Source organism: Pleurodeles waltl, chromosome 8 (assembly GCF_031143425.1).
Source record: "Pleurodeles waltl isolate 20211129_DDA chromosome 8, aPleWal1.hap1.20221129, whole genome shotgun sequence".
NCBI lineage: Eukaryota > Metazoa > Chordata > Amphibia > Caudata > Salamandridae > Pleurodeles > Pleurodeles waltl.
Window position 1 is genome coordinate 104763218 of NC_090447.1, and position 72089 is coordinate 104835306.

Below are 72089 nucleotides of genomic sequence, written 5' to 3' on the forward strand. Positions count from 1 at the left end.
CCTCAACGTCGGGTACATAAACAGAGTCAATGGATGAGTTGAGAATAATGCTAGGCATTCAGTGAGATTATAGGCTATCCTAGCTCCAGAAAGGACGGGTGATATGGATCAGCAGGTGAGCTGGATAATGTTTCAGCAAGAGGTTCCGCATGTCCAGAGGTGAGATTGAGGAACACTTCTTGAGGCTAACTGAATTCCTGCAACATTGATATATTGGAGAAGTTGTGTTGAGGAGTAATTGAGCATACAAATTCTTGTTTACATAGGATGGCTATTACGCCACCAATGTCCTCATGCAGGTTGGATACAACAATGAGAAGCCATCAGGGATGGCTTCTGTTATAACAGGCACAGGGTGAGCCCTAAGTCAGAGACCTGACATTTACGAGATACAAAATGAGCCACTTATCAGTACCCAAAGCCAAAGATGGGTCATTGTCAAAAGAGGGAGAATAATTGCAGAGAAGATAACATGAATGGCAAGTAAACTATTTAAGATCTCAGATGGCAGTCATGGATTGACACTAACTGGTTGGACATACAGTGAGCAGTGCATTTCTGGAGTAATGCATCAGGTCTGATTTAAAATGGCAAGGGAGTTTGAGGGGCTTTGTGTGGTCCAGTTAAGGATGGGTGCCAACAGGTTAGCCTTTGGATCCCTATAGAGTGCCAGTGGTGGACATGCTGTGTAGACATGCAACAGTGTCCTTTCTGAGGGTTTCTAACGTAGCATGGCAATAAAAGCTATAGCACTAATGAACGTGCTGAAAGATAACAAAAACAGGGAGGGGAGTTAAGAACAAACTTGCTGCCAAAATAGAATAGCTTTAGACTTCTAATTATTGCTGAAGTGCAGCAGCATCCTTTTTGAAGCCCTCAATCCTAGCAGTGAACAGTAACAAAAGTTAGTGCACTAACACACTGATAGCAAGTTGGCTAAAACAAGGGGGAGATTAATTACAAACTGGACCCCAGCAGATTTTGTGTGAGCAGTCAAGCTCCCCACACCACAAGGAAAAGAAACACGTACTAAAAAAGCAATGTGAAAATAAAATCATAGAAGATGAGATAGGGCCCAGTGGGAGCCAGGCATCTCCCTGGATACAAGGAAAATAAAAACCCAAATTTGGGTAATGTTTTGACCGGATAAGAATGCTGCTTCCTCAGCAAGTGTGTAGAATAAGACTTGTAACCATGGAGCATGCACAGCAGCATCCATTTTGAGGCCATCTGTCCTAGCAGGTGGAGTGTCAATAAAAGCTAGCTCACTAGGCACTGATTGCAAGATGGCTCAAAGAAGGGGGGATGAACAAAAAACAAACTGGACCCAGGCAGATCCTGTGTGGGAAGTCAAGCTTCCTTTCCTCCCCACACTACAAGGAAAAGAACAGGAATTAAAATAACAATGTGAAAATAAAATCATAAAAATAAAAGAAGGACCCAAGTGAGTAAAGGGCCCAGTGGGAGCCAGGCACCTCCCCTGCTACAAGGAAAATAAAAACCCCAAATAGGTGTTGTTGGGTCTGATGAGATGCTGCTTCATGGGTGGGCGTGCAGCTTTAGACTTGAAGTTATTGCACACATGTAGTGGCCCACTGAGAGCAAGATGGCTGAAATAGGGGTAGGGAAATTAAAAACAAACTGGACCCAGGCAGATCCTGTGTGGGAAGGTAAGCTCTCTTGCCTGCCCACACTACAAGGAAATAAAGAATAAATAAAATAAAGATGTGAAAATATAATCATAAAAATAAAAGAAGGCTCGAGTGAGCCAAGGGAACCATGGGAGCCAGGCACCTCCCTAGATACAAGGAAAATAAAAAATAAAAAAAATGGGAGTCATCAGGCCAGATGAGAATGCTGCTGCCTGTGTGAGCCTGCATTTTTAGACTTGTATATCGCTCGTAATAGCGTCCTTTTTGAGGCCCTCTCTCCTAGCATGGGGCATGGCAATTAAAGTTACAGTGCTAAGTTGCTAATAACAAGATGACTGAAACACGGGGGTAGGGTTACAAACATATTGAACCCTAGCACATACTGTGGGGAGATCAACATCCCTTGCCTCCCCAGACCACACTAAAAAGAAAGAAGAATTAAAATAATAAAGTAAAAATTAGATCAGGAAAATAAATGAAAGACTAAAGTGAGTCAAGGTCCTGGTGGGAGTTATGTACCCCCATGGATACAAGAAAAATAAATCAGGCAGGATGGGTACACTGCCTCCTGGCTAAGCATCCAGCTATAGACTTGTAATGAGTATACGAATTGCATGTCATCAGTGTAGGAGAAGATGTTGATTAAATGTGCGTGGATAACCCTGGCCATAGAGATCCGGAAAGAGATGAAGAGGGTACGTTAAGTGACAAAGCTCAAAGCACTCTACAGATGAGTTTATGGATCTCAGAGGAATATAGCTTGTGTTCTATTGGTCAAGAAAAAAATACATCCGGCAGAGAGTGGATCTTTAGATGCCAATCTTGTGGAGGAATTGAATAATGAGGTGGTGGGAAAAGTAAGATCAAGGAGGATGAGGGCTACTGTGTATCCACTGTCCAGGATCATGGGGATGTCACCTGCAGTGGAGTTTCTGTACTATGGTGGGCCTGAAGCCGAACTGTGTGGTGTCAAGGAGTTGGTGGTTGCTGAGGTAGTTGTTGAGGTGTTGATTAATGATTTTCTCCAAGACTTTGGCTGGGTATTGTAGGAGGGAGATCGATCTTTAGTAAGAGATTGTAGACGGGTCTGCGAAGAGTTTCTTCAGCAAGGGAATGATGGTGGTGTTTATCCAAGCATACAGGAAGCTAAATGAGGTGAAGGATGTGCTGAGAATGAGTGCAAGAGATCCGTTGATGGACTGGAGTCCTTCGGTGAATGGTGATGGGAGCATGGTTCTGAGGGCGCCTGGAGTGGATGGAGTTCATGATATTAGTGGTCTCATTCATGGTGACTGTAGACAATGCGGTCCGGGATAGTTCTTCGGATGAAATAGGAAGTTGGATTGCCAGGCAATGAGGACTGGTTGAGGGTCAAATTTAGAACTTACGGCAGAGAAACAGAGTTTGTTGTATGGGTTATGTAAGAGGGTGATACTGTTCAAAGTGGCTGCAGGAGCAATGAAATCCTTGCAGGAGCAGTGAAATCGTTGACAATTTAGTGACGTTGATGAGGTCTGCAAGAGCTGTGCATTTGATGTTCCCGATCTGTTGCTTGAGTGTGGGGTCTCAGGGATTATTTCAGGGTAGCTTTGTTGACTGCTTCTTAGTTTAATCTCCATTCACACTCCAAGTGCTTGCAGAGCTACTTCATCAACCTGTGTTCCACTGTGTGCAACTTGCTTATGGCTCGGCTCTTGCCGTTTTGATGTGCTTGAGGGATGCCAGCCTGTAGGTGCATCTGGCAATCCACTGTTGTTTTTGATGGTGGTGTGTTCAAGCTAGTGCACCGAAAGAGCAGAAACCCAATCCTCCTCTGTGATGTTTTTCCACCTTTGGGGTCAGGTGAGTGGTTATGGGTCTGTTCATGATGTGGTACAGTGGTACGGGGATGCTGAATCTGATAGGAGCATTGTCTATCCAGATGATCAGTGATGGTTTGTGGAAGTAGGTGATAATCGGGTTTAAGAAGTGCCCAGCGGTATGCGTGAATTTGCTGTGTGCTTGTTGAGGCTTACATTTTTTTAGATTTTTTTACAAAGGCTGTAGAATTTAGGTCAGTGTGGTCTTCCAGGTGAAGGTTTAGGTGTCCAAGGAGGACGAAAGAGCTGGAGTTGATGATTAAGGGTGCAATGAAGTTGGTGATGTCATTGGAAAAGTTGGTGCGAGATCCTGGCTTTCTGTATACGAGAGTTCTGCACAGGGTGAGGCTGGCTGCGATGTGTAGCTTGAAAGTGAGATTTTCCATGTAGAATTTGGATGTGTCACTGGAGTTGATGCAGCTGATATTGTCCTTGAATATGGTGATGACTCCTCCTCACGGCTTGTGCCGATGGTCCTGCCTGGTGATCAGGTTCATGTGGTCTGTCCATCTTTAAAAAAAATAGAAAAGGCAAATCGAATCACATTGTATTTTAGTGTAAAAGCTAGTGTCATAAACAAATCAATCAATACATTGTGCTCTGAATTATGAACCATAAAAACATATTCTAAATCATCCTATTTACAATATGTTTTTGATGAGACTGCAGTGTTTGTTCAAGATTACCCCTTGAAGGACAAGTTACTTTCCTTCGGTAATGCTTTATCTGGTACAGACTCTAACTGCAGATTCCTTACCTTAGAATATTTCCCAGGTGACAGACTGAAAATCTGAAGCAGTACCTGTATGCATCGGTAGGTGGCATCTATTGACTCCATGTCAATGCCATCCACACCAGAAGAGACATCAAGGTGCCTTCATAAGCGCCACCCCAGCATGCTCACATTTTCTTTTGTGACTGTTTCACACCAAAAATGAGGATCCACGTTTAAAACCAATATACCAGTGGTTGCCAGTGTGCAGAATCTAAGGAGATCTTCTGGGGAAAAGCCTAGTTCTCAGAGAAGGCAGGATGGGAGAGTCAGTGAGGAATATGCAGTTAATTAGAATCTCTATTAGATAAGGCATTACCTAAGATACGTTACTTGTACATCTGCTCAGACTTCTAACTGCAGATTCCTCAGCTTAGAATAGATACCCCAGTAATGCATCCCCTGTGGTGGAACTGCAAATGAAATGAACCAAAAAGTCCTGGAGGACCCAACGGGCAAAATGCTCTTCAAGCTGGACCTGGCTGTCAAAGCAGTAATGTTTTGTAAACGTGCAGAGACGCCCGTATGTCTGCCTGACAAATGTCCAGGAAAGGAGCCCTGTGTGCTAATGCAGTTGTGGTGGCCTTTGTGTGGGTGGAATGGGCCCACAGCCCTTCAGGTGATTACTTCACTAGTTCATAGCAGATTTTGATTCAAAGCACAATCCACTGGGAAATGGTGCACTTTGTAACAACTTTGCCCTTCTTAGCCCCAGCAAACCCATTAAATAGCTGATAGGCCACTGTTTGGGGTTTGGTACAATCAAAAAGTAAAAGGGGACAGCTTGTTTAGGGTCTAGGAGATAGAGGAGCGTATTTACAAGCTCCTTAAGCCACCTGTGCATCACTTCTTATGATTCTCCGGTAGCGCAGAGTCCACGCAAAGCCGCTCTGCGTGGCTTTTCATGGCCTCATAGAAACGGTGCAAGCGAATGCAGCAAAAGTCACTGAGTTGCCTTATACTGCATCAAGGGTGCATTCCATTGGTGTTGCGGTAGATTTTCCCACACAACACTCGTGTTTTGATGTATTCCTAAATTTACAATGATCTGTGAACCTGGGAATATGTCAAAACTGAACCCCTCCCAGGAGAGGCGTAACAAGGAGACATATCTTTCTCATAGAAAGAGGAAAATGCCTCCATGGATTGTTTTTGTGCAGGAAGGTTGCCCTTCCTCCACAAAACAATCCTGTCAACAGCAAAGACACTCTTGCACCATAGTGCAAGAGTGCCTGCATTTGGGGCTAGGCACCAAATTGTGCACCAGCGCTGGCTGAAAGTACAGGAATGCACCATATCTCGTAAATACGGTGCATTCCTGGGCTTTCAAATTGGCGTAGGGAGGCGCAGCAAAATGACTTCCAGCACTGCCCTATGCCAATTCATTGTAAATATGCCCAAGAGTCTCTCCTCTTCCTTGAAAGTGTGAGCTGATGCATAGAAAAAAGGCAAAATGATATTCTGGCCAACATGCAAGGCATTGCTCACTTTCAGAATGAAGACACACGTGTCATGAGGAATATCTTAGCCAGGAAAAATGTGGTTTATGGAGGGTTCATGGAAAGATCGTGAAGCTCCCTGACCCTCCTAGCTGATGTAATGACCACTAGAAAAGCAGTCTTGATTGTAAGGAGTCATAAAGGATGAGAATCGAGCCACTAAAAGGAAGTATCCTGTAGAAATGTTGAAACAAGGTTTAGGTCTCACTAGGGTATTACTAATGGGGCAGAAGGAGAAATATGTTGTAAACCTTTCAGGAAACTAGTTACAACCAGTGACTTAATGGGGGAAAGTTGATCCTGCAGCTATAGGAACACTGAGATGGCCAATAAAAAACCTTTTACACCGCAAGGCGAAGATTTGCTGAGCAAAGGAAAGAACAAAACTTCTCAGAGAGGTGCAGAAAGGAGATTCATCTGACATATGGAACACCATGCCACAAACCTCTTTCAACAACAGATGTCGATGTACTAGAAGGACAGCTGGCAGCCAAAATAACATCACAGGCTTTGGGAGAAAGGTCCAACACTCTGAACTGTTGTTGTACAATCTCCACGAAGCTGAAGAGTGCACAGGCTTGGGTGCAGCACCCTCCCGTATTGCTGCAACAGGAATTCCTCCTGAAGGGGTAGCCTGAATATTGAAGAAGTAACACTTAAGCTCAAGAAATCTGGTTATCGCATCCTCCAAGCCCAATCTGGGACCACTAGGATGACTTGGGCTTGGTCTGTCTGAGTCTTTTTGAGGACTCAGGGCAGTTGTGGTATCAGCAGAAACGCGTACAGGAGTCCTGAACTCCACTTGAGACAAAATGCATCTCTAATTGAGAGTCACACGGAAACTCCAACTTGCAGAACCAATGAAAAGGCATTGTCTCTGTGGTGGTGCAGAGATTTCGCCAAAGTTCGACACTCTTTAGAAAAAAAAGGTTTGCTCTACCTACGGATTCAGATGTCTTTATTGGCTTGCGAGGCACCTCTGGCTGAGCTTGTCCGCCTTGGCATTCTAAGAGCCTACCAGACACTGAACAACCAGGAAAATGTGTTGGTGCTCTAGCCATTTCCAGAGATGTACAGCCTCTTACCACAGGGTCCATGACCCGACCCCGGCCTGTTTGTTGCAATACCACATGACGGTGCTTTTGTCCATGAATACCTGAACAAGCCTCCTTCAATGGTTGGTAGGAAGGCTTTTAGTGACAGAGGGATCACTCTTAGCTCCAGCAGATTGATGTGTATCTAGGACTCCACCAGAGACCAGAGTCGGTTAATCTCCCCCTCTTCCAGATGGCCATCCCAACTCAGAAGGCAGTCATTTTTCGCCACTGTGTGATCTGGGTAGGGAAGGGAGAGAGGTCTGCTTCTGAGCCAATCGTGGTTTAGTGGCACCACTGCAGGTCTTTTGCAGTGCTGTCCAATATCTGGACCAAGTCGGAAGAGTCCCCTGCTGCTGTACCCATTGGGACTTCAGATCCCACTGTGGAGCCTGTATATGCCATAGGGGACATTATACCTGCAGGACACCATGAGGACCAGCAACCTCAGAGTCAGTCTCACCAAAATCCAGGCTGGAGGATGAAACAACAAAAAGGAGGGACTTGGAGCTTATAAAAGTCTAGCATACATGCTCCTCAATGTGGATAAATAGACACAGAGTAGAGAGTTCCTATGTTATGTCAAATGAGAGATCCCATAGGTATCTCACACATTACATGAAAGGCCAGATGAATATGAAAAATCAGGCATAAGAGCCCTCACCCACTCAGGTGGGTTGCATGCTTCATCGGGCACTTCCCCAGTAGGCTGGCGCTGCAAATTGCCAACGCCCCCCTTGAGGGGACTCTTTGGCAGAGATTGGGAAAGTGTGAAGGTTAAAAATGGGTAGGAGCCACCTAATAATTATTTATTAAGGGAGTGGAACCTGTCAGATCCAAAAACAATGTGGAATTATGACAGATCTTTTCAAGGGAAGGTCAACATAGTAGTCATGGATGATCTAAGGCAATTCATCAGGACTGTTCTAAACCTAATCTACATAACAACAGGTCTTTCAAATGAAGGTAAGTGCCCAATCCAAAAATCACCCAGCAAGTGTGGTAATCAGTTTTTTGTAAACTAATTATGTGGTCCGAGCTGAAAAACAGAAAGAAAACAAGTCGATATAGACAATCATTATTGGTATATGTATTCCCACTTATTATTGCAGGAGTCTCCTAGCTGGTGCGTCATCCTGACGTAAAGTGCAACCAAAGATGCCAGCAGTCAGCAACATTGGAACAGAACATGTGGCACGCAGTAAGCAACTCTTGATGGATATGAAATAAAGCAGGGCTTCATAATGGTGGCAAAGACAACCTAACTCAGCTGTTGTCCATATTCACAAACTAGATGAGACGCACATAAAACATATATGAAGTCACCGTAAGCCAACCATTTCCAAACATAAGGCCTGGCGTAGATATTGGTGGTGTTCCCTCCAAACTGGTGCGGTGGAGAGCCTGAAGACTGTCAAATCGATGGCGCCCCGTCTACCATATTTATATGTATTTTGACTGAGCTGCCAACCGCCTTCACGGAGTGCTTTTCCTAGCCATTAGGTGGGGGTGCCTGCCGGCTGTCTTGAGAGGTTACAGTCCCTAAAGGTGGTGTACCTTCGGAAGCTTTCTGATGGAGGTAGGACATTGCCGGACCCGATGGAGAATTGAACAATGACAGTGACCACAGAATGGAGGTAAGTCTCACACAAACACACAGAAACACACTCTACCCATGACATATGCATCCACCTGCATAACACACAACACACTACACACACACCATTATGTATGACCATACCACCACAAAACAATATGTACATGCTGCAAACACACATGCACGTACTGACTCACACAAACTTGTTGCACAACTTGACAGGTACAGGTCCTCTTGCAATGTGCTCAAATGGACTCAGTTGACAAGTGTAGTTGTACTGTGATTGTGGTACCACCATTAATTTGGCAATGACACTATAAAGACAGTTGTGTATATGTTCGATATATGTTGTGTACTATTGTGTCTCCATCTGTGTCTGACCCACCTGCGTCCCTGACATATGTGTGAGAAAGTAGCCTTTTTCTACCATGGTTACCCCCATTTTCCGCCTGTTTGTCAGTGTGTTTGACTGCGTCACTGGGATCCTGCTAACTAGGACCCCCGTGCTTATGGCTTATGGTCTGTTTGTCAGTATGTTTGACTGTCTTGTCAGTATGCTTGACTGTGTCACTGGAGTCCTGCTAACCAGGACCCCAGTGCCTATGCTCTCTCTGTTCCACAATTTGTCACTACATACTGGAAACCCAGTATTTCATCCTAAATTGTTATACTGGTGCCCCTTTATAAGCCCCTATTATATGGTACTTAGGTACCCATGACATTGGGTTTCCAGGGGATCCCTATGGGCTGCAGCATTACTTTTGCCACCAATGGGGAGCCCATACAAAGGCTTCTGCAGGACTGCCATTGCTGCCTGTGTGAAATGGTGCATGTACCATTTCACAGCAATTTACACTCCACCAGGTCACTTATAAGTCACCTGTATTTCAGGTCTTCCAACTGTGAAGGCTGGGTGCAAGCACCTGTGTGGGGGCACCCTTGCACTAGCAGAGGTGCCCCCACATTGTCCAGGACCATTTTCCCAGACTTCGTGAGTGTGGGGATGCCATTTTACACGTGCACTGGACATAGGTCAATACCTATGTCCAGCTTCACAATGGTAACTCTGAATATGGCCATGTAAGGTGTCTAACATCTTGGAATTGTACCCCAATACTGATTTTAGTATTGGTTTTACAATCCATGCACTCTGGGAGCTCCACAGTGGCCCCCCAGTACTGCCATACCAGCCTTCTGGGCTTTTCCAGGCAGCCCCAACTGCTGCCACCTCACAGACAGGTTTCTGCCCTCCTGATGCTTGAGCAGCTCAAGCCCAGGAAGGCAGAACAAAGGATTTGGGATAGGGGTGTTACACCCTCTCCCTTTGGAATCAGGTGTTACAGGGATGGGAGGGGTAGCCTCCCCAAGCCTCTGGAAATGCTTTGAAGGGCACAGATGGTGCCCTCCTTGCATAAGTCAGTCTACACTGGTTCAGGGACCCCTTGTTCCCTGTTCTGGCATGAAACTGGACAAAGGAAAGGGAAGTGACCACTCCCCTGTCCATCACCACTGTAGGGGTGGTGCCCAGAGCTCCTCCAGTGTGTCCCACACTTCAGACCATTTTGCTTTTCAAGGTGTAGGGGCACTCTGCAGGGCTCTGAGTGGCCAGTGCCAGCAGGTGACATCAGAGATCTCTCCTGATAGGTCCTTACCTGATAAGGTAGCCAACCCCCCTCTCAGGGCTATTTAGGGTCTCTCCTGTGGGTTCTCTTCAGATTCTACTTGCAAGTTTCCAGCTGGAATCCTCAGCAACTACTACTTCATCCTCTGACCTCGGATCAACCGCAGCCTACTCCAGGAACCGCTGTAACAGCAAAAAAGTATCAACAAGGAATACTTTTCTTCTACAACTTCAGCTCCAGCCAGCAACTGCAACAGTTTACACGGTGTGCATGCTCTGATGACTCCCTGTCTTCATCCTGCACCAGAAGGACTGATGAAATCTCCCGTGGGGTGAAGGAGTCACTCCCCTCCTCACGCAGGCACCTTCTAAGACGATGACCGGTACCCTTGGACTCCTCTCACAGCAACGAGCATGCTCCTAGGAACACAGAGGGTGGATGCCATAGACACAGACTGTCCTGAGGTCCTGCTGACGCAATTTGGAGGAGGTAAGACCTTGCCTTCCCTGAGAGCGACAATACCCTTGTGCACTGCATCTTCTTCATCTCCTGAGGCCTCTGTGCACTATTTGCTAAATTGCTTCATGCACAGCCTGGCCCAGGTCCCCAGTACTCTATCCTGTGATGCTCAACTCGAAGAGTTGACCTCTGGCAGCTTGGGACCCTTCTTTGTAATGCAGCACCAACCGCGTTTTGCACCTCCTTTGTCCCCGTGTCCTGGGACTCCTGTGGGTGCTGTCTGGCATCCTAAGATCCCTTTAAAGTGCTGAGAGCCCCCTCTTCCTCCTCACATAGAGTTGAGGCCCCCAGGTCCCTCCTGAGTCCAGCCAGCTCCATTTTGATGCAAAAAACAACTTTGTCATAACCAAGGCTTGTTGGTGACTTCCAACTCAAAATCACATCTGCATCCATCTTCACGTCGTGGGACATCTTTTGCATCACACGGGAACCCGCTGGCATCTTCCTAGGGTGCATTTCTGCAGTCATGCAACCAAGGACTCTTCTTTTGCACCCTCTTCTGGGTTGGCAGGGGCTCTTGTCCTTCCTGGAACTTCTTTCGACTTCTGGACTTGGTCCCTTTCTTTTGCACATCTTCAGGTCCAGGAATCCAGCATTTGTTGTTTGCAGACTTGGTTGGTTACTGCAATAATCCCAATTATGAGGTGTAGTGCATGCTAAGGAAACTTGCAGTACTTTACTCCTGCTTTTCTGGGCTCTGGGGTGGGGTAGTTTCCTTACCTTTACTGTATTCTTACTCTCCCAGCGATTTTGCACACACTACACTTGTCCAGGGGGGAATTTGTGATTTGCATTCCAGTTTCTTAGTATATGGCTTGTGTTCCCCTAGAACTATTTTCTCCCATTGCATTCTATAGCATTTCCTGTTGTTTGCACTATCCTATGTCTAATTACTTACCTTATTTTGGTGTCTAGTGTATATATTGTGTATAATACTTACCTCCAGAGGGAGTATTGCCTCTAAGATATATTGGTACTGTGTCACCCAATAAACTACCTTTATTTTTGGTAACACTGAGCATTGTCTTTACTTGTGTAACTATAAGTGGTATTGTGTGAGCTTTGCATGTCTCCTAGTTCAGCCTAAGCTGCTCTGCTATTACTACCTCTATGAGCCTCAGCTGCTAGAACACTACTACTTCACTAATAAGAGATAACTGGACCTGGTATAAGGTGTGAGTACCCAAGGTACCCACTACAAACCCGGCTAGCCTCCTACACCGCCAACATATGAATTGGGTGAGTGAACTGTTATGGCGGTGGACAGATTTTCAGTCCAAAAACTGTCAGAAGGACTATTACCGTCAACATCTAAATCAGGCCCTTATTGACTGTGGGCCAGATGTATGAAAGCTTTTTGCATTCGCAAATGGTGCGAATGCCCGTTTGCGAATGCAAAAAGCCATTTCAGAATGTATTGAAAGCATTCTGAAAGCAATTTTAAAGGAATCGCTAAAATAGCGATTCCTTAAGATTGCGACCCTGTTTAGAGAGTCGCAAATTGCGACTCTCTAAATAAGAAATAGCAAATAAGGATTCCTTATTTGTGATTTCTAAAGCACATGTAAGAAGCAATTCCTAAATGCGAATTGGGCATTTAGGAATCGCTATTTACCACCAGGTTGAACCTGGTGGTAACAATGTGCACATTTTTAAAATGCATTTTAAATGTATTTTTTAAATTTACATGTAAAGCACACATGCCCTTTTGGCATGTGTGCACCTTACATGTTGTAAAAAGTTATTTTGGGGTGCAGCAGAGGGGGCCATAGGCCCCCAGCACCCTGGGGTTTTGCATTTCCGAAATTGCGATTTCCAGTTAAGAAATCGCAATTTTGGAAATGCAAAAAATTCGCAGATATGGGCATACAGGCCCATAGGTGCGAATGGGTCTGGTATCGCAATTTGCGATTCGGTAATAGCATTTGTGATTTTTAAGATATCACTATTACCGTATCGCAAATGTGATACATTGCATTTTGTGAATCAGAAATAGCGATTTCTTAAACATCGCTATTTCCGACTCGCAAAAGGCCTTCTTGGTACATCTGGCCCTGTGAGTCTGTAACACTAGTATAATATGTAAGAAAACAAGTTACTTACCTGTAACTGTGGCTCTCCAGTATTGGTATCTTTTATAGATACACCTGCTTGAATCATTCCCCGTCGTCGAAGTGGGAGTCCCACGGTACATATAAAGTAGTAGACTAAAAAAGTATTTTTTTAGTTTTTTTTTACATTGAAGTTAATGGTAAAAATACATTCACTTTCATAGCTTATTAGCTTCACTAGGAAAGACCCACAGTCCAGCCAATCATGCAAGACCACCCCTTAGAACCCTCAGCACAGAGGCTCAGTCTCTCACAGTTTCCAGCACGAGTGACGTACAAGATAGAGAAAAGAGGTGAGCCTCCATGGGGAGGAGGGTGGGTCGCATGTGAATCTATGAAAGATACCAATACTGGAGAACCACAGTTAAAGGTAAGTAACTTATTTTCTTCTCCAGTATTGGGGTATCTTTCATAGATTCACATGCTTGAATCAGAATAAGGAGCAGTAAACACAAGATGTTAATATCTATACGTATAAACAAACATCATCATATACGTATTTACATAAATATATACATATTTATAAATAAATACACTTATATATATATATATATATATATATATAAATATACATACGCACACATATATGTATACATGTATATATATATATATATATATATATATATATCCACATGCAAATTCATCTGCAAACATCAGTATTCGAGGATGGTGGGTGAAGAAAATTATTGGCTCACTTTATGCAAATAAATTACGCAAAACTGCTTGTCCTACGGCTGCGTCCATCCTATACGCAGCATCTAGGCAGTAGTGTTGAGTAAAGGTGTGGATGCTAATCCACACCACAGCTCTGCAAATCTGGTGTAGAGGCACTCCTGCAAAGAGAACTGCTGAAGTGGATACCGCTCTAGTGGAGTGAACCTTGACGTCGGCTGTTTGCGGTTTTACCGCTAGCTGGTGACAGAATTGTATGGCGGTGGCGATCCACCGAGCTACAGATTGTTTGGTAACAGCATTCCCTTTAGTGAGTTGACCATAGCTAATGAACAATTGATCAGCTTTACGAAAGCTGCTAGTCCTTTGGATGTAGAATTTCAGACACCTTTTGATATCTAAGGAATGTAGCATTCGTTCTGCTGGAGTTCCAGGGTTTGGAATGAAAGTTTTTAATATTACTAGTTCGTTCAGATGAAAATTTGAGGGAACTTTAGTACTGAATTTAGGATTAGTTCTAAGAATGACCATATCTGATTTACATTGAAGAAAAGGTGGCGAGATTGTGAATGCCTGTATGTCACTAACCCTTTTTGTGGAAGTAAGAGCTAGAAGGAGTGCCATCTTCTAAGATATATATTTCAGGTCAGTTTTGTGAATAGGCTCAAAGGGATGCCTCATCAATTGCGACAGAACAATATTGATATGCCAGGGAGGAGGAGGGAATTTAATCAGAGGAACCATCCTGAATAATCCCTTTAGGAATTGCTTTATTATCCTAGAGGAGCATAAAAATGGTAAAGCTGCAGTACGGCGGAATCGAGAGATGGCTGCAGGTGAACTTTGACAGAAGAATGGGTGAGACCTGATTTCGCTAACTGAAGAAGATACGGAGGTATCTGTTCTGGAGAAGACTTCAGAGGATGAATACTGAAGGTTTTACACCATATGCAAAATCTTTTCTACTTGAGTTTGTACGTCTTATTCGTAGACTGGGCTCTGGCACTGGCAAGAACCTCTTGACAGTCTAGTGGAATATCTAGGTTGGCAAACTCATAGAATTCAGGAGCCAGGCCGATAATAGAAGAGAAGTCAGGTTGGGATGACGGACCTGTCCTCGAGTCATAAATAGGAAGTCTGGTATTGGTCTCAGTCGAATGTGAGGTTGTTCCGAGAGGAGCAGTAGCTCCGTGAACCAAAACTGGTGTGGCAATCTGGGGGCTATAAATAATAATCAGCAAGGTTCTCTCTTCATCTTCTGAAGATTTCCTTGGATTAGTGGGAGTGGTGGAAAAGCGTATACATAAATCCTTGACCGTTTGATCAAAAATGCATTCCCCTTCGACCCTCTCTGCGGTTGCCAGCTTGCAAAGAATTGCCATTTTTTGTTCTCTCTTGTCGCAAACAGGTCCAGACTGGGCTTGCCCCAGCAAAGAAAGAGATGATTGAGAGTTGCTTGGTTGAGCTCCTATTGGTGGCAGGTCGTCGCTGTTCTGCTTAGTGCATCTACAAAACTGCTGGATATTCCTGGGAGGTGTTCCGCTCTGATAGACATATAATGGTGAAGCGCCCAATACCACAGCTCCTGTGACTCGAGAGACAGCGCCTGCGATCTTGTACCTCTTTGCTTGTTGAGGTAATGCATGACTGTGGTGTTGTTGGTGGACTGCGGGAAGATGGTGTACGTCCTAATGTAAAAGCAAATAGAGAGTGAAGGCCAGCCGCCACATTAGTATTACTAACAACAATGCCCCACAGATCCCATAAAAACAAACTGTCTTAATATGGTGAGAATATCACAGTGACTCGATATGACATGATGAATCAAGGCTTAAAGAAGAAGAAGAATGGAATGGAGATCAATCTCATAATCAGGGTGTAAGGAAATGCCTCCTTGGCATGGTTAGCCCCTGACATTTGCCTTTGCTGATGCTAAGTTATGATTTGAAAGTGTGCTGAGGCCTGCTAACCAGGCCCCAGCACCAGTGTTCTTTCCCTAACCTGTACTTTTGTTTCCACAATTGGCACACCCTGGCATCCAGGTAAGTCCCTTGTAACTGGTATCCCTGGTATCAAGGGCCCTGATGCCAGGGAAGGTCTCTAAGGGCTGCAGCATGTCTTATGCCACCCTGGGGACCCCTCACTCAGCACAGACACACTGCTTGCCAGCTTGTGTGTGCTGGTGGGGATAAAATTACTAAGTCGACATGCAACTCCCCTCAGGGTGCCATGCCAACCTCACACTGCCTATAGGTATAGATAAGTCACCCCTCTAGCAGGCCTTGCAGCCCTAAGGCAGGGTGCCTATACCATAGGTGAGGGCATAAGTGCATGAGCACCATGCCCCTACAATGTCTAAGCAAAACTTTAGACATTGTAAGTGCAGGGTAGCCATAAGAGTATATGGTCTGGGAGTCTGTCATTCACGAACTCCACAGCACCATAATGGCTTCACTGAAAACTGGGAAGTTTGGTATCAAACTTCTCAGCACAATAAATGCATACTGATGCCAGTGTACATTTTATTGTAAAATACACCCCAGAGGGTATCTTAGAGATGCCCCCTGAACCCATACTGACTACCAGTGGGGGCTGACTAGTTTTAGCAGCCTGCCACACACCAGACATGTTGCTGGCCACATGGGGAGAGTGCCTTTATCACTCTGTGGCTAGTAACAAAGCCTGTACTGGGTGGAGGTGCTTCTCACCTCCCCCTGCAGGAACTGTAACACCTGGCGGTGAGCCTCAAAGGCTCACCCCCTTTGTTATAGCACCCCAGGGCACTCCAGCTAGTGGAGTTGCCTGCCCCCTCCGGCCACGGCCCCACTTTTGGCAGCAAGGCCGGAGGAGATAATGAGAAAAACAAGGAGGAGTCACTGGCCAGTCAGGACAGCCCCTAAGGTGTCCTGAGCTGAGGTGACTCTGACTTTTAGAAATCCTCCATCTTGCAGATGGGGGATTCCCCCAACAGGATTAGGGATGTGCTCCCCTCCCCTCAGGGAGGAGGCACAAAGAGGGTGTAGCCACCCTTAGGGCTAGTAGCCATTAGCTACTAACCCCCCAGACCTAAACACACCCTTAAATCGAGTATTTAGGGGCTCCCAGAACACAGCAAGATAGATTTCTGCAACCTAAGACAAAGAAGGACTGCTGACCTGAAAGCCCTGCAGAGAAGACGGAGACACCAACTGCTTTGGCCCCAGCTCTACCGGCCTGTCTCCCCACTTCAAGAAAAACGGCAACAGCGACACATTCCACAGGGTCCAGCGACCTCTGAAGCCTCAGAGGACTACCCTGCATTTAAAAGGACCAAGAACTCCCGAGGACAGCAGCTCTGCTCCAAGAAAGAAGCATCTTTGCAACAAAGAAGCAACTTTGAAAGAACACACGTTTCCTGCCGGAAGCGTGAGACTTTGCACTCTGCACCTGACGCCCCCGGCTCAACTTATGGAGAACAAACACTACAGGGAGGACTCCCCGGCGACTGCAAGCCCGTGAGTAGCCACAGTTGACCCCCCTGAACCCCACAGCGACACCTGCAGAGGGAATCCAGAGGCTCCCCCTGACCGCGACTGCCTGCTTTAAAGACCTGACGCCTGGTAAGGACACTGCACCCGCAGCCCCCAGGACCTGAAGGATCCGACCTCCAGTGCAGGAGCGACCCCCAGGTGGCCCTCTCCCTTGCCCAGGTGGTGGCTACCCCGAGGAGCCCCCCCCCTTGCCTGCCTGCATCGCTGAAGAGACCCCTAGGTCTCCCATTGGATTCCATTGCAAACCCGACGCCTGTTTGCACACTGCACCCGGCCTCCCCCGTGCCGCTGAGGGTGTACTTTTTGTGCTGACTTGTGTCTACCCCGGTGCTCTACACTACAAAACCCCCCTGGTCTGTCCTCCGAAGACGCGGGTACTTACCTGCCTGCAGACTGGAACCGGGGCACCCCCTTCTCCATTGAAGCCTCTGCGTTTTGGGCACCACTTTGACCTCTGCACCTGACTGGCCCTGAGCTGCTGGTGTGGTAACTTTGGGGTTGCCCTGAACCCCCAACGGTAGGCTACCTTGGACCCAACTTTGAACCCTGTAGGTGGTTTACTTACCTGCAAAACTAACAAACACTTACCTCCCCCAGGAACTGTTGAAAATTGCACTGTGTCCAGTTTTAAAATAGCTTATTGCCATTTGTGTGAAAATCGTATATGCTATTTTGCTAATTCAAAGTTCCTAAAGTTCCTAAGTGAAATACCTTTCATTTAAAGTATTGTTTGTAAATCTTGAACCTGTGGTTCTTAAAATAAACTAAGAAAATATATTTTTCTATATAAAAACCTATTGGCCTGGAATTGTCTTTGAGTGTGTGTTCCTCATTTATTGCCTGTGTGTGTACAACAAATGCTTAACACTACCCTCTGATAAGCCTACTGCTCGACCACACTACCACAAAATAGAGCATTAGAATTATCTCTTTTTGCCACTATCTTACCTCTAAGGGGAACCCTTGGACTCTGTGCATGCTATTTCTTACTTTGAAATAGTACATACAGAGCCAACTTCCTACATTGGTGGATCAGCGGTGGGGTACAAGACTTTTCATTTGCTGGACTACTCAGCCAATACCTGATCACACGACTAAATTCCCAAAATTGTTTTTAGAAACTGATTTTTGAAATTTGAGCTATTTTTTCTAAATTTTTTAAAGTCCTGCTAGGGCCTTGTGTTAGTCCCTGTTAGCATTTCTTTTAGAGTTTAAAAGTTTTGTAAAAGTTTGAATTAAGTTGTAGAGATAGTTTTAGATTCCTAAAAAGTATTCCAACTTTTAGAAACATAGGGGGTCATTCTGACCCCGGCGGGTGGCGGGAGCCCCCCGCCTGGGGGAACCGCCGAATGACCGCACCACGGTCAAAAGACCGCAGCAGCCATTCTGGCTTTCCCGCTCGGCCGGCGGGCGATCGCCAGAAGGCCGCCCGCCGGCCCAGCGGGAAACCCCCTTCAACAATGAAGCTGGCTCCGAATGGAGCCGGCGGAGTTGTAGGGGTGCGACGGGTGCAGTGGCACCCGTCGCGATTTTCAGTGCCTGCAAAGCAGACACTGAAAATCTTTATGGGGCCCTGTTAGGGGGCCCCACGACACCCGTTCCCACCATCCTGTTCCTGGCGGTAAAAAACGCCAGGAACAGGAATGGCGGGAAAGGGGTCGGAATCCCCATGGCGGCGCTGCAAGCAGCACCGCCATGGAGGATTCCCTGGGCCAGGGGTAAACCGGCGGGAAACCGCCGGTTGCCCTTTTCTGACTGCGGCTTTACTGCTGCGGTCAGAATGGCCCAGGAAGCACCGCCAGCCTGTTGGCGGTGCTTCCGCGGTCCCCGGCCCTGGCGGTCATGGACCGCCAGGGTCGGAATGACCCCCATAATGTCTAATGCAGAATAGATAGTGATGGAACTCAACGTCACCCCTTACCTGCATCTTAGGATGTCAGAGTTAAGGTCTCTCTGCAAAATCGAAAAGATTAAAACTGGTTCAAACCCTACCAAAGTACAGCTCCAGGAGCTTTTGGAAGAGTTTGCTAAAAACAACCCCTCTGATGATGGCCTCACAGAGGGGGACCCTAGTGACCTGGAGGATTTCCCACCTCCAGTCCTAGATAGGGAGCCCAGGGTCTCTCAAACCCTGACTCCAAATGTGATAGTCAGAGATGCTGCTTCTCTCACAGGAGAGTCCAGCAACTCTGGAAGCATTGAGGGCAGCCTCAATGAAGATGACCTCCTGTTAGCCAGGATGGTCAAAATATTGGCTTGAGAGAGACAGCTCATAGCCATAGAAAGGGAAAGACAAGAGATGGGTTTTGATCCCATCAATGGTGGCAGCAACATAAATAGGGTCAGATATTCTCCTGACATGTTGAAAATCCCAAAAGGGATTGTAACTAAATATGAAGATGGTGATGACATCACCAAATGGTTCACAGCTTTTGAGAGGGCTTGTGCAACCAGAAAACTAAACAGATCTCACTGGGGTGCTCTCCTTTGGGAAATGTTCACTGGAAAGTGTAGGGATAGACTCCTCACACTCTCTGGAAAAGATGCAGAATCCTATGACCTCATGAAGGCTACCCTGATTGAGGGCTTTGGATTCTCCACTGAGGAGTATAGAATTATGTTCAGGGGGGCTCAAAAATCCTCGAGCCAGACCTGGGTTGATTTTGTTGACTACTCAGTGAAAACACTGGATGGTTGGATTCAAGGTAGTGGTGTAAATGATTATGATGGGCTGTACAATTTATTTGTGAAAGAACACCTGTTAAGTAATTGTTTCAGTGATAAACTGCATCAGCATCTTGTAGACCTAGGACCAATTTCTCCCCAAGAATCGGGAAAGAAGGTAGACCAATGGGTCAAGACTAGGGTGACCAAGACTTCCACAGGGGGTGACCAAAAGAAAGGGGTCACAAAGACTCCCCAGGGGAAGAGTGTTGAGACATCCAAAGGGAAAAGTAAAGAGTCTTCTATAGGGCCCCAAAAACCTGCTCAGGAGGTAGGGTCCAGAGCCTCTTCACAATCCAATTTTGAGTACAAGGGTAAAAACTTTGATCCCAAAAAGGCCTGGTGTCATAGCTGTAATCAGCAAGGACACCAAACTGGAGAAAAGGCCTGTCCCAAGAAAGGTTCCACTTCTAACTCTACTCCAGCTAACACTAGAATGGCCAGTCTCCAAATGGGATCAACAGTGTGCCCAGAGCAAATCAGGGTCCACACTGAAGCTACACTAGTCTCTGAGGGTGGGCTGGATTTAGCCACACTGGCTGCCTGGCCCCCTAATATGCAAAAATACAGGCAGTAACTCTTAATTAATGGGAAAAGTGTAGAAGGCCTGAGGGATACAGGTGCCAGTGTCACCATGGTGACAGAGAAACTGGTTTCCCCTGGTCAATATCTGGCTGGACAAACTTATCCAGTCACCAACGCTGACAATCAGACTAAAGTACATCCCATGGCTATGGTAACTTTAGAGTGGGGGGGGGGTCAATGGCCTGAAACAGGTGGTGGTCTCCTCAAATATCCCTGTAGACTGTTTGCTTGGAAATGACCTGGAGTCCTCAGCATGGGCTGAGGTAGAACCCAAAACCCATGCAGCCATGCTGGGTATCCCTGAACTGGTGTGTGTCAAGACAAGGGAACAGTGCAAGGCTCAGGGTGAAAAAGTGGCGTTGGAGCCTGGAAAAAAGGGCCCAACCCTCCAAGAGAAAAGGATAGAAGACTGGGGAACCAGCTTCAACACAACAAGAGAAGGAGAACCTCTCTTCCCAGGAAGAAGTTCTGCCCTCCGAGGGAACTGAGCCCATGGAGTTAGAACCTTATCAGGTTGCGCTCCTGGGCCCAGGGGGACCCTCAAGGGAGCAGTTGTGTAAGGGGCAAGAAACCTGTCCCTCTCTTGAAGGCCTTAGGCAGCAAGCTGCTGAAGAGTGCAAAGGAAAAATAACAGGAACACATAGAGTCTATTGGGAAGATGGACTCCTTTACACTGAGGCAAGAGCTCCCAAACCTGGTGCCACTAGGAGAGTGGTAGTGCCTCAGGAGTTTAGGGAGTTAATTCTGACCTTAGCTCATGATATTCCTCTTGCTGGGCATTTGGGACAGACCAAGACGTGGGAGAGATTAGTCAACCACTTCTATTGGCCCAACATGTCCCAGAAGGTCAAGGAGTTTTGTGTCTCCTGTGCCACCTGTCAAGCCAGTGGTAAGACAGGTGGACACCCAAAGGGCCCCCCTCATTCCACTTCCAGTGGTAGGGGTCCCCTTTGAAAGAGTGGGTGTGGACATAGTGGGTCCACTTGAACCTCCCACAGCCTCAGGGACCCAATACATACTAGTAGTAGTGGATCATGCTACTAGATACCCTGAAGCAATTCCCCTTAGGTCGACTACTGCCCCGGCAGTAGCCAAAGAACTCATTGGTATTTTTTCCAGAGTGGGATTTCCTAAGGAGGTGGTGTCTGACAGAGGTACCAACTTCATGTCAGCATACCTGAAACACATGTGGAATGAGTGTGGGGTGACTTACAAATTCACCACACCATACCATCCACAAACCAATGGTCTTGTAGAAAGATTTAACAAGACATTGAAAGGCATGATCATGGGGCTCCCTGAAAAACTCAGGAGATGGGATGTCCTCCTGCCATGTCTGCTTTTCGCCCACAGAGAGGTGCCTCAGAAGTGAGTAGGGTTTTCCCCCTTTGAACTTCTGTTTGGACATCCTGTAAGGGGACCACTAGCTCTTGTAAAAGAAGGCTGGGAGAGACCTCTTCATGAGCCTAAACAAGATATAGTGGACTATGTACTAGGCCTACGTTCAAGGATGGCAGAGTACATGGAAAAGGCAAGTAAAAACCTTGAGGCCAGCCAACAACTCCAGGAGAGTGGCCCTTACCCAGTGCTAGAGAGGAAGAGTCAGGTCACCTACCTGGTAGACCTAGGCACTAGCAGGACTCCCAAAAGGGTGATCCATGTGAACCGCCTCAAACTCTTCCATGACAGGGCAGATGTGAATCTGTTGATGGTAACAGATGAGGACCAGGAAGCTGAGAGTGAACCTCCCCCTGATCTCCTCTCCACAGACCCAAAAGATGGCTCAGTTGATGGAGTGATCTATTCAGACACCCTCTCTGGCCTACAGCAATCTGATTGTAGGAAGGTCCTGCAACAGTTTGCTGAGCTATTTTCCCTAACCCCTGGTCAGACACACCTATGTACCCATGATGTAGACACAGGAGACAGCATGCCTGTCAAAAACTAAATCTTCAGACAGTCTGACCAAGTTAAGGAAAGCATCAAGGTGGAAGTCTACAAGATGCTGGAATTGGGAGCCATTGAGCACTCTGACAGCCCCTGGGCTAGCCCAGTGGTCTTAGTCCCCAAACCTCACACCAAAGATGGAAAGAGAGAGATGAGGTTCTGTGTGGACTACAGAGGACTTAATTCTGTCCTCAAGACAGATGGCCATCCCATTCCAAGGGCAGATGAATTGATTGATAAGCTAGGTGCTGCCAGATACTTAAGTACCTTTGACTTGACAGCAGGGTACTGGCAAATCAAAATGGCACCAGGAGCAAAAGAAAAGACAGCATTCTCCACACCTGACAGGCATTATCAGTTCACTGTAATGCCCTTTGGTTTAAAGAATGCCCCTGCCACCTTCCAAAGGTTGGTGAATCAAGTCCTTGCTGGCTTGGAGTCATTTAGTGCAGCTTATCTTGACGATATTGCTGTCTTTAGCTCCAGCTGGCAGGATCACCTGGTCTACCTGAAGAAGGTTTTGAAGGCTCTGCAAGCAGCAGGCCTTTTCTATCAAGGCATCCAAATGTCAGATAGGGCAGGGAACTGTGGTTTACTTGGGACACCTTGTAGGTGGAGGCCAAGTTCAGCCACTCCAGCCCAAGATCCAGACTATTCTGGACTGGGCAGCTCCAAAAACCCAGACTCAAGTCAGGGCATTCCTTGGCTTGACTGGGTACTACAGGAGGTTTGTGAAGGGATATGGATCTATAGTGACACCCCTCACAGAACTTACCTCCAAGAAAATGCCCAAGAAGGTAAACTGGACTGTAGAATGCCAACAGGCTTTTGAGACCCTGAAACAAGCTATGTGCACAGCACCAGTTCTCAAAGCTCCAGATTACTCCAAGCAGTTCATTGTACAGACTGATGCCTCTGAACATGGGATAGGGGCAGTTCTGTCCCAAACAAATGATGATGGCCTTGACCAGCCTGTTGCTTTCATTAGCAGGAGGTTACTCCCCAGGGAGCAGCGTTGGAGTGCCATTGAGAGGGAGGCCTTTGCTGTGGTTTGGTACCTGAAGAAGCTGAGACCATACCTCTTTGGTACTCACTTCGTAGTTCAAACTGACCACAGACCTCTCAGATGGCTAATGCAAATGAAAGGTGAAAATCCAAAACTGTTGAGGTGGTCCATCTCCCTACAGGGAATGGACTTTATAGTGGAACACAGACCAGGGACTGCCCATGCCAATGCAGATGGCCTTTCCAGGTTCTTCCACTTTGAAAATGAAGACTCTCTTGGGAAAGGTTAGTCTCATCCGCTTTCATTTGGGGGGGGTTGTGTAAGGAAATGCCTCCTTGGCATGGTTACCCCCTGACTTTTTGCCTTTGCTGATGCCAAGTTATAATTTGAAAGTCTGCTGAGGCCTGCTAACCAGGCCCCAGCACCAGTGTTCTTTCCCTAACCTGTACTTTTGTTTCAACAATTGGCACACCCTGGCATCCAGGTAAGTCCCTTGTAACTGGTACCCCTGGTACCAAGGGCCCTGATGCCAGGACAGGTCTCTAGGGGCTGCAGCATGTCTTATGCCACCCTGGGGACCCCTCACTCAGCACAGACACACTGCTTGCCAGCTTGTGTGTGCTGGTGGGGATAAAATGACTAAGTCAACATGGCACTCCCCTCAGGGTGCCATGCCAACCTCACACTGCCTATGGGTATAGATAAGTCACCCCTCTAACAGGCCTTACAGCCCTAAGACAGGGTGCACTATACCATAGGTGAGGGCATAAGTGCATGAGCATCATGCCCCTACAGTGTCAAAGCAAAACCTTAGACATTGTAAGTGCAGGGTAGCCATAAGAGTATATGGTCTGGGAGTCTGTCATGCACGAACTCCACAGCACTATAATGGCTACACTGAAAACTGGGAAGTTTGGTATCAAACTTCTCAGCACAATAAATGCACACTGATACCAGTGTACATTTTATTGTAAAATACACCCCAGAGGGCACCTTAGAGATGCCCCCTGAAACCATACCGACTACCAGTGGGTCTGACTAGTTTTAGCAGCCTGCCACTCACCAGACATGTTGCTGGCTACATGGGGAGAGTGCCTTTGTCACTCTGTGGCTAGTAACAAAGCCTGTACTGGATGGAGGTGCTTCTCACCTCCCCTGCAGGAACTGTAACACCTGGCGGTGAGCCTCAAAGGCTCACCCCCTTTGTTACAGCACCCCAGGGCACTCCAGCTAGTGGAGTTGCCCGCCCCCTCCGACCACGGCCCCACTTTTGGCGGCAAGGCCGAAGGAGATAATGAGAAAAACAAGGAGGAGTCACTGGCCAGTCAGGTCAGCCCCTAAGATGTCCTGAGCTGAGGTGACTCTGACTTTTAGAAATCCTCCATCTTGCAGATGGAGGATTCCCCCAATAGGATTAGGGATGTGCCCCCCTCCCCTCAGGGAGGAGGCTCAAAGAGGGTGTAGCCACCCTCAGGGCTAATAGCCATTGGCTACTAACCCCCCAGACCTAAACACACCCCTAAATCGAGTATTTAGGGGCTCCCAGAACACAGCAAGATAGATTCCTGCAACCTAAGATGAAGAAGGACTGCTGACCTGAAAGCCCTGCAGAGAAGACGGAGACACCAACTGCTTTGGCCCCAGCTCTACCGGCCTGTCTCCCCACTTCAAGAAAAACTGCAACAGCGACGTGTTCCACAGGGTCCAGCGACCTCTGAAGCCTCAGAGGACTACCCTGCATCTAAAAGGACCAAGAACTCCCAAGGACAGCGGCTCTACTCCAAGAAAGAAGCATCTTTGCAACAAAGAAGCAACTTTGAAAGAACACACGTTTCCCGCCGGAAGCGTGAGACTTTGCACTCTGTACCCGATGCTCCCGGCTCGACTTGTGGAGAACAAACACTACAGGGAGGATACCCCAGCGACAGTGAATAGCCAGAGTGGACCCTCTGAGCCCCCCCAGCGACGCCTGCAGAGGGAATCCAGAGGCTCCCTCTGACCGCGACTGCCTGCTTCAAAGACCCGACGCCTGGTAAGGACACTGCACCCGCAGCCCCCTGGACCTGAAGGATCCGACCTCCAGTGCAGGAGCGACCCCCAGGTGGCCCTCTCCCTTGCCCATGTGGTGGCTACCCCGAGGAGCCCCCCCCTTGCCTGCCTGCATCGCTGAAGAGACCCCTAGGTCTCCCATTGGACTCCATTGCAAACCCGACGCCTGTTTGAACACTGCACCCAGCCGCCCCGTGCCGATGAGGGTGTACTTTTTGTGCTGACTTGTGTCCCCCCCGGTGCCCTACCAAACCCCCCTGGTCTGTCCTCCGAAGACGCGGGTACTTACCTGCCTGCAGACTGGAACCGGGGCACCCCCTTCTCCATTGAAGCCTCTGCGTTTTAGGCACCACTTTGACCTCTTGCCCTGAACCCCCAACGGTGGGCTACCTTGGACCCAACTTTGAACCCTTTAGGTTGTTTACTTTCCTGCAAAACTAACAAACACTTACCTCCCCAGGAACTGTTGAAAATTGCACTATGTCCAGTTTTAAAATAGCTTATTGCCATTTGTGTGAAAACTGTATATGCTATTTTGCTAATTCAAAGTTCCTAAAGTTCCTAAGTGAAATACCTTTCATTTAAAGTATTGTTTGTAAATCTTGAATCTGTGGTTCTTAAAATAAACTAAGAAAATATATTTTTCTATATAAAAACCTATTGGCCTGGAATTGTCTTTGAGTGTGTGTTCCTCATGTATTGCCTGTGTGTGTACAACAAATGCTTAACACTACCCTCTGATAAGCCTACTGCTCGACCACACTACCACAAAATAGAGCATTAGAATTATCTCTTTTGCCACTATCTTACCTCTAAAGGGAACCCTTGGACTCTCTGCATGCTATTTCTTACTTTGAAATAGTACATACAGAGCCAACTTCCTACACATGAGTGCTACGTACTCAGTCCAAAAGCCAACACTACCCCACACTAATCACTGAAATCTCAAGTAGAGATGACTCAAAGAGCCTGCAACAATACGTCAGAAAACGAGGGGGGGGGGGGCATAACCAAGTGCAAAGCAGGGGGTGGGAGTTTAAAGGAGTGACGTTCGGGCTCCATAAGTACGTAATAAATAAAAAATGGTCCTAAGACAAAAACTAGCCCAGTGAAAAAGGTGTCAATCACTTATTCATCCTGGTCATGGTCTCGAAGGTAATCAATGAGTAAACTGTAGCCAAGGAATGTCATCATTGAGCCCGTGGATATGAGTCCCCAATTTAAATATCCAACGTTGCTCAGATTAAAAAAGAGAACTGGGATTACTACTGACATGCCTTGGGGAGTAAAGGACTACCCTCCATACAGTATATCATCTGGGCTATGGTGGAGTTCTAAAGAGTGTGCAGTCAATTTAGTGGTAATACGACCGCACCTGATGTTACTGCGCTGTTCATTGGTCCTTAATTTGACTGGTGGTCATGCCAATGTAACGCAAGCCACAAGGACACGTAATCATGTAAATACAGTTACGTGTGTTACAATTGGTGTGTTTGACAAGTTGCCATGTGCCCAACAGTTCCAGGTCAAAGGTGTGCAAACGTCGGGTCAAAGGGCAGACATTACACTGACCACAGGGATAGTGGCCTGTAACGGTCGGTAAGCCCCACAAGGTTGTTTGTTTCATATCTCCCGAATGTGTGAGAGGGCGAGTATGTACCACTATATCTCCAATATTGTTTGTCCTTTTAAAAGCAAACAGAAGTTTAGGAATAGGTGTGCCACCACTCTCTAAGATCGGCCATCTTTTATTAATCAGTTTCTTAATGTTTTTAGAAAATGGGGTGAAGGTGGACACACAAGTCAGTCGGTTATCAGGTGTCTTGGGAATGGTTGTCAGGAGTGTGTGTGAGGGCACTTGCTTCTAACTAACGGTTGACCTGTGATCCTCTCTCTTTTGTTCTCTTCTATTAGGAACAGTGTATTTGCATTAAAAGGAAAGCCCTATTTGGTGTGCCTTCTCTGAACTTATATTCTCACTACAATGGCAAATCCACAGCAGGTACAAATAGCGGTTAATATGAGACAACCTCTAACTGCACATCTATTAATGAATGGCCCAGGGGGGCCCAGTCACATTTGTGGTGGATGCCCATCCAGCTTATAGAACAGAACTTTTTTATTCTTGGGTCACATTTCCAGCAGTTGATGGGAAACACGAATACATTTCACCAATATACACCTGCAAATGTACCTGGACAATACAGAACATATGCGTATTTAGAAATACCTTTATATTATCACGAACATAATAATTGGCTTGATGGTGCCCTACCCCACACAATATTACCAGTAAGGTTAGGTCCTCTAAGTAATGATGGTCCTACCTGGCCTTTATTAGCCACTCATACACCACACCCTGCGGTTGCAAATTTAGCGGTAGCTGAGGTTCGTATTTTATATACTGAACTAACAGCGATATATAGATGATTAGTACAATTTGTAATGCAAACATTAAATACAAACGCAGCATGTGCTGCTCCAGCACATCCACATGCAGCAATTCCAGGTATAAATCCTGCGACTGTACATTCGATCATGGGTAAAGTACCCGCCAAACGAGAGGAAACTCCGTTTTGGTTAGCACAAAAGATTAATGCGTTGGAGGCAGTATTTCCCCATACGGGACCTCAGGATAAACATAGAATATTAACAATGTGCTTGCCCTTTGGGATGGTCTCTACAGTAGATAACTGTAATACCTGGGCACGGTGTTTTCTGCGCTCTATACAACCGCACATGGTACACCGACACTTCCCAATTTACCGAAGGTGTTGAAACAAATTCAAGATGAATACGGGGCTGCCCCGACCCTAGATTTAGGGATGCAACTGAACACCATCAACACCATGGCCTCCATCCACTCCAGCTCCCCCTCGGACCCCTGCCCGCACCAGATCTTCAACAAAGCCAGCAACATTATTGCCCCCACCTCTGCGCCATCATCAACAGCTCCTTCGGGACAGCCACCTTCCCAGAGAGATGGAAACATGCCGACATCAATGCCCTGTTGAAGAAACCCAAAGCGGATCCCGATGACCCCAAAAAGTATAGGCCCATCTCCCTTCCCAGCGAAGGTCATTGAAAAAATCGTGAACAGCCAACTATCCCGCTACCTGTAAGACAGCAAAGCGCTCAATACCTCCCAATCCGGATTTCTCAAGAACCACAGCACGGAGACCGCACTCCTTGCTGTCACAGATGACCTCAGGACCATGCTCAATGAAGGCGAAACTGCAGCGCTCATCCTCCTGGACCTCTCCGCAGCTTTCGACACCGTTTGTCACCAAACCCTTCGAACACGCCTCCACAACGCCGGGACCCGCGGCAAGGCCCTCGACTGGATCTCTTCTTTCCTCTTCGGCAGAACCCAGTGCGCCTTCCGCCCTACCTGTCCGAATCCTCCAAAACCATCTGTGGCGTCCCCCAGGGATCCTCCCTCAGCCCAGCACTTTTCAACATTTACATGGCTCCTCTCACCAACATCGCACGATCCCAACACATCAACATAGTATCCTACGACACCCAGCTGATCATCACCCCAGAACTGTAATAAACAACCTCCACAATGGACTTTGCGCGATCACCAACTGGATGGAATCAAGCCGCCTCAAGCTAAACACAGACAAAACAGAGGTCCTCATCCTCGTCAGCAACCCCTCCGTCTGGAACAGCTCCTGGTGGCCTACATCCCTCAGGGCTGCGCCCACCCCGACCACCCAAATACGGAACCTGGGAATCATCCTTGATTCAGGACTCAGCAGGTCAACGCAGTCTCCTCTTCCTGTTACAACACCCTCTGCATGCTCCGCAAGATCTTCAAGTGGATTCCCGTTGAAACCAGAAAGACAGTCACCCACGCCCTAGTCAGCAGCCGACTGGACTTCGGCAACACATTCTATGCAGGAACCACAGCCAAACTACAAACCAAAATGCAACGTATTCCAAAACGCCTCCGCCCGACTCATCCTCGACGTCCACGCCGCAACCACATCTCTGCCCACCTCAGAGACCTACACTGGCTACCTGTATCGAAGAAGATTACCTTCAAACTACTCACCCACGCACACAAAGCCCTCCACATCACAGGTCCAGCCTACCTCAATGACAGATTCACCTTCCACACCCCCATCTGCCAGCTCCGCTCCGCCAGCCTCGCCCTCTCCTCCGTCCCCCACATTTGCCGCACCACCGCCGGAGGAAGATCCTTCTCTCACCTCGCCACCAAGACCTGGAACTCCCTACTGCTCCACCTACGCCATACCCAAGACCTCCTGACTTTCAGACACATCTTTTAAGACATGGCTATTCGACCAGTAGCTCCCACCCCCCCAGCGCCTTGAGACCCTGATGGGTGAGTAGCACGCTTTATAAATTACTTGATTGATTGATTGATGGGAAATATTACCACAGTATCCACAATCATTTTAAGTAATCTTATAGGGGAAGCGGTGGCACTTGCAGTGTGCATGCGGCTCCAAGACGTTTCTCAACAGGATCAGGAACGAGAGCTGCCTAAAATAATCGAAGAGACCTATTCTAGTATTGGTCGAGATAGTCTAGGGGCTAGACTATCTAAAACACAATTTCAGGGTAAATCAAGTAAAGATTCCCCTAAGCAAGCACCTGAGGGTAATAAGAAACGCTGGGATAAAAAGCAACAAACTCCTCAAAAAGCGAGGGGAGAATCTCCACGTACGGAGACCCCACAGAATAGATATAATCTCAGAAACAGAGATAATATAAAAACGCCTGATAGATATCAATATACTGATTCACGCCAATCTCGTTCCTTTCAGGACTCATCGGAAAAACGAAATGAGAGAGGTGGGGGATCAGAGTGAAGGACAGAGTATGTGAAACCGAGACAGGAATCACACCGCTCTTCGGAGGTTTCTGTTAAAAAGGAAGAGAAACCTACCCAACAAAAAACACAATTCAAAAAGAAAAAAGTGGCAGCAGCCACAGTCCGACATTGTAGGAGGCTGGACTGGCTTGTAGTGAGTACCAAGGGGTACTTGCACCAGGCCCAGTTATCCCTTATTAGTGTATAGGGTGTCTAGCAGCATAGGCTGATAGATAATGGTAGCTTAGCAGAGCAGCTTAGGCTGAACTAGGAGACGAGTGAAGCTCCTACAGTACCACTAGTGTCACTTGCACAATATCATAAGAAAACACAATACACAGATATACTAAAAATAAAGGTACTTTATTTTTATGACAATATGCCAAAGTATCTCAGTGAGTACCCTCAGTATGAGGATAGCAATTATACACAACTTATATGTACACAATACCAAAAATATGCAGTATAGTCTTAGAAAACAGTGCAAACAATGTATAGTTACAATAGGATGCAATGGGGATACATAGGGATAGGGGCAACACAAACCATATACTCCAAAAGTGGAATGCGAACCACGAATGGACCCCAAACCTATGTGACCTTGTAGAGGGTCGCTGGGACTATTAGAAAATAGTAAGGGTTAGAAAAATAGCCCTCCCCAAGACCCTGAAAAGTGAGTGCAAAGTGCACTAAAGTTCCCCAAAAGACAAACAAGTCGTGATAGGGGAATTCTGCAGGAAAGACACAAACCAGCAATGCAACGATGGATTTCCAAACGAGGGTACCTGTGGAACAAGGGGACCAAGTCCAAAAGTCACAAGCAAGTCGGAGATGGGCAGATGCCCAAGAAATGCCAACGGTGGATGCAAAGAAGCTGCTACTGGACAGTAGAAACGTAGGATTCTGCAGGAACGACAAGGGCTAGAAACTTCCCCTTTGGAGGATGGATCCCCCACGCCGTGGAGAGTTGTGCAGAAGTGTCTTCCCATGGAAATACAGCCAACAAGCCTTGCTAGCTGCAAATCGTGCAAAAAGGGTTTTTGGATGCTGCTGTGGCCCAGGAGGGACCAGGATGTCGCCAATTGCGTCTGGAGACAGAGGGGACGTCGAGCAAGACGAGGAGCCCTCTCAGCAGCAGGTAGCACCCGCAGAAGTGCCAGAAACAGGCACTACAAGGATGTGTGAAACGGTGCTCGCCGAAGTTTCACAAAGGAGTCCCACGTCGCCGGAGACCAACTTAGAAAGTCGTGCAATGCAGGTTAGAGTGGCGTGGACCCAGGCTTGGCTGTGCACAAAGGATATCCGCCGGAAGTGCACGGAAGCCGGAGTAGCTGCAAAAGTCGTGGTTCCCAGCAAGGCAGTCTGGCGTGGGAAGGCAAGGACTTACCTCCACCAAACTTGGACTGAAGAGTCACTGGACTGTGGGAGTCACTTGGACACAGTTGCTGGATTCAAGGGACCTCGCTCGTTGTGCTGAGAGGAGACCCAGGGGACCGGTGATGCAATTCTTTGGTGCCTGCGGTAGCAGGGGGAAGATTCCGTCGACCCACAGGAGATTTCTTCGGAGCTTCTAGTGCAGAGAGGAGGTAGACTACCCCCACAGCATGCACCACCAGGAAAACAGTCGAGAAGGTGGCAGGATCAGCGTTACAGAGTTGCAGTAGTCGTCTTTGCTACGTTGTTGCAGTTTTGCAGGCTTCCAGCGCGGTCAGCAGTCGATTCCTTGGCAGAAGGTGAAGAGAGAGATGCAGAGGAACTCTGATGAGCTCTTGCATTCGTTATCTAAAGTTTCCCCAGAGACAGAGACCCTAAATAGCCAGAAAAGAGGGTTTGGCTACCTAGGAGAGAGGATAGGCTAGCAACACCTGAAGGAGCCTATCAGAAGGAGTCTCTGACGTCACCTGGTGGCACTGGCCACTCAGAGCAGTTCAGTGTGCTAGCAGCACCTCTGTTTCCAAGATGGCAGAGGTCTGGAGCACACTGGAGGAGCTCTGGACACCTCCCAGGGAAGGTGCAGGTCAGGGGAGTGGTCACTCCCCTTTCCTTTGTCAAGTTTCGCGCCAGAGCAGGGCTAAGGGGTCCCTGAACCGGTGTAGACTGGCTTATGCAGATTTGGGCACAAATGTGCCCAAGAAAGCATTTCCAGAGGCTGGGGGAGGCTACTCCTCCCCTGCCTTCACACCATTTTCCAAAGGGAGAGGGTGTAACACCCTCTCTCAGAGGAAGTCCTTTGTTCTGCCATCCTGGGACAAGCCTGGCTTGACCCCAGGAGGGCAGAAACCTGTCTGAGGGGTTGGCAGCAGCAGCAGCTGCAGTGAAACCCCAGAAAAGGCAGTTTGGCAGTACCCGGGTCTGAGCTTAGACATGTTACATGGCCATATTCGGAGTTACCATTGTGAAGCTACACATAGGTAGTGACCTATGTGTAGTGCACGCATGTAATGGTGTCCCCGCACTCACAAAGTCCGGGGAATTGGCCCTGAACAATGTGGGGGCACCTTGGCTAGTGCCAGGGTGCCTACACACTAAGTAACTTTGCACCTAACCTTTACCAGGTAAAGGTTAGACATATAGGTGACTTATAAGTTACATAAGTGCAGTGAAAATGGCTGTGAAATAATGTGGGCATTATTTCACTCAGGCTGCAGTGGCAGGCCTGTGTAAGAATTGTCAGAGCTCCCTATGGGTAGCAAAAGAAATGCTGCAGCCCATAGGGATCTCCTGGAACCCCAATACCCTGGGTACCTCAGTACCATATACTAGGGAATTATAAGGGTGTTCCAGTATGCCAATGTAAATTGGTAAATTGGTCACTAGCCTGTTAGAGACAATTTGGAAAGAAATGAGAGAGCATAACCACTGAGGTTCTGGATAGCAGAGCCTCAGTGAGACAGTTAGTCACTACACAGGTAACACAGTCAGGCACACCTGGCTGGCAGGGTCCAGTGACACATACAACTAAAACAACATATATACAGTGAAAAATGGGGGTAACATGCCAGGCAAGATGGTACTTTCCTACACAACACCCCCCCAAACAAAGGACAATAAGACTAATCATTCCCAGATGGGTCTTCATTGTCTAAGTGGAAATATCTGGAGAGTCCATCTGCATTGGAGTGGGTACTCCCAGGTCTATGTTCCACTGTATAGTCCATTCCCTGTAGGGATATGGACCACCTCAACAATTTAGGATTTTCACCTTTCATTTGTTTTAGCCAAAGTAGAGGTTTGTGGTCTGTCTGAAGAATGAAGTGAGTGCCAAACAGGTATGGCCTCAACTTCTTCAGTGCCCAGACCACAGCAAAGGCCTCCCTCTCAATGGCAGACCAACACTTTTCTCTAGGGGTCAACCTCCTACTAATAAAAGCAACAGGTTGATCCTGGCCCTCAGAATTAAGTTGTGATAGGACTGCCCCTACTCCTAATTCAGATGCATCAGTCTGGACATAGAATTTTTTAGAGTAACAAGGGCTTTTCAGGACCGGTGCAGAGCACATGGCCTGCTTCAGCTCCTCAAAAGCTTTCTGACAGTTTGCTGTCCATAATACCTTTTTAGGCATTTTCTTGGATGTGAGGTCATTAAGAGGGGCTGCAATGGAGCCATAGTTCTTAATGAACCTCCTGTAATACCCAGTGAGGCCTAGGAAGGCTCTCACCTGAGTCTGAGTAGTAGGGGGAACCCAATCAATAATTGTTTGGATTTTCCCCTGAAGTGGTGCAATCTGTTCCCCACCAACAAGGTGTCCCAGATAAACCACCTTCCCCTGCCCTATCTGGCACTTTGAAGCCTTGATAGTGAGGCCTGCCTTTTGCAGGGCCTCCAAAACTTTCCATAGGTGGACCAGGTGATCATCCCAACTGGAGCTAAAGACAGCTATATCGTCCAAATATGCTGCACTAAAAGCTTCCAGCCCTTGCAGGACTGTGTTCACCAACCTCTGAAAAGTGGCAGGTGCATTTTTCAAACCAAAAGGCATTACTGTAAATTGGTAATGTCCTCCAATGGTTGAAAATGCAGTTTTAGGTTTAGCATCTTCTGATAATTTGATCTGCCAATACCCTGCAGTCAAATCAAAAGTGCTTAGATACTTGGCAGATGCCAGTGTATCTATGAGCTCATCTGCCCTGTGTATAGGGTGAGCGTCAGTTTTGGTTACTTGGTTGAGACCTCTGTAATCTACACAAAACCGCATTTCCTTCTTTCCATCTTTGGAATGAGGTTTTGGTACCAGTACCACAGGAGAAGCCCATGGACTGTCAGAGTGCTCAACCACTCCTAGTTCCAACATTTTCTGGACCTCTTGCTTTATGCAGTCTCTGACATGGTCAGGCTGCCTATAGATCTTACTTTTGACAGGCAAGCTGTCTCCAGTATCTATAGTGTGCTCACACCAAGAAGTGGTACCTGGCACAGTAGAGAAGAGTTCAGAGAATTGATCTAGGATATTTATGCAATGGTCTTTCTGCTCAGCAGTAAGACAATCTGCAAGTACAACACCTTCCACTAGAGCATCTTGTTCTGTGGTAGAGAAGAGATCAGGTAGAGGATCACTGTCTTCTTCCTGTCCCTCATCAATTGCCATGAGCAGGGTGAAATCAGCCCTGTCATAGTAGGGTTTAAGGCGATTGACATGGAGCACCCTAAGGGGACTCCTGGCAGTGCCTAAGTCAACTAAATAGGTGACTTCACCCTTTTTCTCAACAATTGTGTGGGGTCCACTCCATTTATCTTGGAGTGCTCTTGGAGCCACAGGCTCTAAGACCCACACTTTCTGTCCTGGTTGGTACTGAACCAAAACAGCCTTCTGGTCATGCCATTGCTTCTGGAGCTCTTGGCTGGCCTGAAGGTTTTTACTGGCCTTTTTCATGTACTCAGCCATTCTTGATCTGAGGCCAAGTACATAATCCACAATATCTTGTTTTGGAGCTTTTAAAGGTTGTTCCCAACCCTCCTTGACAAGTGTGAGTGGACCCCTAACAGGGTGTCCAAAAAGAAGTTCAAAGGGGCTGAAGCCCACTCCTTTCTGGGGTACCTCCCTGTAGGCAAAAAGGAGGCATGGCAACAGGATATCCCATCTCCTGCAGAGTTTTTCAGGGAGACCCATAATCATGCCTTTGAGAGTTTTATTAAATCTCTCCACCAGTCCATTTGTCTGTGGATGATAGGGTGTAGTGAACTTGTACGTTACACCACACTCTTTCCACATGGCCTTTAAGTAAGCAGACATGAAATTGCTTCCTCTGTCTGATACTACCTCTTTTGGGAAGCCCACCCTGGAAAAGATTCCCAGGAGGGCCTTTGCCACTGCAGGAGCTGTAGTGGTCCTAAGAGGAATAGCTTCAGGGTATCTTGTGGCATGGTCCACTACCACCAAGATAAACCTATTGCCTGAAGCAGTAGGAGGGTCAAGGGGGCCAACTATGTCAACCCCTACCCTTTCAAAGGGAACCCCAACCACAGGCAGTGGAATAAGGGGTGCCTTTGGGGTGCCACCTGTCTTGCCACTGGCTTGACAGGTTTCACAGGACTTACAAAACTCTTTTGTGTCCTCAGACATTCTAGGCCAATGAAACAAGGGAACAAGCCTGTCCCATGTTTCCATTTGTCCTAGATGCCCAGCTAGGGGAATGTTGTGAGCCAGTGTTAGGAGGAACTTTCTGTACTCCTGAGGAATCACTAATCTCCTGGCAGCTCCAGGTTTAGGATCCCTTGGCTCAGTGTACAAGAGGTTGTCCTCCCAGTAAACTCTGTGAGAGTCACTGACATCCCCATTAGCCTGTTTGACAGCTTGCTGTCTCAGACCCTCTAATGTGGGACAGGTTTGCTGTGCCACACTCAGCTCCTCTCTGGCAGGCCCCCCTTCACCCAAAAGCTCAGCAGTGTCTGCTTCAAGCTCCTCTGGTGTAGGTTCTGCACAGGGAGGGAATTCTTCTTCCTCAGAAGTAGAATCCACTGTAGAGGGAGGGGTAGTAGGTAGTGCTTTACTTCTACTAGCCCTAGCTTTAGGGAGCACTTGGTCCATTGTTCCAGGATCCAAGCTTTCCTGTCCTTTTTGCTTTTTGGCCTGAGCCCTTGTTAAAGCAAAAATATGCCCTGGGATGCCCAGCATTGCTGCATGGGCCTCCAACTCCACATCTGACCAAGCTGATGTCTCCAAATCATTTCCTAGTAGACAGTCTACAGGTAAATCTGTGGCTACCACAACTTTCTTTGGACCAGTAACCCCCCCCAGTTAAGATTTACAACAGCCATGGGGTGGCTAAGTGTGTTGTTGTGAGCATCGGTTACTTGGTACTGGTGACCAAGTAGGTGTTGTTCAGGGTGGATCAGTTTCTCAGTTACCATAGTAACACTGGCACCAGTGTCCCTGTAAGCCTGAACCTCAACACCATTTATTAGGGGTAGTTGCTTGTACTTATCCATGTTAAGGGGACAAGCAACCAAGGTGGCTAAATCAATAGCCCCCTCAGAGACTAACACAGCCTCTGTGGTCTCCCTAATCAGACCAACCCCAACTAAGTTACCAATAGTGAGCCCAGCTACTCCCTTGGATTGGCTATTAGTAGGTTTGCTCCCACCACCACTGCTATTAGTAGGGACACTAGGTGTAGCAGTAGGGGTTGTAGTGGTAGGAGGCTTGGTGCTTTTCTTTGGACAACTGGGATCTGTTGTCCAATGGCCTTTTATTTTACATAAATAGCACCATGGTTTCTTTTCTTTGTTTTGATTAGAAGAGGATTTGGGCCCACCACCCCCACCAGAGTTCTTTTGTGGGCCTGATGAAGACTCATTTTTAGATTTGTCCCACCCTTCTCAGAAGACTTACCATACTTCTTCTTATTGCCATCTTTGTCACCCCCTGTATGAACTTTTCTGTTCACCCTTGTTCTGACCCATTTGTCTGCCTTCTTTCCCAATTCTTGGGGAGAGGTCAGATCAGAGTCCACCAAGTACTGGTGCAACAAATCAGACACACAATTATTAAGAATATGCTCTCTCAGGATCAAGTTATACAGGCTGTCATAATCAGTAACTTTACTGCCATGTAACCACCCCTCCAAGGCCTTCACTGAATGGTCAACAAAATCAACCCAGTCTTGTGAAGACTCCTTTTTGGTCTCTCTGAACTTTATCCTGTATTGTTCAGTGGTTAAGCCATAACCATCCAGGAGTGCATTCTTAAGAACTGTAAAATTATTGGCATCACTTTCTTTCACAGTAAGGAGCCTATCCCTACCTTTTCCACTAAATGATAGCCATAGGATAGCAGCCCACTGCCTTTGAGGGACATCCTGTACAACACAGGCCCTCTCAAGTGCAGCAAACCACTTGTTAATGTCATCCCCCTCCTTATAAGGGGGAACTATCTTGTGCAGATTCCTTGAATCATGCTCTCTTGCAGGATGACTATGGGGAATACTGCTGCTGCCACCATGGGTTTCTAAACCCAACCTCTGTCTCTCCTTCTCTACTTCTAAGGTCTGTCTATCCAAATCCAGCTGTTGCTTTTTAAGCTTCAGTCTGGTTTGTTCCACTCTCAATCTATTGAGCTCCCTTTCTAACAATCTGTCATCAGGGTGGGTGGGAGGGACATTCCTAGACACAGAAGTATGGTGAGAATGGACAGAAGGAGACCTGTCCCTTACAGAAGGCACCCTAACAACATGGCTAACAGTGTAATGTGAGAGCACACCATCTGTATGGTGTGATTCAACCTCTGTACCAACTATGCTAGACTGTCTAGTAATGGGCAGGCTAGGAAGTTTATTTCCTGAATCTTTTCCTGGGGGAGTCCCTGGATCAGATTGGGAACCATTTGCTGCTTTTTCACCAGATGTGGCCCCTATGGCCTTATCTTGTTCTCTAAGCATATTAAGCAACAATTCCAAAGAAGGATTCTTCCCTACACTCAAACCTCTTTCTACACAGAGACTTCTTGCTCCTTTCCAGCTAAGATGGTCATATGCAAGTTTGGACAGATCAACATTTTGGCCTGTGCCAGACATTTTTAGAAAGAGTTTAAGTGACAGAAAAAGTGAAGAAAAAGTTTTTCAGAACTTTTAGAAAGAGAAATTTTTTTAAAAAACTTTTTAAGAACGTTTTAGAAAGTTAGAAGTACTTTTCAGCACTTAGAAAAGAGTGAAAAGAGGAAATGCAAAACTTTTTAGCAATGTGTACACACACTGAACTTGTTTTGTATATTTTTTTCTTACGAAAAGTACAATGACAAGAGTGGTAAGTAGTCTCAAAGCACTTATCCCACCGCTGCACAACCAATGTAGGAGGCTGGACTGGCTTGTAGTGAGTACCAAGGGGTACTTGCACCTTGCACCAGGCCCAGTTATCCCTTATTAGTGTATAGGGTGTCTAGCAGCATAGGCTGATAGATAATGGTAGCTTAGCAGAGCAGCTTAGGCTGAACTAGGAGACGAGTGAAGCTCCTACAGTACCACTAGTGTCACTTGCACAATATCATAAGAAAACACAATACACAGATATACTAAAAATAAAGGTACTTTATTTTTATGACAATATGCCAAAGTATCTCAGTGAGTACCCTCAGTATGAGGATAGCAATTATACACAAGTTGTATGTACACAATACCAAAAATATGCAGTATAGTCTTAGAAAACAGTGCAAACAATGTATAGTTACAATAGGATGCAAAGGGGACACATAGGGATAGGGGCAACACAAACCATATACTCCAAAAGTGGAATGCGAACCACGAATGGACCCCAAACCTATGTGACCTTGTAGAGGGTCGCTGGGACTATTAGAAAATAGTAAGGGTTAGAAAAATAGCCCTCCCCAAGACCCTGAAAAGTGAGTGCAAAGTGCACTAAAGTTCCCTAAAGGACAAAGAAGTCGTGATAGGGGAATTCTGCAGGAAAGACACAAACCAGCAATGCAACAACGATGGATTTCCAAACGAGGGTACCTGTGGAACAAGGGGACCAAGTCCAAAAGTCACAAGCAAGTCGGAGATGGGCAGATGCCCAAGAAATGCCAACGGTGGATGCAAAGAAGCTGCTACTGGACAGTAGAAATGTAGGATTCTGCAGGAACGACAAGGGCTAGAAACTTCCCCTTTGGAAGATGGATTCCCCACGCCGTGGAGAGTCGTGCAGAAGTGTTTTCTGATGGAAATACAGCCAACAAGCCTTGCTAGCTGCAAATCGTGCAAAAAAGGTTTATGGACGCTGCTGTGGCCCAGGAGGGACCAGGATGTCGTCAATTGTGTCTAGGGACAGAGGGGACGTCGAGCAAGACAAGGAGCCCTCTCAGAAGCAGGTAGCACCTGCAGGAGTGCCAGAAACAGGCACTACGAGGATGCGTGAAACGGTGCTCGCCGAAGTTGCACAAAGGAGTCCCACGTCGCCGGAGACCAACTTAGAAAGTCGTGCAATACAGGTTAGAGTGCCGTGGACCCAGGCTTGGCTGTGCACAAAGGATTTCCACCGGAAGTGCACGGAAGCCGGAGTAGCTGCAAAAGTCACGGTTCCCAGCAATGCAGTCTGGCATGGGGAGGCAAGGACTTACCTCCACCAAACTTGGACTGAAGAGTCACTGGACTGTAGGAGTTACTTGGACACAGTTGCTGGATTCAAGGGACCTCGCTCGTCGTGCTGAGAGGAGACCCAGGGGACCGGTGATGCAGTTCTTTGGTGCCTGCAGTAGCAGGGGGAAGATTCCGTCGATCCACGGGAGATTTCTTCGGAGCTTCTAGTGCAGAGAGGAGGCAGACTACCCCCACAGCATGCACCACCAGGAAAACAGTCGAGAAGGCGGCAGGATCAGTGTTACAGAGTTGCAGTAGTTGTCTTTGCTACTTTGCTGCAGTTTTGCAGGCTTCCAGCGCGGTCAGCAGTCGATTCCTTGGCAGAAGGTGAAGAGAGAGATGCAGAGGAACTCTGATGAGCTCTTGCATTCGTTATCTAAAGTTTCCCCTGAGACAGAGACCCTAAATAGCCAGAAAAGAGGGTTTGGCTACCTAGGAGAGAGGATAGGCTAGCAACACCTGGAGGAGCCTATCAGAAGGAGTCTCTGACGTCACCTGGTGGCACTGGCCACTCAGAGCAGTCCAGTGTGCTAGCAGCACCTCTGTTTTCAAGATGGCAGAGGTCTGGAGCACACTAGAGGAGCTCTGGACACCTCCCAGGGGAGGTGCAGGTCAGGGGAGTGGTCACTCCCCTTTCCTTTGTCCAGTTTCGCGCCAGAGAGGGCTAAGGGGTCCCTGAACCGGTGTAGACTGGCTTATGCAGATTTGGGCACAAATGTGCCCAAGAAAGCATTTCCAGAGGCTGGGGGAGGCTACTCCTCCCCTGCCTTCACACCATTTTCCAAAGGGAGAGGGTTTAACACCCGCTCTCAGAGGAAGTCCTTTGTTCTGCCATCCTGGGACAAGCCTGGCTTGACCCCAGGAGGGCAGAAACCTGTCTGAGGGGTTGGCAGCAGCAGCAGCTGCAGTGAAACCCCAGAAAAGGCAGTTTGGCAGTACCTGGGTCTGAGCTACAGACCTGTGGGATCATGGGATTGTACCAACAATGCCAGGATGGCATAGAGGGGGCAATTCCATGATCTTAGATATGTTACATGGCCATATTCGGAGTTACCATTGTGAAGCTACACATAGGTAGTGACCTATGTGTAGTGCACGCATGTAATGGTGTCCCCGCACTCACAAAGTCCGGGGAATTGGCCCTGAACAATGTGGGGGCACCTTGGCTAGTGCCAGGGTGCCCACACACTAAGTAACGTTGCACCTAACCTTTACCAGGTAAAGGTTAGACATATAGGTGACTTATAAGTTACATAAGTGCAGTGAAAATGGCTGTGAAATAATGTGGGCATTATTTCACTCAGGCTGCAGTGGCAGGCCTGTGTAAGAATTGTCAGAGCTCCCTATGGGTGGCAAAAGAAATGCTGCAGCCCATAGGGATCTCCTGGAACCCCAATACCCTGGGTACCTCAGTACCATATACTAGGGAATTATAAGGGTGTTCCAGTATGCCAATGTAAATTGGTAAATTGGTCACTAGCCTGTTAGTGACAATTTGGAAAGAAATGAGAGAGCATAACCACTGAGGTTCTGGATAGCAGAGCCTCAGTGAGACAGTTAGTCACTACACAGGTAACACAGTCAGGCACACTTATGAGCACTGGGGCCCTGGCTGGCAGGGTCCCAGTGACACATACAACTAAAACAACATATATACAGTGAAAAATGGGGGTAACATGCCAGGCAAGATGGTACTTTCCTACAGACATGCCACTCAGGAAGAGGGTCCGCTTGAAGAAGAAGAAATGGGCTCTAGCACTGCTAGACAGTGCGGCAGAGGTCACAATAGTTCACCGGAATTTTCTTGAGCATCTGGAGGTGAAAGCAACTGATGACTTTATACAAGTAGAGACTGTGGACATGCGTGTCTCCATGCCTGATAGGGTATATAAAGTAACGCTACAGCTAGAAGGAGACATTGAACGCATAATAGATGCAATCTTTTGGGATCGCGTAGTAAACATATGTGATATTTTGTTGGCAGAACAAGATTGGCCACCTAAATTTGTCCGTACCTGCCCATATGGAGAAGAAGTCATTAAGCCAGTGGTTCCCAATCTGTGTGCCGCGGCTCCCCTGTGCGCCGTCAAAACTAGCCAGGGGCGCCGCACACAGTTTGGGAACCAATGCATACATATATTGCACTCCACATTGAGTTAAATGACAATAATAAAAAAAAATACATATCAGTGGAAGATCAGTATCAGCAGCCTGCAAGGGGCATAGCCACTAAGGAAGGCTCGCTCGATTTCGAGCACTAAAACAGAATCGTTTAATCTGCATTCCGATGATTTTCCATTTTATGATTCAGACCTAAATAATGAAAACTAGGTTGTGGTCCGTCTCCTATTTAGTAAATCCTGCAGCGCCCTCTAGTGGCCCCAAACTGTCACGCATAGTCCTAGTGTGCTGCACTTTTCTGGGCTGCTAATTCAGAACACTAGCTCAATCAATGTAACTTTAAATAAAAGCAGTGGCCTAGCAAAGGTGTAATTAGCCCTAATGCGAACAAGACAATGGGAATCCCTTTTCCTCCGTGTTGGTTACTAAAAATAACCATGCTTGGGGTACAGTCCCCCTAGTATCCCTGTGCACCAGCTGCACGTACTGCACTAATGCATCATCTTACAGGGCTCTGAGGTCCTTTTGATTTGAATAATTTAATCATTCTGTGGGCAAATAACGAGGTGCCTTTTAAATATGTTTTTTTAGAATCTGCTCTGTTTTTCAGGTGATAATTTTCCACTTTTAAACTATTGAGACATTTGCAAACCACTGAACCAAAGATAACAAATATAATATTTGTTGCATACATGCCAACCCGATTTTGATGAGATACTCCCAAATTTAAAAGCTTTTTTTTGCTGTCTCCTGTCTGAAATTGCTCTCACCTTTAATATGTCAATGAGGAAAATACATTTGCCCGATTTTGTTCTTAAAATTTCCCACTTTCAGTTCTACAATGTTGGCATGTATGGTATGGCAATCATTATTGTGTAATATATGAAATTACCTCACGATGAAGAAAACCGGACAAATATCTATCAGATATTTGTCAAGTTGCTGTAGGAGAGGAGGAAGGAGAGGAGACAGCTCAATCTACTCGTGAGAATGGGGGTGCTCATCTCATCAAATGATCCCTACCTCTTTCACTTATCTCTTCGGTACCATGAATTTCAAGGTCTTACGTTTTTTTTTGTAGAAGTGACTTAGCAAATCGACACCTATATGATGCCTCAGTAGGAGGGAGCCTAAATCTTGGTGAGCTGCCTACGTAACATATACTAGTGGGGAGCATAAAGAGAGCACAGATTTTACAGACCTGTATAGTAATCCCTCAGCATTAGTAGGCCGTGCTCAGATCTTAGTGAAGCCTGATTAAGGCCTTTCTAGTAAAGAGCCCAAATATAATTTATCGCTCTGCAGAAGGAGTCAAGTGCTTAGTATTATTTCCAGTGAAAAAAATAGGAGTACTCCTGAGGCCGTGCGTACATCCCCCCACCCATGAAAAAAAAAGTAACATAATTGGGAGCCACAGCCCACAGCCAATAGGTCAAGGGAGCCACAGGTCAAAAAAGTTGGGAAACACTGCATTAAGCCTTCCTTCTCACCCCTTGTTCCAGAGGAACTCGCCGAATCCTATTGTATAAAACATGAAGCAAAAGCACTGGTGAGAGAAATACTCATGCAATTAGAGTACCAGGGCGTAATTGAACCCTGTGTCTCGCCAATGAATAATCCATTATTCCCAGTCGCTAAACCAGACTATTCATATAAAATAGTCTTAGACTACAGACATTTAAACAGTCATGCATGCACATATGCTATCCAAAACTCGCATAACACAGCACTAATGAACAATATAGTGCATAAAAAATACAAAACAACACTGGACATTTCCAATGTTTTTTTCTGCCAGAATATAGCACCTGAGAGTAGAGACTTAACAAGTTTCAGTGCACTAGGCTCCCGGAAAATTTCTGTTGTTGACCTCAGGGGTATAAGAACAGCCCAGGACTGTTCGCAGCTCGTGTTACTGCAATTTTGCACGAGATAGACCCTGAGGCATTGTCTGTCCTATGTAGATGATAGTATCTTACGGATGATGAATTGCTACAACATTTAAGAAGGGTAGCCCGCATTGTTGTCAGATTTGCTGAATTTGGTTACAAATTCAACTTTAAAAAAACAAACATTGCCTTCCTCAGCATCCTGTTCCTGAGATATGAGCTGTCAAGTGAAGGAAAGAGCCTAGCGCCACAATTCTTAGAGAAATGCGCACAGTTACAACCACCAAATATGATTAAAAAACTCCAATCTCTATTGGGTTTCCTAAATTTTGGCAGAACTTACATTCCAGCCATAAAACCTTTATATGATCTAATACACCACGATTTTTCAAGTAAATTCTGGACAATAGAATATGCACACATTCTTCGAGAGTTGCAAACAGACATGCGTGCAGCACAACACCTACCCACGAGGGACAACAAAACACATTTGGTCATCAGAGTAATAGCTGGGGCCATCGGTTTCACCTATGGAACATTCAATGAATGTGAGACAGTCTTGATTGCATAAAAATCACACTTCTATTCAGCGGCAGAATAACGCTTTGCTCCCACTGAGAAAATTCTCACTACTGTGCAGATGGCTGTCATTAAAGAAAGACCTCTTGCCCAAGGAAAACACATTATTGTCGTTTCTCCAATCCCAGCCCTAGAGCCTGTTACAAAAGCTAGCATTCCAAACGCAAAAGCATTACATCCACGTTGGATACAATGAGCTACGTCTCTGACAGCCACTGATGTAGATTACATTTTTTACCCAAAGTTACAAACTCAAGAATTTTTACCCAATAGAATACCCAGTTCCACCAAATACATTGCCCATTGAACAATATCATAGAGTCATGTACACTGATAGCCCAGCACAACCTGCAATTGGTACTAAACACCAATATTCTGCTGCTTGTGCAGTCGTAAGTGGCTACATGGAGGGCAATAAATGTTGTCCTCTACATACCTTTACGCAAACCCTAGGGGATTGCACAGCACCGCTGGCAGAACTAAAAGCTCTGCTGATGGCACTGAAACACACAGATCCTGCCCAGCCTACGCTGATTGTTTGTAATTCATATTATTGTGTCCAGTCGTTTAATGAATACCTGCATTATTGGCGCCAGAATGAGTTCAGAGATTCCAAAGGCAACACCATTAAACACAGACTTTTGTCGGAGAAAGTAACAGATCTGAAAGAGATGCTACCAAATGTCCACGTTGTACATACACTTGGACACCAGCGCGTTGGGATACACGTTGCTGGAAATACATTGGCTGATGAAGCCGCAAAGTCAGCAGTGGTCAGTGGCCGCTGAAGCTGCAGTGACTCGTTTGAGTTAAAAAACGGACGCAGACATTTGAGCTGCCGTGACAGCTACGGCTGATGGTGCGCCATATCCTAAAGGATTTCCTAATAAATATTTCTACCGAATGGGAGATCGCCTGAACGCTGAAGTTAGAATACCAGGTGTAGGCGTAAGTGACATTCCCAACAAAGACATAAGACCAGGGTTGATTAAAGTAGCACATGAGGGGGTAGCATCTGCCCATGCTGGCGTGGCGGCTACAATTTCAATCCTGCAGGCCCATCATTGGTGGCCAGGTCTTTACAAAGAGACCAAGAAGTATGTCCTTTGTTGTGACATCTATCAACAAATTAATGTTTCCACTGCCAAGCGCCCGCCACAGACACCCCTCTTAATTTCTAACAAACCATTACAATGTGTGTGCTTGGACCACTGTGGTCCACTAACACCTGATAGTACATACAAATATATTTTGGTAGCTGTTGATTCATGCTCCAGATTTTTATCGGTGTGGCCACAACGCTCGGCTGATGCTCGGACTGTTATTAAAGATTTGCAAGCCTTTATCGGTACATATGCGGTTGCAGCCTTCCATTCGGACCAGGGCCCTGCTTTCGCCTCAAGGGCATTCAGGGACGCCATGGCTTCATTGGGGGTCCAACTCCAGTACTCGTCTCCATTTCATCCAGAGGGAAACAGTGTAGTGGAGCGATTAAACTGTGATTTAAAGCAATCCTTAACAGCCAGAGTCTTAGGTATGGGTTGCAGTTGGCTTAATCACCTATATGGAGTCCAGAGAGCACTAAATAATCTGCCTAGAAGGTCACTGGGGGGTGGTACTTCATATGAGTGCCTGTTCGGAACTCGAATGTATGTTCCGGATCTTGATGGTCCTAGCTTGGAGGCAGCAGAAACACCCTTTGACATAAATGAACGTGTCTTACAGGAATTGCAACAGTTCCGTGATGATAATTCTTCTAACAGTGCTGCCTCCACAGGAATGAAGGATGTGCCTGTAACATCTACCGGCTGGATTCCCAAAGAAGGGGATGTTGTACGTGAGAAAGTTGTTGTGAAAAAGGAATTTGGCCTTTACTATCAAGCACCAGTCCCAGTACAAGGGATGCACGGTACCAGAACTATAATCCTACCACCGTTGGCAGGTGCCAAAGAAAATCGTTTTGTCTCCATCGACAATGTCAAACTACACTATGTGGTTGATCTTGCACAGCCGACCAAGAGGAATATCCTGTAGCTCCCGAATCCCTCTCACTACTGGCGAAGAAGCTCCTCTACAAGTTGTTTATACCAACACCGACACCTCTCTGAGCTTGGGGAGGGTGGAAGATGATCTTGCATTAGTTCCACTAACATCAAATAATTTAGAAATATTTGACAAAGTTGACTCAACTACAACACAGACGGATGGTGCTACCTTTAGTGTGCCACCAGGGAAAACACCAACTCCACCACTGACAACAGCTCCACTATTTGGACGAACTGCTTCTGGATATTCTGCTGATTACAACGATGACTTCTCAGACTCATTCGCCTCTTCGACAGCTGACTTGTCAAGTGCACGTAAGCTAAAAAACTGGCTTAAAGAAACTTATTTTATTTTTTCATGGAACTATCTATGGCTCTCTTTGACTGTCCTACCCTTTCTACTTTGGATCTGTTTTGTCATCACCTTTTCTTATTAATACATGGTCACTTTCTTCATGAAAAACCAACAGTTGAACTGGTGGAGGTTTTAAAACCAAATTTTTCATCAAATAAAGTCCGAAGAGAGTTATCCTTTGTGAACATTTCCGCAGTACCAATTCCTGATGGGATTTTTTGGGACAAAGTAATGTTTGATATATATGGTTCCATGGAAGTCATTCAAATACAGTATGTGTTCGAAGTATCAATGAATGATATAGTAATACCAGGCATTGTTTCTGAGGAGTGGGATGTGAAAACAGTTGATTTTATGATGACTGAATTGAAATATTATACTGTCTTTGAAAACAAAGATGTTTATCAATTTAAAGAAAATTATGGTGATATGTTTTGCTATAATTATTATGGACACTATTTCATACATGGAGTGAGTAGCCCCAAAACTGTTTTTAATTATACACAATGGGAACATTGTCCGACTCCACCACAGGGGAGCTCTAAAACATACTGTGAAAAGTTTGCATATTTTTCTGGGAACAATGTGAAAAAAGCTGAGTTATATTATTTTAGGGTACCACCTACTAAAGATATACATATGTTAATGACCAATGCAAAATTTATATATTCAGAATCTTTTGTTTCCCGGTTGTCTACAGAAGGCTATGAATATTGGCTGAAATCGATCGATCTGAAAAGTATATGGGGAACAAAAATGTGGCTATTTAGGGGAAAGGAAGCTTTGTTTGGAGCATGCCTTATTCCTGTATAAATGACCTTTTTAAATTAAACAGTACAACAAACAAGTTGTTTAGGCTTAGCTAAAATTAAGGAATTAAACATGCCCAGTATACCTGCCCCCACAAAGTTTTATAAATGGCAACAATATATCAATGCAACTGAAGATCAGCTCAACGAATGAGTCCAGAATGGTACGTTTAATGAACCACTGACATGTCCTGGCGGGTGGTTATTGTGGCCAATAGATATCAATGGGTGTCATCAACATTTTATTAACTCCTTGGGGGGGGGGGGTTAGGACAAGTAGGCCAGACCCTCGCTATATATCATCTGAACATGCGGGTATAGTTACAACATATAGGCCCTCATTGCAACCCTGACGGTCGGTGTTAAAGCTGTGGTAATACCGCCAGAGGCCGACGGTAAAAAAAATGGGATCACTACCATGGCGGAAACCGGCAACACAGACAGCCACTTTAACACTCCGACCGCCACACTGGTAGAAACAAACACCGTGGCGGTAACTGCCAACAGACAGTTGGAAGACAATGTACCGTCCACTGTATTACAAGGCACCAATCTGCCAGCTTTTCCGGGGCGGTACCAACGGCATCAAAAGCACGGCGGAAACAGTCTGTGGAACGGAAACCACTCACCTCTCGACACCCAACGAGGAACCAGGACACCATGTAGCCCAAACTACAGGTGTTACCAATGTTGGTTTACCTCCTCTTCTACTAGGAACATCAAAGACGGCGGATACGACCACGGTGAGTACTGCACATAGCACACAGGGAAGGGGTGGAAAAGAGAGTGACACACACACTCAACACGCAACACTCCCACACCCACCCTCACCCCCAACACCATACACACAAATATATGCATTGACATTACATTTACACCCCGTCACCCCCTGGAAGAACGCAAGGACCAAATGAAATGATTGTAACGAGTGTAATCATTGAAAATCCAGATAGGGAAATAGGTCTGTAAAAGATCCATATATACAAATATGTACAGCAACTACACGAGTCCGGATAATGTTCCATTCATTGTCTGTGGACCAGTGGTCCCAAAATGCATGGGCGAAGGCCACACATGATACCTGCTTTAAAACGGAGAGAACACTGCAGGGGCATCAGGTCAAAAATAAACAGGCACCTCAGGGGGAAGGCGAGGCGGGGCACCTCAGCCGGATGATGGGACGCCACTGCTCCACGAGGGGGCTCCATGCCCACAGATTGGTCCTGGGGAGTGCAAAGCCACAGTCTCACAAGTCTCTCAAGTTGGTGGTTTGCCCACTGATTGGTCCTGGGAAGTGCAAATCCACAGTCTCACAAGTCTCTCAAGTGGATGGCTTGCCCACTGATTGGTCCTGGGGAGTGCAAAGCCACAGTCTCACAAGCCTCCCAAGTGGGTGGTTTGCTCACTGATTGGTCCTGGGGGGTGCAAAGCCACAGTCTCTCTAGTGGATGCTGTTCTCCACTGGTTCTGGCGGGGGCTTTGTGCCCAGAGTGTTCATCCTGCCAAGGACTGGGGTAGTGGATGATTTTCTCCACTGGTTCTGGAGGGGGCTTTGTGCCCAGAGTGCTTCATCCTGCCAAGGACTGGGGTAGTGGATGCTTTTCTTCACTGGTTATGGAGGGCGCATGGTGCCCAGAGTGCTGCACATGGTGTGTGGCAGTTCCCATTCCCTCACCTGGTTGAGTGAGCCACGAGATTTTCTGGGAACAGGTAGCATGATACTCCGTGGAGGCAGAGACACACTCCACCCTGCGGCGACTTTGCCTGCCAACTGCTGATACTGCCAGTGCTGGTTGTGGTGCCTCTTGTAGTCTGTGCAGGGTCCAGGTCGTCTCGGACGGCTGCCCAATGGGAATGATGTTCATGTCGGCTGTGGTGGCACTGTCTGAGCACGTCACAAGGCAGGTGGCAGTGGTTGTGGCGGTGTCTGTGGCGGAGATGCTGCCGGTGGTGCATGTGTCAGCACCTCTGGAGGAGACAGCAGGACGTCTCCTCCAGCCTCAGACGGCTGCCCACTGGGGATGATGCTGGGGATTGTTGCAGAGGCAGCAGACGTGCACCCGGAGGCTCCGTGCCCTGAGCCTTATGTCCCTTCCCCACATTGGAAGTCGCTGCTGGGACCTTGGCACTGTCCTCTTTTGTCTTGGATGAGGCCTTGCTGGGTGGTTGGTGTGGCTTTTCCCTACAGCATGTGGCCCCCTTCTTCACCTTGGCAGGAGGCAGAATAGGGTGATCCTTGGCCTCACTAGGTGGCACACTGGCAGCCCTGATTGGTGCCGCCCGCGATGTTACTGGACTTGCAGTGACCACAGTGCTCGAGGATTTTGTGGCTGAGGTGCTGGGCTGAGATCTGGACATCATGGCCCTAGGGGGAGGTGTAGGGAAGAGGTCAATGTTAGCCAGGAAAAGTTTTTTAGACACACTGGGACGGTAAGATGGAGGGGGTTTGGGAGTGGAGGAAGAGGTAGTGGTTGCAGGAGGTGTACGTCTGCTGAGTTTGGGTGAGGGTGCATGGGCTGGAGGCTGTTGTGAGGTGGATGTATGTTGAGTGGGTGTGTGCCTGCGTTTGTGTACTTTGGGAGGAGGGCTCACAGACACACTGGGAGAGGACACAGGGGATGGGTGCGTGGTAGCGGGGGTGGTGATTGCACGTGAGCAGTGTGTGGTGATGGGCGTGTTGGTGATGGAGGTAGTGGCTGCGGATGTAGTGCATGCAGGTGTGAGTGAAGACGAGAATGGGAGGGAGGAGAGGGACATGGAGGAGGGGGACACAGTGGAGGCAGTCGATGGTGGTGTGTCTGCATGGGGATGGTGCTTGTGTGAGTGCCTGTGGGATGTGTGGTGCTTATGTTTGCCATGTCCACTCTTGTGTGTTAATGAGTGCGCATGCTGGTCTGATGGTGTGCTTGGGATAGGCGAGGTAGAGGGGATTGTGTCTGGGTAGTGGAAGTTGGAGGGGGGAGGCTGGACACAGGGACAATGGCTGCCCTCCTGGTATGCATTTGTTTGTTGCAAATGCCTCTCGACACCCTGGATGGCATTCAAAATGGTTGACTGCCCAATAGTGAGGGATATCTCAGGAGGTCAATAACCTCCTCACTGAGGGCAGCAGGGCTGGGACGAAGGAGATGCCCACCTGCTGTGAGGGCAGTGCTGGTAAGGGGGTGACAGCTGTACCTGTTGATGTGGTGGGCACAGAGGTGCCCGCCACAGCAAGGGAGCTCCCATCAAAGGAGGAGTCAGTGTGGCTGGTGTCTCCTCCTGTCCCCGTCGTGGAGCTCCCCTTGCCCTCCCTCCCCCTGGTGCCTTCAGACTCCGTACATTCACCCTCCTGGGCCATGTGGGTTGCAGCTCCCTCCTGCTCCGGTGCCATGATCCTCTGACAGATTATGCTAATGCACACAAGGGCAGGGTGACAAAACAAAGAGGGGAGGAAAGACACAAGAGACACATGGTCAATGCCTGCAACAACACTACCGCTGGCGGACACAACACACAGGGAGCAGCCCTATGCACTAGCCCATGCACAAACAGTTCAGGGGAAAATCACATGCCCATGGGGGACTGTGCCTAGACCCATCTGATGCACACCTGGAACCCACAGGAGCCTGACTAGGTGTAGATGGCCACTATCACTTTTGGGTTTGGAGCCTGTCTAACAATGGATCTACCCTGGCACGTTTGCCCGGGAATAGGGGAACCCACAGCCCACTTAACCCACCCAGAAACCTCATGAAGCTGGCAGAGTCAGCTGAATAAGACTGTACTCACCCCCTTGTGGCTGCTGTGATGCCCTCAAGCGCCCATCGAACTCAGGATATGCCACCGCCAGGATCCGGTACATCAGGGGGGTCATGATGTGACGGGTGGCACCACGTTGGGAGGTCATCCCCAGCTGGGCCTCCGCCGTCTTCTTGCTCCAGCGGCGCAGGTCCTCCCATCATTTGTGGCAGTGGATGCTCCGTCTATGATAGACCCCCAGGGTCCGCACTTCCTTGGCGATGGCATGCCAAATACCCTTCTTCTGGTGGGCGCTGACCTAGAGGAAAAGTGAAGTAAGAATGGATTTTACTCCCCCGGTTGGTTCTTCTTACTCATTGGCCACAACCTCCCACCCTGGTCTAGAAACACATACACTGACCATCCTCACATGCTGGCCTCTGCCCCCGTATCTTCCATCCACGCCACTACATACATCCATGTCCCATCCATCATGCTCACAGTGCACTCACCTGTTTGTCTGGAGGACGTAGAATAGCGTGTACTCGGGGAGGACCCCAGCCACCAGGTTGTCCAACCCCTCCACAGTGAAGGCAGGGGCCCTTTCCCCAGACACTGTAGCCATTGTCGATTCCAGACTCTGGTCACAGCAGCACTTGCAGTGTAGGTCCTCTCCTGTTGAAGGTCAGGTATCAAGTGAGTGAACAGATAGAAAATGGCGGTGACGTCCGGAGTGGTGCGTACCGTCACTGCCGGCGTACATTGTCATTGACTCCTGGAACCCATAGGGCCCAATGATAACCAATGCTGATTTGCGCCTCGGTTTTCGTCCGCCTACCGCGATGCAGCACAACGCCAGCGCATTTACCTCATTTCCCTTTGTCCCTCCTTACAGGTCAGGCAGCCGCCATTTCAGGGGGGCACATGGCAGGGCAACTAACTGTGTCACAGCTCTTTTGGGCAGGAATACAGACAGACAGCGCAACACACCGATTACATCACGATTGTTCTAAACCCCCTCGTGAAACCGATGTGGTGTATGACCCTCTACTCACCCTTCTCCTCCATAGGGCACGTCCGCCAGGGCAGATGATGAGATGGCGTCATCCTCCGGTATACAGACCCCTGGTGGACCTGTCAACAATGGAAGACAGATACATCATTATCACCTACAGACTTGATTGTGCCACAATCGACAAACTGTGTGCCCAGTTGGAGCCAGACCTGATGTCAGCTATCCGCCATCCCACAGATATCCCCCCTCTAGTGCAGGTCCTGTCAGTACTCCATTTCCTGGCCAGTGGGTCCTTTCAGACAACAGTGGCCATGGCATCAGGGATGTCATAGCCAATGTTCTCTAACGTGTTGTCCAGAGTGTTGTCTGCCCTGTTGAAACACATGCGCAGCTACATCGTTTTCCCTCAGGTGGAGAATTTGCCCACAGTGAAAGGTGACTTCTATGCCCTGGGACATATCCCCAACATCATTGGTGGCAGTGATGGTACACATGTGGCATTTGTACCTCCCCTGCAGGAATGAACAGGTGTACAGAAACCACAAAAGCTACCATTCCACGAATGTGCAGATGGTGTGTTTGGCAGACAGGTACATCTCCCATGTGAATGCCAAGTATCCTGGCTCAGTGCATGACGCTTACATTTTGATGAATAGCAGCATCCCTTATGTGATGAGGCAACTCCAAAGGCACCGTGTGTGGCTAATAGGTGAGCCCAAGGTCCCAACACAGTTGACATAGGTGTCTGAGTAAGGGAGAGTTCCTAAGTGAGGAATCCCAGGACAAGGGCAGAGGAATGCTACAATGAGGCACATGGCCAAACTAGGAGGATAATTGAGGGGACTTTCGGCCTCCTGAAGGCCAGGTTCCGGTGCCTCATCTGACAGGTGGCTCCCTATACTATTTAACTAAGGTGTGCCAGATTATCGTGGCATGCTGTATGTTGCACAACCTGGCTTTGCGACGCCAGGTGCCTGTTCTGCAGGAGGATGGGCCTTATGTTGGTCTTGTGGCAGCTGCGGAGCCTGTGGACAGTGAAGAAGAGGAGGCAGAAGAAGTAGATTTAGACAACCGAAACAACATCATCATGCAATACTTCCAGTTAGACGCAGGTAAGAGACTGGCACTGCTCCTCTCATATCATACTACTGTAGGACATTGCATGAATCTGCCTTTTTACCTCTGTGTATGGACCCTGACATTTCACTTTGGCTTTCCAATTCACAGATCCGGGTACCACTTTCTGCCTTCTGCTATGTTTACTGATGCCCAACAACTGTCGAACCTTGGTATGTGAAAATGAACATTGACATTGCTATTTTTCTGAGAGGTTGCAATTACACATTTGTGAAAGTACGGACTGACTCCAGATTGATTTGTGATTCAAGGGGTTTTATTTCTGTGCTAATAAGTGGAGGGGGCTGTGCAATGTGCTGGAGTGATGGTGGAGGAATGTCCATGGTAGAGTCCAATCTGTTAGTATTACAGGTGCATTGTCCAAGGGGGCATAGAAAGTGGAGTAATGGCAGTTCAAGGTTGTCAGAGTGACATAGTGGGACAAAAGGGTGACAATTAGGAGAGTCTTATTCCCTGGCGGGGGTCTTGGAAATGTTCTCTGTCTTGTTCCTGGATCTCAGGGACCATTTGTGGGCTGGTTCTCCTTCTGCAGGGGGTGGGGTGCTGGTGGCCTGTTGGTCCTGTGGTGGGACCTCCTGTCCACTAGCGCCAGCGAAGGTGGAGGGCTGTCATCATTCAGGCTAGTGTCAGGGGCCCGTTGGTTTGCCACTGTGTCCCTCATGGTGTTCGCCATGTCTGCCAGCAACCCTGCAATTGTGACCAGGGTGGTGTTAATGGACTTCAAGTCCTCCCTGATCCCCAGGTACTGTTCCTCCTGCAGCCTCTGGGTCTCCTGAAACTGGGCCAGTACCATGCCCATGGTCTCCTGGGAATGATGGTATGCTCCAATAATGTTGGAGAGTGCCTCGTGGAAAGTGGGTTCCCTGGGCCTGTCCTCCCCCGTCGCAGAGCAGTCCTCCCAGTTTTGCTGTTATCCTGTGCCTCTGTCCCCTGAACCGTGTGCCCACTGCCACTGTCCCCAGGTCCCTGATTGTCTTGGGTTGGTGGGTTTGCCTGGGGTCCCTGTAGTGGTGGACACACTGCTGATTGACGTGTCCTGGGGACAGAAGGATGGACCCGCTTGGTGGGTGCTGTGATGGTGTTTCCTGAGGGGGGAAGTTCTGTGGTGGTTTGGGACTGTGGCAGGGGAACCGACTGTCCAGAGGTCCCTGATGGGCCGGGCTGGTCCTCTTGATCCAGGCGTGCAGAGCTGCTGTCGTCACTGTGGGCCTCTTCTGTGGGGGGACTGGATATGTCTGGCACCTCCTGTCTGGTGACATTGGGTATGGGTCCTGTTGGGGTGTAAATGCATAGTTATTTTATCTGTGTGTGCCATCTTGTGCAATGGGTGAGTTACCCTCTACTCCTGTGATTGGCTTATTGTCTTTGCCATTGTGTGATTAGTGATTTTGGTGCCTGAGTGAGTATCTGTACTGGACATGCTTTGGTGATGGGTGTCCATGCATTGGTGTTATATGCAGGCCTTGGTTTTGGGATGTGTGGATTGTGATAGCGGGGTATCTGTGGGGTGTTGGGGTGATGGGTGTGAGGGTTGGGCTAGCAGTTTGTGATAGCATGCAGGTAGGGTGGGGGGATATAGTAGTAAAGATTTGACTTACCAGAGTCCAGTCCTCCTGCTACTCCTGCGAGGCCCTCAGGATGCATGATTGCCAAGACTTGCTCCTCCCATGTTGTTAGTTCTGGGGGAGGAGGTGGGGGTACACCGCCTGTCCTCTGTACTGCTACCTGGTGTCTGGATACAATGGAAAGCACCTTTCCCCGTAGGTCGTTCCACCTCTTCCTGATGTCATCCCATGTTCTGGGGTGCTGTCCCACTGCGTTGACCCTGTCGACAATTCTCCGCCATAGCTCCATCTTCCTTGCAATGGAGGTCTGCTGCACCTGTGATCCGAAAAGCTGTGGTTCTACCCGGATGACTTCCTCCACCATGACCCTGAGCTCCTCCTCAGAAAACCTGGGGTGTCTTTGAGGTACTATAATGTGGTGTAGGTGATGTGTGAGGTGCTGTTTGATGTGCTGTGTGATGTGTTGTGTTGGTGTGTGTTCTTTGAGGTGTGTTGATGTTGTATGAGTGATGGTGTTGTGTGCCAGCAATGGTTAAGAACATCCTCACTAGATGCGGTTAGAGAACACCTCAGTCTCCTGTCAAGCACTACTGATTTACAGGACTTCCTGTTAGGCCCCAGAACACCACGTAGGAAGCGTTTCTTATATGCAGTATATAATGAAATTTGGAAGCTTTCCCAACAGGATGCTGCTGCCTGGTTAAGGCAAATAGATCAGGAAAATCTGAAAAAGGCATTAGCTGTTGTGGATAATGGGATTAACACCTTGTCCGACCATATATATACCATATATAATATTGTTTCTTCTGCTATAGACATTATACAATCAGATATGTCTTTTTTACACCATGGACAGAGTCAGACCAGGTCCATTATGCAGTTGGGCTGGAGGCTTCTAACACTAAAGGTGGGTCACGTTCCCTGGCAGTCTGTCAGTGCAGTGGAAATATTTTCTCCCTTTAATTTAACGCGACAACAACAACTAATGGCTAAGAAGGAAGCGACTTATGTCATGCTTAACATCGAGAAATTAGAAAAGCTGCCTTTTACTGTGGCTGAAATACCATCTTCTGAATGGTTAATACATGGGGTAATTAATCTGCCTATTTCTATACTTCAATTCACCTCCTGTTTAAAACACATTCTGGTAGGCAGATATGAAAAGCTGAGAGATAGTTACATCCATGAGGTGTGGGAGCTTCCCTTCTCGTACAAATGCTTCAATGGCATGAAAGAAGTATTTCTTAGCAGTAGAGAATGCAAGACTTCAGTCAGCCATTTAATGGTTTGTAAACAGCTGTTCTTGCATGGGGCGTGTAACGCCTCTGCTGCAAACTTGTCTTGTTATCTGAAGGGAGTTCCAGTCCCCTTGATTAGACCTACGTTCCAGGTGCTTTCAAACGGCAGATACGTCCTCCTCAATGGTGAAGACTGTTGTGGCATGCAGGCTGGAATAATTGTTTTGGTCTCTAAGGTCGTTACATGCTGCAGGAACATACTCTTTCCCCCCCACAAAAACTAAGGAGGTAGCTGATATTTGGCCTCACATTGCTACCTCAAACATGAATTTTGACAAGTTGAGCAGACTCAAGGCTTTACTGTTTCAAAAGCATGTGGCCCTTACATCTGCGAGCAAGACCTACGCACTTCAAGTGGCAAGGTCATCGGCAGAAACACAGTCCCTGTTAAATACAAACTTTCTGAGACACTTTGGTTAATTCGTGGGATGAATATTTAATGCGTCCAGTACAACTGGAATCGCCCATTTTTTCAAAGCTGTTGGTTCTGGTTTCATTCCCACCTTCTACTCCGTATTCGGTTTCATACCTTTAGCTATCCACTCAATTTTCTCTAGTATTTTCGGGGGCTTTCCGATAACTTTGGCTTTATTAGCTGCCATTCTGCTGTTGCTGTTTTTTATGCACAATGGCTGTCCTGCCGCAACGTGGAGAAATGATGTCGCTCCCATCAGCGCAGCTGTGTCGTGAACGCATGATGCATTATTTTGGAGCAACACTCTTGGAGCAATTGGAGTGTGGCTGGTCTTTGTCATTCAGACAGGTTTTGCATTGTGTGCAACCGATGCTTCAGTGCCTCTGGTGCTCTTTGGAACATGCACTGGAAATCTGTCTTTCGCAGCAGTGCCTGCCTGCAGTGGACACTGATCTGTTGATGTTCTCACTGAGGGTTCATTACCGGACATGCGCATTGAGGTTGCGTTTGCTACGTAAAGCTACTTATGAGTTACCCTTCCTGGAGGAAGCTGTTCACGACTCATCAGAGGGCACACCACAGGATGCTGCCTTGGTTGACACTGGGGCTACGGAACACACCTGCTCCTTCATCCTTCTTGGCGAGGACTTCCCGATTTTAACATCGGCCGAAGTGGAAGATCTCCTATTCTCCATGACTCGTACCTAGATTGGAACTTTTCTAAATTGGCATGCCCTTCAAATTCGGTTTTATGCCACATGCTCATGTTTTAAATTGTCATGTAGGATGCTTATGTGTCCCTTCAACTTGTCCGAATTTACTTTGCTTTTATATATATCCTAGGTTGGGCTTTTTAGCGATAAAACTTTAGCTTTCGCTTTGAACCACTTTCAACCGACAAATGTAGCCATTTTAGTTATAGCTCCATGCACGTTATTTTAACACACTAGGCCGCTGCACACTCTAACCTAGATATATTTTATTCAACTTCGCTTTATTATTATTACAATAACCATTTTTACGGTCTTGTTTATTTTCATCTATCTAACTGTTTTTGCCTAGGCCAGCACTCTGTTCTCAAACAAGACATTCTTGATCACTCTGTGCTTCATTCAAGGCTGCAGTTCAGTACATTGCCGGTGATCATGGTAGAAGTTTAGTCTCCAATGTTCGTAGATAATACACATCCTTACAAAGGGACATTTTCTCAGAACATCAGTTGTGCTATTATATAAACACTTCCTTGTCCCTTACCTGTTAGAGGGAGTTTCCAGCCAGGGAACCACGACTGTATGCTGATTGCTGAATGCTTCGCTACAGATGCTAATGCAGACCACAGGCCTTTGCTCAGGTATAGGGGTTGATGTCTTCCCAAGGGAACCTGAAAGGCAGAATTAGAGCTTAGCATGGTGTGCTCAAATTACAACCTAGATAGGAAATAGTCCCTTGATTATAGTGACAATATGATAGTGTTGTTTTTATGCTTCACTCTTCTAGTCACAATTCTAATACTGTCATGTTGTGTTGTCCTGATTATTGCAGCTCACTCTTTGCTATCTAAGATGCAGTCATTTTATTAGACTCATTATTGAAATATATACTGCCTCTGTTTGTCATTTATATATGAGACTGAATTGTAAATGAGAGAACCGGATGCGACCTGAGTACCACGACTTCCCTGAGAAGCCCAGTATGTCATGTGCTCGGCTGCCCAATCATCACTATGCTTTGGTAGGGATGAGGCACTGCTAGTTGGCCGGAGCAAAACCCGGATTGGAGCGTCAGGTGGCAGCCGCAGTGGGTTAGACTCAGTCTCCCACACCGCAGGCGATTCTGCCGCTCAAACTCCAGTAGTCTCATTAAAATAATGAGAGCCTATGCGACAGCCCGATGGCAGGGCAGTGACCCTGGCCTTCTAACAACTCTCAACCATCTATCATCTCCATTATAGAAAATTTGCTGAAATATTTTGCTATTATGTCTTAGACAGATGCTCTAACGTATATATAAACACACAGGCAAAATCTGGAGAGCTGATAGACCACAGAGTACAACCATCTAATTTTAACGTGCTTGTGGTGAGTTAACGCAGGACAGGAAAGTCTGGCTGTAATGTATCAGTTTCATTAGTTGAAATCATGGTAGTTATTGCACACCCTAGGCTAGCATGCTTTTTCATAGGGCCCTTCAACCATCAAGACAGGTAGGCTCTCAAGGTGTTCAAAAATCTGGAGCTGTCCTCCATAAGGGTAAGTAGGAGTGTATGAAGGAATAAAGACGAGTGCAGGGGAGGAAAGACTGCGAAAACTATCACCTGGTGGAGTGGTAAATGTTTTATTATTGTCCCCAGTGGATAGAGAGGAAACGAAAAAGTAAGTATAATTCTACTCAATTCATGAGATCACCATGTTTCTGCCTAAATCAAATTCTCAAATGAGAGGTCTGAAGACATTTTTAGGATCAAAATCCACAAAGCAAGTGCACCTTATTGAGAGATGGCTAAAGCAAACAACTGAGAGACAATAGACTGAAAAAAATACAAGCAATGGTGGCTGAGGCAAACTATCAAGAAAAGGTAAATAGAAAATTACTTGTATGCCAGTGACCCAGAGGTGTTCCCGAATGGAGCCCCATCAACCTCCCCTCGCTCCACTCGTGTTGTTTGTTGAGAATAGTGATGTTTAGATCCTGCAGAGGAAGCACAATGAGAATGAGCGAATGGAAATTAATATAAATATAAATGCATGTTTGAACCATCTGCATGTTCCCAAGTCTGAGTTAAGTTACTTTATTTTTATTTTTTTAAGGTGCTGCGCCCTGTGCCAACTCACATCAGCGCACCATGGGGTAAGCAGAGAAACATTCAGTCCATCTATGCAGAACATGTGCACTGCTGAAGTCTCTAAAGTGCAGCTGGAGCTGCGTTTAGCAACAGTGATAGATGCCAATCATAAACCCCATAGTGAAATACAGAGCAGTATATCAAAGTGGAAGAACATTACACACAGTTGGTCCACTATTCACTACAGAGCACATATCCACCCTGGTCAGCACCCCGACAGCCCATTGGAGGCTGTGGCCTTTGCTTCCCTTGTGAAAAGTCATGGATCACATTGTAAGCTCTCTACCCGCTTGCTGGATATGTTACTGCCTACCGAGCCTGACAATGGGGAATAATCCACGCCTGTTACATCTTAGTCTGGTGCTCTTACCTTGGTGACAGCGACTCTAAGGTGTTCCCAAGTGGAGCCCCAACGACCACCCCTCGCTCCACTCGCGTTGCGACTGCCACCATGTGAGCAGAGTCTACAGAGAATATGAAGTGAGAAAGAGTGAATTGAAATACTTGTAACTGCATGTTAAGTCATGTTAAGGATCATACTGGAATAATGTATTTATTTATTTTGTGAGATGCTGCAATCCCATACAAATTCACCTCAGAGGGTCATGGGGCAAGGGAAGAAACAGTCATAAATGTATAACTGGGGCACTATTGTAGTCTTTGCAAAGGAGGTGGCGCAGCATTTAGCATCAACTAGGGATGCTTATCACATATCACTTGGTAATTTGCAGCATAGCACATCATGGTGGAGTAGAGATAAAATATACTTTAAACCAAGATAATTATTAACTTTATACAATGTCTTAAGAACAATCTCAGGGCTCGATTCACAAACGTAAGCTTAGACATAAGACTGAGTTTCCTAGTAGCAAACTTAGAAGTAAGTCTAAGTATAGTACTTTTACAGATTCATAAAGGTAATCTACTATGAATAACTTTACTACTTGTAAAGTTGCTAGTACAGTTACTAGTAGTAAAGTTACTACTAGTAAAATTAATAGTAGTAAAGTTAGTAACAGTAACTTACCTTTGGGAATACCAAAAAGCAGTAAACTTAGACTTAGGAAAAATTACTAGTAAGGAAGTTACTAGTAGTAAAGTTACTAGTAGCAACCAGTGTCTCCGTTCTCAAAGCAAATGTAAGTGGAGACACTCATGATCCTTGCCGGGTGTCTAGTTCTATTTCCAATGGTTGTGGCAGTGTGGAATCACCGGCAAGCTAGCCACAATCTCCGTCAAGTGAGATAGCTATTAACCAGTCCCATTCTTTCCAGAATTTGAAACAAATATATCCACTCAAGAGAGTCAATCGTTGTGGCAACGTTGGGTAGCAATGCCACAGCCTGTCATTTTGTGTCTAATTGGTGGAGCATAGCAAACATTTTGCATAAGTTATACATTGTAGATTCCCAGGTGTGAATCCATTTTGCTCTGGCAACTTCAACTGTGGCATCAAAGGCATCAGACGCCCACCAATATATTTGCCAGTATTTTATTATCCAGATTGATCAGGGATAAATGCCAAAATGAGTACCAGTGTGTGGGGTATTTACTTGGCTTTAGGAGTATGTTTGGAAGGCATCACACATTGTAAGTGGTAGTATTTCTCCTCTCCTGCTCCATCACGTCTGCAATAGGCTAGTGCAGTTATATAGGTGCACTCGTTACAGAATTTGCCTGTGAAGCCATCACTTTTAGAAGCTTTTCCTCTTGGGAGTCTATGGATCAGCTGCTTGCCATCTCCAATTCATATAGGCTGTGCTCAATTGTGTCTGTGGGCATTACTCAAATAGGCCAGCACTATATGTCTCAGAAAATCATCAATCTGCTCTTTTTCACATCTTGAGTGCCGGAGTAATGTCCAACATAAAAGTTTGTAAACTGTCTCAATATATTTTCTGTATTCTATATTTGCTCTCCTTGATCAGTAACTAACTCCAACAACCTAGTACCCCGAATCATCCCAACCAGAGCCTTGCCACGTCTCCCCTCCTCTCCATATTTGTGTGCTGTAGTTTAGTGCCCAGATACTGGAATTCTCTTTCTGCCACTTCGACATATCCCAACATATTTCTAGTATTTTTGCCCGCATTGATTCACTAGAATTCTTTGAGTAGAGTGTATCTATATGCTTGTACTAGAGTGTGCCTGAGTGATTTTAGTATGCCAGCCCGCTTGGCAATGCATATGCCTCTTTGATTTGTTTACAGGCCTCCCATACCATACCGTATTTGTAATTGTGTGTTTCAATATGTTAAAACACATTATGGGGGTCATTACAACATTGGCGGTAAAAGGCGCTTACCGCCGTGCAGAAGACCGCCAACACACCGCTGCGGCCGCGGAATTCCGCCACAGCTATTATGACCCACATCTCAGAATCCGCCGAAATTCAGACACCCACACAACTCCGCCACACCAAAGGTCAGTGATAAACTGGCGAAAACAAAACCTCCACCCTCACGCCAACATAAACACGCCCATGCTATCACAACCCAAGAATCCATGCAGCAGTCTTTCAACCGCGGTATTCCATTGGCGGTACACACCGCCGCGCTCAAAATACACACACTTCTCCAAAACACCGCCACATTGGACAATTCCAAATACACACATGATACACATACAAACACCACTCCCACACACCCAACACTATATAAAACACACACCCACATCACCCACAAACCCCTACGACCACAACAATCTGAAAGAAGGCCAGAGAGAGACTACAGCAATAGACAACCCCACCACACAGAGGCACACAACACCATCACCCATACAACACCCACGCTCAAAACACCACACACCACCACACATCACCACACTCATCAACACATACACCACCCCACACATCACCTACACAACCCCATGTCACACCAAAGACACCCCAGGTTTTCTGAGGAGGAGCTCAGGGTTATGGTGGAGGAAATCCTACGGGTAGAGGCACAGCTATTTGGAGCACAGGTGCAGCACACCTCCATAACCAGGAAGATGGAGCTATGGTGAAGAATGTTCGACAGGGTCAACGCTGTGGGACAGCATCCAAGAAATCGAGAGGACATCCGGAAGAGGTGGAACGACCTACGGGGGAAGGTGCGTTCCGTGATATCCAGGCACAATATCGCGATTCAGCGGACTGGCGGCAGACCCCCACCTCCTCCCCCACAACTAACAACATGGGAGGAGCAGGTCTTGACCATCATGCACTCTGAGGGCCTCGGAGGAGTCGGTGGAGGAATGGACACTGGTAAGTCAAATCTTAACTATCATATCCCCCATCCTACCTGCATGCTATCACCCCCCCAACCCTCACCCCCTCCCCTATCACCCCAAATCCTCACTAATGTACTCATAACACAAACCACACATCCCAACACCAAGCCCTGCATGCAACACCAAAGCATGGTCACCCCTCACTAAAGCATGCCCACTGCACATACCCATAACACCCCCCCAACCATCATCACACAAGCCCCCACACTGGAATGCTAGCACTGGGGTACGCGCTCACCCACCCATTGCACACCATGACACACACACATGAAATAATCATGCTTTTATACCCCTGCAGGACCACTACCCAACGTCACCAGACAGGAGGGTCCAGATATCTCTACCCCACCCACAGAGGAGGTCCACAGTGATGACAGCAGCTCTGGCCAACTGGATCAAGATGACCAGCCCGGACCATCGTGGGCCTCTGTACAGTCGGTTCGCCTTGCACAGGCACAGCCCAACACTGACCTTCCACCCTCTGGTAACACCAGCACAGCACCCACCCAGCAGGCCCATACCTCCGTACCCAGGACACGTCAATCAGCTGTGTGTCCACCACTACAGGGAACCCAGGCTAACCCACCACCACAACAACAACAGGGACCTGGGGGCAGTGGTAGTGGGCACACGGTCCAGGCGATGGAGGCACAGGAACACAGGGGAACTGGGAGGGCTGCTGTGCGACAGGGGGCGGACAGGCCAAGGGAACCCACTCTCCACGAGGCCCTCTCCTCCATCATGGGAGCATACCACCACTCCCAGGAGACGATGGCGACGGTCCTGGCCAAGTTGCAGGAGACCCAGCACCTGCAGGACAAACAGTATTTGGGCTTCAGGGAGGAGCTCAGAACCATCAGCTCCGCAATGGGCACCATCGTAGGGGTGCTGAAGGACATACAAAAGACCATGAGGGACACCGTGGCACTCCAAGGGGCCCCTGACACTAGCATGGACGATGAACTGCCCACCACCTCCGCCGGCGCTAGTAGACAGGACGCCCCACCACAGGACCACCACACCAGCACCCCACCCCCTGCAGACGGACAACCACCCCGCAAGCGGTCCCTGAGATCCAGGAACAGGATAGAGCAAGATGGCAAGACCCCGCCAGGAAATGAGACCACTCTGATTGTCCTCCCACTGTCCTACTTTGTTACCCTGTCCAGATTGGAACTGTCCCAGCTCCACTTCCTATGCCCAGATGGGCAATGCACCTGTGTGACTAATAGACTGGACTCTGCCATGGACATTCCTCCACCATCACCCATCACCATTTTGCCACCCCCTCCAAATAATTAGCACTTCAATAAACGCCCTTGAACCACAAAACAATCTGGAGTCAGTCTGTCATTTTGAAAATGTGTATTAACTATGACAATGGCAAAATCCGTTCGAAAATGTTATGTCAACATACCTATGTCACACATCACAAGTCCATGAAGGATGCAAGCAGATGACACACGTTGGTAACCACACTTGTGAAACCGTAATGGAAATGTACAACTCAGTTACCATATACTCAACTAATTGACAGACAGGATAGAGGTAGAAGTGTGAAAGTGAATGTGATAGCAAAAAAATTGTCCTCACCTGTGTGTCACTGGAAATATTGCTGTATGACTGACTCCCTGTTGTCTATGTCTCCTTCCTCAGCTTCCTCCTCATCACTGTCCACAGGCTCCACAGGCTCCACAGCTGCCACAACACCGTCATCTGGACCATCCTCCTGCAGAAAAGGCACCTGACGTCGCAAAGTAAAATTGTGAAGCATCGAGCAGGCGATGATGATCTGGCACACCTTCCTTGGTGAGTAGAATAGGGAACCACCTGTCATATGGAGGCACCTGAACCTGGCCTTCAGGAGGCCGAAGGTGCGTTCGATCACCCTCCTAGTCCGCCCATTGGCCTCATTGTAGCGTTCCTCTGCCCTGGTCCTGGGATTCCTCACTGGGGTCAATAGCCAGGACAGGTTGGGGTAACCAGAGTCCCCTAATAGCCACACCCGGTGCCTCTGGAGTTGACCCATCACATACGGGATGCTGCTATTCCGCAGGATGTAGGCGGAAGCACTGAGCCAGGGAACATAGCATTCACCTGGGAGATGTACTGGTCTGCCAAACATACCATCTGTACATTCATGGAATGATAACTCTTCCAGTTCCTGTACACCTGTTCACTCCTGCGTGGGGGCCATCAATAGCACCTATGATGTTGGGGATATGTCCCAGGGCATAGAAGTCACCCTTCACTGTAGCCAAATCCGCCACCTGAGGGAAAACGATGTAGCTCCTTACGTGTTTCAGCAGGGCAGACAACACTCTGGACAGCACGTTGGAAAACATAGGCTGGGACATTCCTGATGCCATGGCCACTGTTGTTTGAAATGATCCACTTGCAAGGAAATGGAGCACTGATAGCACCTGCACGTCAGGGGGTATTCCTGTGGGATGGCGGATTGGTGAGATCAGGTCTGGCTCCAACTGGGTACACAGTTCCTGGATTGTGGCACGGTCAAACCTGTAGGTGATGATCAAATGTCGCTCCTCCATTGTTAACAGGTCCACCAGCGGTCGGTACACCGGAGGATTCCGCCATCTCCTCAAATGTCCCAGCTGACGGTGCCTATGAAGGACAACAGCGACCCCAAGTCAACTAAATCCCAGGTATGTACCCACAGCTACACAGAACACGACACCAAATACAAAACTCATCCTGTATGTGTATTGAGTGTAGGTCTAGGTATGTGTGACGCAGTAGTGAATGAAGCCATGTGGGCCCCTGAAATGGCGGCTGCCTGACCTCTAAACTGGGACAACGGGGTGTGAGGTATCTGCGCTGGCATTGTACACCGTCGCGGTAGGCGGTCGTAGACCGCGGCGCAATGCTGCGTTGGTTAACATTGGACCCTATGGGTCCCAGGAGCCAATGACGAAGTGCGCCGGCGATGATGTTACGCACCGCCGCGGATGTCACCGCTGCGGACGTGACGCCATTTTCTATCTGTTCAATCACTCGATACCTGATCTTCGACAGGAGAGGACCTACACTGCAAGTGCTGCTGTGACCTCGGTCTGGAAGAGGCAATGGCTGCTGCGTCTGGGGAAAGGGCCCCTGCCTTCACTACTCAGGAGTTTGAGAAGCTAGTCGACCGGGTCCTCCCCCAGTACACGCTCCTCTATGGTCCTCCAGACCAACAGGTAAGTACACATGGAGCACGTTGTATGGGCTATGCAGTGTGGAGAGGGCTGGATTGCAGTAGCAAGGGGGCAGAGTTAAGCGACCATGAAGGACTGTTAATGCATGTGCCACATGGCAAGGGTAGGGATGGGGGCCACTCACTTTGACGGTGCACTTTTTTAATGACTTCTCTTCTTCCCCTGTACATGTCATGTAGGTCAGCGCCCACCAGAAGAAGGACATTTGGCATGCCATTGCCAAGGACGTCCGGACCCTGGGGGTCCACCAGAGACGGGGCACCCACTGCCGTAAAAGATGGGAGGACATTCGCCGCTGGAGCAAGAAGACGGCAGAGGCTCAGCTGGGGATGGCCTCCCAATGTGGGAGGGGTGCCCGTCGCACCATGACCCCCCTGAAGTTCAGGATCCTGGCGGTGGCCTACCCTGAGTTGGATGGGCGCTTGAGGGCATCACAGCAGACACAAGGGGGTGAGTACAACATCATTCTGCTGACTTTGCGCACAGTGGAGGGGTCTGGGTGGGGGAGGAGGGCTGTGGGTTCCCCTAGGCCAGGGCGAGTTAGGTAGACCTCTGTAGAGTGCCAAGTACAGGTATACATGCCCCTGTGTCATCTATGTGTGCAGATGTCCACCATAGCCATGTAGGCCAGATCCCAGGAATTGCATCTGTAGAGGCCAAGAGCACGGCATAGTGCAGGGGGCTGCTGTGTCTGTATTGTCCGCCAACGGTAGCGGTAAGCCATGCACTCAACCTGTCTTTCTTCTGTCGCCCCCCCCCTTTTTGTGCTCTCCCTGTTCTTTTGTGCATCAGCATCATCAGGCGGAGGTACAGTGGCACCGGAGCACGAGGGAGCTGCATCCCACATGGCCATGGAGGGCCACACCACAGACTCTGAATACACCAGTGGGACGGAGGGGAGCTTCATGTCGGGCACCAGATCACCAAACAGCGACACAGACTCATCCTCTGATGGGAGCTCCCTTGTGGTGGCAGCACCATCTGTGCCCCCCACTTCTACAGGTACAGCCGCCACCCCCCCTACCGTTGACCTCTTTCCCACCAACCCCACCCCTCCAATTCATAGGTCCCGTAGTAGCAACTCAGCCAGAAAAAGTCCGGTACCAGTGGTGCGTGTTAAAGGTCTGTGGAGTGCACCAGCCACCAGGGCAGCCAGTGTGACACGGAGCCAAAGCACTGCCAGTCCACCCCCTGTAAAGCACCTTAAGTTGGAAAGTGGCCGACGGGAGAGGGTGAAGACTCCTGGCGGAAAAACAGCTCACAAGGGTCCCGGGGGGAGTGCTGAGTCTGCTGTGACTCCTCCCAAGGTGTTGAAGGGGCAGAAGAAGTCTCCAAAGTCTGGGAAGAGCAGCACGGCGAAGAAGCCGCCATCCTCCCCGCCGGCCGGGACGCCACCGCCAGCAGTATTGTCACAGGTCAGGAAACCACCGCCAGAGTCAGTGCCCTGGAGGGCACCAGTATCGTCACAGGTCAGGAGACCACCAACAGAGTCAGTGCCCTGGAGGGCACCAGTATCGTCACAGGTCAGGAGACCACCGCCGGAGTCAGTGCCCTGGAGGGCACCAGTATCTTCACAGGTCAGGAGACCACAGCCGGAGTCAGTGCCCTGGAGGGCAGCAGTATCGTCACAGGTCAGGAGATCACCGCCGGAGTCAGTGCCCTGGAGGGCACCAGTATCGTCACAGGTCAGGAGACCACCGCCAGCTTCAGTGACCTGGAGGGCCCCGGCAGCCACAGCCCCACTGGACACTGAGGGACCGTAATGCCACACACCGCTGCACAGGTCAGAGACAGCAAAGGCAAGCACCGCTGAACAGGGCAAAGACCGCCATGGTGAAGACCGCTGAACAGGGCAAAGACCGTCATTGTGAAGACCGCTGAACAGGGCAAAGCACCGCCATGGCAAAGCACCGCTGAACAGGGCAAAGACCGCCATGGTGAAGACCGCTGAACAGGGCAAAGACCGCCATGGTGAAGACCGCTGAACAGGGCAAAGCACCGCCATGGCAAAGCACCGCTGAACAGGCCAAAGACCGACATGGTGAAGACCGCTGAACAGGGCAAAGACCGCCATGGTGAAGACCGCTGAACAGGGCAAAGCACAGCCATGGCAAAGTACCGCTGAGCAGGGCAAAGACCGCCATGGGGAAGACCGCTGAACAGGGCAAAGACCGACATGGTGAAGACCGCTGAACAGGGCAAAGCACCGCCATGGCAAAGCACCGCTGAACAGGCCAAAGACCGACATGGTGAAGACCGCTGAACAGGGCAAAGCACCGCCATGGCAAAGCACCGCTGAACAGGCCAAGGAGCAACATGGTCAAGACCGCTGAACAGGTCAAAGCACCGCCAAATCATGCATCGTTAGCCCATGTGCAGCTGGGACACTGACGGAACACGGACCGTCATGGGGAGCGTGATGCACTCCGGGCACCAGTCCCCCTCCAGAACCAGTGGAGACCTGCATCCACTCTGTCCTTCACAGGATGAAGCACTCTGGGCACCAGTCCCCCTCCAGAACCAGTGGAGAATGTTATCCACTTGAGAGACTGTGGCTATGCATTCCCCATGGTTGGTAAAGTGGGCAACCCACCCACTGTAGAGATTTGCGAGACTGTGGCTTTGCACTCCCCAGGATGGTAAAGTGGGCAACCCACCCACTGTAGAGACATGAGAGACTGTGGCTGTGCACTCCCCAGGATGGTACAGTGGGCAAACCACCCACTGTAGAGACTTGAGAGACTGTGGCTTTGCACTCTCCAGGGTGGTACAGTGGGCAAGCCAACCACTGTAGAGACTTGAGAGACTGTGGCTTTGCACTCCCCAGGATGGTACAGTGGGCAAGCCACCCACTGTAGAGACTTGAGAGACTGTGGCTTTGCACTCCCCAGGATGGTACAGTGGGCAACCCACCCACTGTAGAGACTTGAGAGACTGTGGCTTTGCACTCCCCAGGATGGAACAGTGGGCAACCCACCCACTGTAGAGACTTAAGAGACTGTGGCTTTGCACTCCCCAGGATACATCAATGGGCATGGAGCCTCGTTGTGGATCTGGCGTGGTGCTGTAATCCGGCTAAGGTGCCCCCCCTTCCCTTCCCCCTGAGGTGCCTGTTGTATTTCTATCTGATGCCCCTGCAGTGTTCTCTCCGTTTGTGGACAGGTATCTAGTGTAGGCCTCGCCCATGCATTTTGGGCCCAGTGGTCCACGGACATTGAAATGTGCATACCTGCACTACTAATCATGATGTATATATTTGGAAAGTGTATATATATTTGTATATAGTAGATTACTCTATTTTGACATATTACAATGTTTGAACTGATTTCCTTTTGTGTTTGCATTCTTCTGGGGGGGGTTGTGGGTTGTTACTGTGCTGTTTGGAACTGCATTGGTGTGTGTGTTGTAGTGTGCGAGGGTCGGGTTGGGGGCTGGGGTGTTGCGTGTGTGTCCCCCTGACTTTTATCTCCCCCCTCCCCTATGTCGTAGGTGCAGTACTCACTGTTGTCTTCGGCGCCTACGTTCCTGGTGATCGTAGATGAGCAGGAAGAGAAGCGCAGGGAGTATTTGGAGTTCGTGCTCCATGGTAGCCTCCTTCCTCGTGGAGTATGTTCAGGTGAGCGTTTTCCCATTGCAAAAGCTGTTTCCGCCATGTTTTTATCCACGGTGAATCCGCCCCAGAAAAGGTGGCGGATTGGCGGGTTGTGATACTGTGGGCGGTACATTGTCTTCCGCCTGTCTGTTGGCGGTGACTGCCGCGATGTTTGTTTGTACCGCCGTGGCGGTCGGAATGTTAAAGTGGCTATCTATGTTGGCGGTTTCCGCCACGGTCATAATTCCCTTTTTTTGTCCGCCGGCCTGTTTGCGGTATTACCGCAGCTTTAACACCGTCCGCCAGGGTTGTAATGACCATCTAAATATTAGCTTTAACTGCTTCTTCTCTAAATACCCTACCTAGCATGTTCTGTTATTTAAAATGTTGTAAAGTGAGCTATCACCCAGGAGGCTATCTGGTGCTGAGCAGGTGTTTCCTCACCAAGGCCGGTGGAGATTATACAAAAAGCCAGGTCTTCTTGCTGGAATTAAGAGAGGGGAAATCCCTGATGTGCAGTGTGCAGTCGTTCCAAACTTTGGAGTGATGTAAGAGAAGGCCCAGCCTCCATATCTTTTTCTTTGTATGCATGAGATGAATGCAAGTAGGAGACCGGCAGAGCTGTGGTCTCTGGATGATTGGTGGAAAAAGATGTGACTGTTCATGTGGGCGAGGCCTGTTTTGTGCAGTGCCTTGAAGGTGGGGTTAAGGAATTGGAACTGTGCATGTTTGTGTATTAGGAACCACTGGAGCTTGCTGAGGTATGGTGTGACCTGCGATTGGCGAGGGAGGTTGATGATTAGTCTGGTTGATGCATTCTGCCTTGTTTGATGTCTTCTGGTGAATAGCTTGGTGATTGCAGCATAGAAGGTGTTGTTGTAGTCCAGCTTGCTGGTGCGGGGTTTTTTGTGAAAGTCTTTCTGGCATTGGTAGCAAGCCATTTGAAGATTTTCCTCAGCATCTTTAGTGTGTAGGATGTGGACTGTAGGATGTGGTGACATTGTTGACTTGTGTGGTCATGTGCAGTGTACTATCCTGTGGTGCCTGGCGTGTATCCTATGGGAGGTAGAAAGCCCTAGGTTGGCTAGCCCTCAGGAGGATTTCCACAGTGAGTTGTTCTTGATGAAGATCACTACTTCTGTCTTATCGGTGTTGAGCGTGAGGTAGTTGAACTTCCTCCATTTGGCTACTTCAGACATGCAGGCAGTGAGCTTAATCCTTGTGTTGGGGGATCTTGTCCACGAGGCAGTCTTCACTATAGGAGAGGAAGTTGATGTCATGTGTGTCGATAACACTGGGCAAAGGGACCATGTGGGCTCGAGAGCTGGGCTGAGGAACGAACATTGAGGTACTCCACAGATATGTTTAAAGGATTCTTAGGAGTAAGGAGCCAGGCTGACAGATTGTGTTCTATCTATCAAGAAGGGTCACACTCAGTAAAGAGGGAATCCTTGACTACCAATTTTGTGACGGCAAAATGGAAAGTACTACAGTTTGTGCTGTATACTGCTGTCTGGCACTGTCAATTCAATTTATACATGAGTATGGTTGCGAGACAGTATGGGCTAAATGTATCATTTTAGACACCCAATTGCTAATACTCTGTGAAGTGAGCTAGAAATCAAATCTGGAATATGATCCCATCTGGTAGAGTGACATGTATGTTCAAGTTTTAAGGAATCTGTGTCACCATACATTTATTAAGGTATGTTTCTGCATCACTTCTTTCAGTATATTGGTTGCAGCAAATCTCACTACCTGTCTGTCTGCTAGTCAGTTTAATGTCAGGTTGAAATCCCCCCAAGAGCATTCCCTCTGTATCATGGTTGTCAGTATAGTTGTAAGGAAATCAGAGAATGCTGGTGAATCTGCATTTGTCCCGTAAATATTCGCTAACATGATGTGACTTCTCAGTAGTTTGCCCTTTATCATGAAATAGTGGGCCTTCTTTGCATCAAATATGAATTCAGTCGAGGGTATTCCTCTCTTAATTAGAATAGCCACTCCCATTACATATGATGCAAAATAACACAGTGAGTGTCCCATATTGGGGAAAATGTTGCTTACGTTGCCCAGTGAGTTGACTTTCTTTGATAAAGGTAATGTAGATATGATGCCTGGCCAGATATTCAAGCATCGGTCTATGTTCATGAGAGCTGTGCAGCCAAATGACATTTCAGGATATGGCATTAATCCACAATTGCTCCAAGACTGCAAGTCAAAGTATACAACTGTAGAAAAGTACCATCTTTCTTGGCATGTTACTCCCATTTTTGCCTGTATGTCAGTATCCTTTTGCCTGTCTCACTGGGATCCTGCTAGTCAGGACCCCAGTGCTCATAGTTTATGGCCTAATGTGTGTGTCTGTACAGTGCTTGACTGTGTCACTGAGGCTCTGCTAATCAGAACCTCAGTGCTTATGCTCTCTCTGCTTTTAAATCTGTCACTATAGGCTAATGACTTCATTTACCAATTTCAATTGGCCCACTGGACCCTCCTTATAAGTCCCTAGAAAATGGTACCTAGGTACCCAGGGCATTGGGGTTCCAGGAGATCCTTATGGGC